The sequence below is a fragment of the Dipteris shenzhenensis genome, chromosome 16 (genome assembly GCF_047967505.1).
Source record: "Dipteris shenzhenensis isolate YYH24624 ecotype China chromosome 16, Dip_SZ_1.0, whole genome shotgun sequence".
In the NCBI taxonomy this organism is placed as follows: Eukaryota; Viridiplantae; Streptophyta; class Polypodiopsida; order Gleicheniales; family Dipteridaceae; genus Dipteris; species Dipteris shenzhenensis.
The window spans coordinates 17,545,407-17,617,495 of record NC_141611.1 but is presented as its reverse complement, the minus strand read 5'-3'; the positions used below and the strand labels follow the sequence as shown (position 1 = coordinate 17,617,495).

At 42.6% G+C, this 72,089-nt stretch overlaps 1 protein-coding gene and 1 pseudogene across 2 annotated transcripts; one reads left to right on the top strand and one right to left on the bottom strand.

The window, feature by feature from the left end:
* Window positions 1-15,781: 15,781 nt before the first annotated feature.
* On the bottom strand, window positions 15,782-17,272 carry LOC147892629 (uncharacterized). The gene has a single exon (XM_087387738.1). It carries the CDS (start codon window positions 16,752-16,754, stop codon window positions 15,834-15,836), a length of 921 nt encoding a protein of 306 aa, XP_087243864.1. The 5' UTR covers window positions 16,755-17,272; the 3' UTR covers window positions 15,782-15,833.
* On the top strand, window positions 16,965-62,851 carry LOC147892628 (uncharacterized; annotated as a pseudogene). Its single transcript, XR_015542314.1, has 8 exons — window positions 16,965-17,037; window positions 20,881-21,219; window positions 21,272-21,466; window positions 58,768-58,892; window positions 59,654-59,862; window positions 60,510-60,833; window positions 60,920-61,556; window positions 61,672-62,851. The product of XR_015542314.1 is annotated as an uncharacterized LOC147892628 (transcript).
* Window positions 62,852-72,089: the final 9,238 nt, after the last annotated feature.

The window sequence follows — 72,089 nt, the reverse complement described above, 5'->3', positions numbered from 1 at the left end:
ACATCCAAACGTCCTATCACTACTGGCTGAAGTTCTTGTCTCAAAATGAGCTTCCTGGGACCACGGGTGCCAGAAGAGTGAAACCCGTTCACATTCCAGGATACGAGGTGTAGGCTCATGGTGAGGGCTGGGAGGCAGCGAACAACTGTTTGCTCGCGGTCGAGGTCGAAGAAGAAGCTGACATTTCGGAGTAGAGGCGCTGGCGATTATGGGAAGGTTTGGAGGGGGAGGCGGGGTCGTCCTGCCCGTCCTTCAACACCTTCAGCAAAGGCGAGAGGCCTTTGGTACCATGAACGAAGGCTTTCTCGAGCCAGCTCGAGATCTCTGAGGTGGACATCCCGTAGAAGGCACGGAGTTTCTGAGGCGTCCAAGCTCTGACATCTTGGGGGAGGGGCCAAGACAGGGGGGGCTTGAGGATCACAATCAATCTGAATCGTTTGGCGGCGCAGCACCACCGCAGGCGCATGTCACCCTCGGACCACTGAGTCTCGAGAAGCTACCCACCGGACGGGCCTATCTAGGAGCAAATCTGAGCATGCGTCTGCTCCCTGAGAGCCTCCCAGACCGAGTCGTTTGTCCAGGTCTCGGTGCCGTCGCTGAGGAATGTGAAAGCAAAGCTAGGGCCATCCCTAGGGGCCAAGGCGGCTATCTTCCCATCCGCCCCTTTGCGGAGCAGAAAGATACTGATGTCGAGGCAAGCAGGGAAGGTCCCGAGGTCGGCCACATCGAAGCAGTCCCAGGGGCCAGATCTGTAAAAGTCGCGGGGGAGCTCTCTCTCCTGAAGCTGAGGCCCGTCAGAGTCTGCCACTGAGGGGCTAGCGGACGGAGAAGCCTGCTCCGGTGGTGGTGTAGACTCCGGGTGTCCTGCCAGCGGAGGGGGAGGGGGAGGGGGAGGAGGCTGGGGAATAGGCAGCGAATAGGCAGCTCAGACTCCTCAGGGGCGGCTAGCGGAGGAGAAGAAGAAGGGGGAGCGGGAACTGCCCTCGGCTGAGGAACCGTCAGAGCAGCTAGCTCTGCGGGAGAACTGAAAGAGGCGGGGGGGGGGGAGGGATGGGGCTGCAACTGGAACTGGGGCTGAGAAGGAGGGGGAGAAGACTGAGGAGGACGAGGGGGCTGAAGCTATGGGTCGGGAGACAAGGGGTGCAGTTGGGGGATGGGCTGGATGGGAAGAGGCTGGGGAGAGGAAGAGAGGGGGACCTGAGGCTGTGGAGGGCGGGCTACCGTCGAAGAAGATGCTCTCCCATGTCCCTGGGGCGGCTGCCTGTCGGGTCTCTGAGGTGCAGCTACAGGCGGGGTAACCTCTGCCTCCTTGCCTTTATCGAAAATCTTCTTGTTCTTTCCTCTTTTCCTTTTAACCTCAGTCCAGCCACCAGCTATCTCTGGTGCCGGGCTCCGGCTGCCTCTGCTCCTCCTGGCGTGGCTGCCTAGAGGGGGGAGGAGGGGGCGGAGAGGGGGGAGGCGGGGGAGGCCGAGAAGAGCTGGCGAAACGTGGGCAAGCAGCCGCCAGGTGTCCAAAGCCGTGACACCTCAGACACTGTCCTGGCTGTCCGATGCTACCATGCTCTGTGTGATGCTGCCGGCACCTGTCACGATCTCGATCACTGCCGGGAGAGTCGCAGGATCCGCCACAGCCACACGGACTCGGGGGGCTCCTGCCGTAGTCACCGCATCGGCAAAAGTATCGTGCATAACCCAGCCGAAGTGGGAACCCAGGTCCCTAACAATCGGCCGCAGCTCAGCAGCAAGACCAGGAAAAACTAGCGTCACTGGATGGCGAGGTATACGGAAACGGGCATCAAAATCTACTGCGCTGAATCCACGGTACCACAGGACAATCATGATAATCTTTCCATCCACTGACGTGGGGGAGCCAGCAATCAGGTTGCTTGCAGCTTTCGCATTGGAGAGTTTCAGCCAGAAGATGCCCCTTCCCATAAGGGCCACCTCCTCAGTATGGCCGTCCTCTAGCATGAGAGTGGACTGTCCCTGATGGCTGATCTGGATGGGGAATGTCCAATGACTCTGCCATAGACCGCCGAGATAAGAGCAAAGTCATTGGCAACCTCCTGAACCCGAGATGATTGCTGCTCTGTTAGGATGACGCGGTAGGCATTTGGAGAGGGAGGGACCATCTGGGCCTCCGGTTCCGGGCAGGGAGCCGCCATACTACCGAGACAAACTGCGAGGCTTCCGATGAGGAAGAGGCTGTCACCCAAAAAGGGGGGGGTAGAAGCGGGAGGGTGGAGCCTGGGTGTGGCGGGAACGGAGGTGGCGTGAGGTGGAGGCGTGGAGGCGGGGGACGGGTGAGGTGGGGCGACGGGAGCGGAAGCGAGGGCAGAGGAGAGGCGGAGTGGGGGCGAGGGGGCGGACGGGGGGCCAAGGTAATGGAGGGGCGGAGGGGGCGGGGTGGGGCGAATGGACGGGGGGGGCGGGGGTGAAGGCGGGAGGGGAAGGCGGGGGTGGAATGGGAGGGCGGAGAGGCGGGAGGGGGCGGGGCGGGAGGCGAGGGGTGAGGGGGCGGAATGGGCGGCGGGGGTGAGCGGAGCGGAGCGAGGGGGTAACGGGTTGGGGCGGAGGGGGTTGCAGGGCGGGGGTGAGCGGAGGGGGGAGCGGGGGGGGTAGCGGGCGGGGGTAGCGGGGCGGGGGTGAGCAGAGGGGGTAGCGGGGCGGGGGTGAGCGGAGGGGGTAGCGGGAGGTGTGGAGCGAGGAGGTAGCGGAGTGGAGCGGAGGGGGGAGCGGGGCGGGGGTGAGCGGAGGGGGGGAACGGGCGGGGGTGGAGCGTGGCGAGGGGGATGGAGCGAGGCGGGGGTGAGGGGGGAGGTGAGGGCGGAGGGGTAGGGGCGGGAGAGGGCGAGGCAAGGAGGGGGAGGTAGAGGTACGGTGGGGGAGGGGAAGCTCGCAGGAGCTAGAGGAGGGTGGTCTTTTAGAAGGCTTTGCAGTCAACTTTTGAGCAGCAACCTTAGTGCCGTTTTGCAAAGTGGTTTTGAGAGCCTGTTAAGAGTTTTCAAAGAAAAAGTCGTTTTTTTAAGCTTTTCCTTGTTCCGTTCGATGACAGAGACTCCGTGTTGACTTGTAGAGGCAACTATTGCTTACTTTTGGTGTCCACTTCACTTCAGGAGCTTAGAAACACCTTCATTCTTGAATCTGGGATCATTTCATTGGATTTCTGACTCACTGTGTCAGTTTCTGCGTTTTTTTCCCAGGTGTTAGAACTCAAGTTTGGAGCAACCATTTGCAGATCTGTCAGTTCCAGTGGACTCAAGAGGTCCTAAAACTTCTATGTTGCTCATCATTCGCACTGGGAGGCAGTTAAGTGCATCATGAGGTACATGAAGGGTACCAAGGAGATGTGCATCTGCTTTGGTAGAGGAGACATGCATGCACTTGGGTACACAGATTCAGACTATGCAGGGCATGTGGATAGTAGGAGATCCACTTCTGGTTATGTGTTCACCTTTGCAAGTGGTGCAGTGTCATGGATGTCTCGTGCATAAAAGTGCTTTGCTTTGTCTACCACAGAGGCTGAGTATGTTGCAGCCACAGAGGGTTGCAAGGAGGCTATATGGCTTGATTGGCTAGTGGGAGATTTGGGGATTCATACAGGTGTACCGACATTGCATAGTGATTCCATGAGTGCTATTCAGCTAGCACGGAATCCGGTCTTTCATGCAAAGACCAAACACATTGAGGTCAGGTACCATTTCATCAGCAGGGAGGTACTTGAGGACAAGCGCATAGAGCTTGTCAAGGTTCATACAGATGATAACCCTGCAGATATGCTGACGAAGAGTCTACCTAGTCAGCGGTTTGAGTATTGTCGTGTATTGATGGGCATTAGATAGTTTGCTCACTGGTTGTTCTCCCTTAAAGGCACATTGTCCTTTAAGTGGGAGGTTGTGGGGGTTAAAGGTCACTGTGCCTTTACCCCGGTTATGTACAATACTCAAACACATATATATAAATGAATGAAAAAGCAGATTAGGGTGGTTTTGCACCCACCAAAACTTGTGTGGCTCTCTGTCTCTGTCTCTCTCTCTCTCTCCTTCTTCCGTTCTTGCTTCCGTTGAGAGCACTCTCATGGCTATACTTAACAAAAAGAACCCCACAACCCCATAGGACCCTTGCAGGGGCAAAAAAAAAAAAAGTGAGCCAAGGACCAGGTCCCATGCAGATTGACATCCCATGCAGAGTAGACGTGAAAAGCTTGAACGAGGTCTCCAAACTGCTTTCTGCTACTGAGATGATCAGATGCAGAGACGAAGGATGCGCATCCTTCCTTGGGTTTCTACATTATCATCTTCCTTCCCCCATTTCTCCATCATCAGAGACGAAGATGATAATGTGTTTCTGCAGAGACGAAGGATGCAGGCTATCATCTTCCTTGTGTTTCTGCATTATCATCTTCCTTCCCCCGTTTCTCCCCTCACCTCATCCTACAAGAAGATAGAAAGATGAAGAGGAGGAGGAGGAAATTGCCCCCAGCCATAGGAGAGAAGAAGCAGATCCATTCGACCAGAACAAGAATAATAAAGAAGAGAGAATTGGAAGAATATAAACCAACACACTTCTCTTGTATCATTTTCCTGCATATTCGACTCCATCTCTCATGGCTTCTCTACTTGCTTCCTCCCTTTTGACCTCATTATCAGCTCCCATCCCTCGATCAACCTCCCCCCTCTTGCAGCCTCTCTATGTGCCTGGCTGGATTGCTCATCCCCATTACGTGCGCATCTTTGATACCACACTCAGAGATGGTGAACAGTCACAAGAGTAAGCTTGACCGCACCAGCCACGTTTGTGGTGGTGGCTAAGATTCCACAGAGCTGGCAATTAATTACCAGCCACTGTAGTGGCCTACAATTACTCACCTACCAATTACCACCACCGGGCTTGCATGATCTCAGTAGAATGGAGTTAATTACTAGTCACTAGGCTTGCATGCTTAGTAGAGTGCAATTAATTGTAACCACAATTAATTACTAGGATGATGGTAGCTGCTTCATGATTACCAGCCATGTCATAATTAATTGCCACTACCGTCGGTGGTGAGGTGGCATCTTGGGTGGCGCCTCAAATTTTACAGGACTGGCAATTAATTACTAACCACTACGGTGGCCTGCAATCAAAATGGCTCATGATTAATTTGGAAGAACCCTTCTCATATTTTGATTCATTAAGACAATGGTTTAAAGTGGATCATGATTATTTGGATAGCACACCAAGCCTCCAGGTGAAAAGGGAGAAGAAGAAGATGATCCCCGGTGGCTCGAACTTTGATTAATATAAGGTCCATAGCATTTGGCTACTTTGCTCAAAAATGGCTCATGATTATTTGGATGGCACACTAGGCCTCCAAGTGTAAAGGGAGAAGAAGAAGATGATCCCCAATGGCTCCACCACGATGGCTTAAACTTTGTAATATATAAGGTCCATGGCATTTGGCTATTGGCATTTGGCTACTTTTCTCTCATCCACCCCTACTATGGTACTTTGCTCCATGCAACCTCAATTAATTACCAACAGTCACCAAGCTTGCATGCTTAGTAGAGTGCATGGTAATGGGATTGCATGATCAGTAGAGTGCAGTTAATTACCAATCACTGGGCTTGCATGATCACTAGAGTTCATAATAATGAGTGATTAGGATCATGATCACTAGAGTTCATGGTAATGAGTGATTAGAGGTGATTAGGATTTTTGATTAACGTGTGTGGTAATTACTACCACCTTCCACCAGTGGTTTTTGTCGATGGTGGTGGCTTCGTGGTAGCATAGTAGTTAAATTAGTTTATTTTACTAGTAGTCAAATTAGTTTAGTTTAATGTCTAGGATTTGGTTATGCTTGAATTGTGATAATCCAAATCCAATCTAGTTGTTGGAACAACAATATATAATTCAGCTGGATAATGTGATTGTCATTTAGCTATTTAATTGTTTTGTTTTCTTGTAGCTTGATTAGCTTAATTAGTAGTGTGAGCATATGAATGTTGTGAAGTACACACACTTAATGATGCATTGATTCCATAGTGTAACATTTTCACTTGGCTACCTATCAATCTTCCATTGCGAGTGCTAGTAGGGATTGTAAAAATGTACGCATAAATTTGTCCTTCCACGTGGCGCATACCAAATCAGTTGGAGACCAAATCTTGCGTGGATGTACGTCTACGGCAGCCTAAGAGCCGTGCAAAGTTTAATCTCCAACAGATAAGTCCACGTGCATATTTCATCAGTATGTGCGCCATTTTTCACACGTAGTCGTGCTAGTAGGGATTGTAAAAATGTACGCATTTGTCCTTCCACGTGGCACATACCAAATCAGTTGGAGACCAAATCTTGCGTGGATGTACGTCTAGGGTAGCCTAAGAGCCGTGTGAAGTTTCATCCCCAACAGATAAGTCCACGTGCATATTTCATTAGTATGTGTGCTATTTTTCATACGCAGTCGTGCTAGTAGGGATTGTACAAATGTACGCAGCTGTCCTTCCATGTGGTGCATACCAAATCAGTTGGGCACCAAATCTTGCGTGGATGTACGCCCTTTGTGTGAGAGTTTACTTTTCTAACACTTACTAGAGAGAAGGTAAATAACTTTTGTATTTTCAATAACAATGACACGCAAAAGTGGTTGTAGAGATATGAGGCCAAGAAAGAGAGAGTAGCTAAAGGAAACTCTTTTGACAAAGGCATAGGACACAACCATATCTAGAGAACCATGCTCTTCTCCCCCATTGCATATCACATAATTGGCCCACAAGAAGTTCTTTTTCAAGCCATAGACACTAGGGCAACATAAAGTGTTCGATGAAAGTAGGATTTTGGAAGGGGATATGATCTACATGTAAGGTTCTTATTAACATGACACTAGTATTACTTTGAAGTTGCTTAAGCACCAAGGCCACCATCATTGGAATGTGAATCCTCATTATTTAATGGTTTTCTCTTGTAGTGTAATAAGTACAGTGCATTTGGCTATATGGGTGACACTTTCATGTGAAATACATCAATTCAAAGAGGGTTCATTTAATTGTGGGCTCATGGCTACATTTATATAATATAGCTATGCAAGATTTATATTGTATTTTCATTCTTGAAGTAAAATAGTGCAAACTTTAAGTTAATTCTCCCAGTACCACAATCACGAAAAACTTGGGAGAAATCAAAATGATACTTTTATACTTACTAAATAATGATAAAAAGTACATATGATTTAAGCTCGTTACCTGAACTTGAAGTATTTATCATATTTTTATAATTATGTACATCAATAAAATTTGCATGTACTTTTAATGATGAAGATGGAGATGTGGATATGACGATGCCAATTCTATATCTTCATCAATAAGAGAATTTTCATTTTATTGGTCCAGGTTGTTGCCCGAAGTAAACCAACTATTTGAAGATAAAGGGGTAGATGCAAGTTAATGTGGTAATAACATGTCCATGGACGTTGCTAAAAAGTAAACTCGTGTTAGCAATACCACTATGGTTTTTGTTATTTCCCACATAAATCATGATCTTGTTTATGTTTTCTATCCCAGACATCTAGTTTTGAACTACCTACATCTAGAGGAGCTATGTAACTACCTTTTGAATGCAATCCCACCCCCCGTTTTGTGTGTGCATGCGTGCATGTGTGTGCGTGTGTGTGTGTGTGTGTGCGTGTCAGGGGGTGCACTACTAAGAAACCCTACGTAAGAAAAATTATATATATATATATTTATATATGTAAAAAGCATCAATGCAATGAAAGCATATGCCTTAGTGTGTGTGTATGTGTGAGGGAACATGGAGGCATCAGTGAATGCTACACATGCTAGTAAATGCATATGAACGCAAAGGTGGCCTTGAAAAAGTTATGAAGGAGCATCTGTCAATAGCCTATGCCAAGAGGACTAAAAAAAGGTTCTCATGTGTAGTTACAATAAGTGAATGCATGCAGGCACTCTTCCAACAACGGGAATCAAAAAACTGACAAGCAATAAAGAAATAAAGTAAAAAAGGCAAGCCTCTGAAATAGAGGGGTGGCCAAGAAGGAAATAGAGGGGTGGCCAAGACTTGCATGTAAAAAAGGCAAGCTGGTTGCATGCGACATTGGGATATGCACGGAAATCTAAAGAGACCAAGTACAAGATAAGCAACAAATACGAGGTAAGCAATAGAAAACGAGGGAAAGGGAAGCCATCATGGATCAAGTAGAGTCAAGTAGTAAAGAGGTGTAAGGCTAACAACCAAGGTTCTCCACTGATCTGAGTGGTGGCAGCGAAGTTGAGTGTAGTCAAGGCGTAGAACTCAAAACATTTGGCGGCCAAAAGAAGCAACGAAAATGGGTCGTGAAGAGCATCAAAGAGGCATTCTTGCAAGGCGGTGAACTGAAGAGTTAGAGAATCGTTGCGCGCAAAGTAAACCAACTATTTGAAGATAAAGGGGTAGACGCAAGTTAATGTGGTAATAACATGTCCATGGATGTTGCTAAAAAAGAAACTTGTGTTAGCAATACCACTATGTTTTTTGTTATTTCCCATGTAAATCATGATCTTGTTTATGTTTCCTATCCTAGACATCTAGTTTTGAACTACCTACATCCAGAGGAGTTATGTAACTACATTTTGAATGCAATCCCCACCCCCCCTTTTGTGTGTGCATGCCATGCATGCGTGCGCACGAAGTTAAATAACAAGGAAGGGGGAGATCTTTAATAAAAAAATAATAGAAATAATAGAAAAATAAGGGAAAATAGGGGGGGAAAGCTTAACAAAAAAAGAAAAAATATTTAGAAAAAATAAGAGGTTTAAGGGAGTAAGGTAGGGAGCAAGGGAGGTTCATATAATTAATAAGTGTATAACGGGGGGAAGGGGAGTTAGTAGCATAATATTAAAATAATAAATGATTAGGGGACGAGGGGGGGACAATATCTAAGAGAAAAATATATTTAGAAACAAGAAGGGGTTTAGGGAGTAAGGTAGGGGCCTAGGTAGGGGTTAGGGGGTATGTGCACGAGTGTGTTTGTGTATTAATAAATTGTGTGTTGAGAGTTGTGCAGGTGCCTTGAGCACATGTAGAGCAAAGGTATGAGTAAATGGCAAGCTGCCACATGGCATGGAGGAGATATCCCACATGTGAGCATGCATATGGATGTAAATACCCACTCCTATAAAAGGGAGGTTCATTTGAAGTAATATCAATCAAGCACTTTGCATTATCTCAAAATTCTCTTTATGAGTCCAAGCTAATCTATCTTGGAACCTGATTGACTTGAGTTATAGATCACGATCACTCTTAGGATTCATCCACCTTAGATTAGTGTTGTCATTAGAGTAGATTAGGGTGTCCATAGAAGAGCTCGGTCCATGTGTTTCAACATGGTATCAGAGCTAAGGTCCTAGCTCTCCTAGATTAGATGTAGATTTTTTGATTGAGAGTTCTCTTCTACCTAGAGAAATTCCCGTCATGCATTAGAAATTTCCATTCATATTTCTTGAGAGGTTCATGATTGATTCCTTTGTGAAAGAGGGTGAGCTCTTCTTCTCTTTCGAAGAGAGAGATAGAGACAAAGCTTGTTTCGAGAGAGAAACAGTCTCTTTGTTGTGAGAGATCTGAGAGGAAGAGAGATTTTGCCCCATGAGAGGTTTGTGAGAGAAGTTCTTTGAGACAACTTCACCATCAATGACTTCAAGCAACTAAGTCTCAACCTTCTACAGCTTATAGTAGCGGCTCCTCCTCCACAAGGAATTGTGTAGACTCCAAGATCTCAACGAACACCCTGGCTCCAACCGAACTCTGCAGTGCCACTCCACGTTCAGCCAACCTCTAGCTCCAACTTAATCTCCTAACATAGCATCGGTTGCTCTACAGTAGCCAGGAGATTGGCCAACAACTCAACAGGACTCAAAGCCTGCGTGGTGGCACCTACAATGACTAAGTCCTTTCTTGTGACATATGCTCCTCCAAATAGCATGAGCTGCCACTATCTCCAGCCTCCTGCCATCGAGGCTATAGCTTCCAAGCACTAGAAGCCCAGCACTCCATCCTCCATGAGAATGCCAGCAACGTCTATGCTTCGGTGTTGGTGAATGACCAGAGACCTCCGCCATCAACATTGCTCAAAGCCTCTCCTTCGAATGATAACTCCAACACTCAAGCTCCAGTCTCGCGCGACTCACTCTCCCAGTAGCATCTTTCTGAGCTCGTGCGCCATCGTCCTCCTCACCATGTCACCATCTGCAAGAAGCTTCAAAGCTTCCATTTCCTTTTGTTCTAAGGTCCTAACCTTAGGACACATGGCAGCCTAAGATAGAGATCCATCATTAGCTAGTGTAAAGGTACAAAGAAGAAAGAACAACATGCACCAAACAGACTGGAGAGGTGGAGAGGTGCCAGGCGGCACTCATGATGGCTGGTCATGTTGACAAGTAGACAAAACGTAGGGTGTGTAGTGAAATGGATAGGTTCTTTTGTGAGATGATAGTAGACATTGAAAGGGATGCCATGCAAAAATATTTTTGATCAATTCATTCAGCATCTAGCAATTTTGGGGCTCCAAGATAAAGTAGCATCGGAGGAGGCAGAAGTTCAAGAGGCTCTTGTGGCAAATGTTTGCAAGACATTGACCATGGTCAAGCAATCAAAATCTAAGGATGAGCTATTTCTATGGAGGAGCACTTTATCTAGTTGATGAAATCAGACCCATCTGCATCTCGTAATTTTTTGTTGAAAACCAAAATGGATTGAAAATTTGGAATCCAAACTAGTGGGACTATTGCATAGTGTTTTTTAAAGATTGATAGTTGCTGGTATTGGTATCTAGATTTGCCCTAAAATGGAAGAAGTTGAAACTGTGCAATTTGTGCATGTGCAAAGAACTTTTAATAAATCCAACACTATTTACAATTTTGAATTGCTATGTGTCTCATAAGCATGCCAAAGGTCATTGCATTTCATAATACACAACATCAAACCCGATAGAATGCCCTTTGGCCTATTTTTGTTTTGAAGAATTTGAGGCCACATTGCACTTGTTTGGGATATCCAATTTTGCTAATGTGGATTGTCGGAGGGGGGGAAACCGGTGATAATGCGGGCTACAAATTTCAATTTTCACACCTTGCACTTGTCAAATCTTGGAAGATTAAGTACCTACAACCTGCCACCACCCTGCAACCCGCACGCACCTCAATGTGACCTTGTTCCATCTTTGGTTTGGCATTGTCATCTTTTGTGAAGAGAGTGGGAGAGAAGTAAGGAGTCTCACTTGCAGCTTTCTCACATACACAATGGGGGAATACACACAAATGTGGAGGCTGAAAATAGTTTTCCTCTTCTTAGTTGTGAAAGCCAAAAGAACTCTCTATAAGTACAAAAGGAATAGGTGAACCCTATATGTGGGTCTCAAACCACTAACTGAGCCACTAACTAGAGTACATAAAGATAGGTGTCATCCAGCTATTATTCATGGGCGGTGTACCAACCGCATCTGGAGCTAATAGGAGCTAATAAGTCAGTGACATAAATGTACAACGGTCACTCTAGCATATCACAAGTGGAGCTCGATATCTCAACACTCCCCCTCGAGCTCAATCCCAATTCCTGCACACTAAGCAGGTCTCTAAACATGTGTAGCTTATCTGCACCCAATGCCTTCATGCATATGTCAGCTACTTGATCCTCTGTGCTGACATAAACTAGATCAATAAAACCTACTAGAACCTTCTCCCGCACATAGTGATAATGCACCTCAATGTGCTTTGTTCTAGCATGATAGACTAGGTTATTTTAGCTTATGCAACCAGGCTGCCTCACATGCAGCCATTGTTGCACCCCTGTATTCAGCCTTTGTGCTCGACAAGGCAGCTGTAGGCTGCTTCTTACTGCTCCAAGTGACTGCAGCACTCCCAAAAGAAAACACATATCCACTGGTAGATCGTCTATGAGAAATACTACCAGCCCAATCAGCAACAGTGTATCCATGCAACTGTATCTGAACCCCTTTTGCAAAAGTATCAAGAGCACTCCAAGTTCAAGGGTGCACATTATACTTGGCATGATCTCGAATATATGCCAGGCTTGATGGTGTAAGTGGATTGTTCTCATTGGTTGCTTATTGGAGGCAGCATTGTAATAGCCCAATTAAGTAGGAAGACAAGGATCCTATGTACCCCTTTTGGGAAATTGAGAGGTGGTTCCCCCACCAAGAAGGATTTTTGTCGAATAAGGATTGGAAGAAATAGTTTTATGAAGCACCCAGTGCATTTACTTGACATGCTTTAGGTACTGCCTTGAATGTAGTTCCACTGTCTATAGTATGGAGGGAGATAAGAAACATCCCAATAGCACTTTTGGTTTTATTGTAAGTGCTAAGTAGCATGATGTGGATATGGAATAAAGGGGTAGAAGCAAGTTAATGCGGTGATAACATGTCCATAGACGTTGCTCATAAGCACACTTGTGTTAGAAATACCCCTATGTTTTTTGTTATTTCCCATGTAAATCACGATCGCTTTTTATGTTTTCTATCCCACACATCTAGTTTTGAACTACCTACATGGAGAGCAATTATGTAACTACCTCTTAAATGCAATCCCCTCCCCCCCACACACTTGTGTGTGTGTGAGGGTACCATCAGTCACTACCTTTAGGTCCTTTGTTTCTGCTACCTCTATCTTGTGACGACTATGTGTGTGTGTGTGTACTGTTGTCTCAAGCTTGTTAACAAAAAGGCTTCGTGTCCACGCCTCGAAGGTAATGCTGTCTTTTTCTCTCCCTGTGCATCTTGAGAAAGTCATTGAATACTTCATAAAATATGCCTCTGACCAAAAGTATTTTCCCTTAGTCGTACTCTTGTCCATTTCTAAGAGCATGCCTCTTTTTCAAGTTTGCAAAAGCTATGCATATGAGTTTGCTAGTTTGTTTTTCTACCAGTTTCATTTCTATTGTGAGTGCTAGGTGGTGCTAGTAGCTCCAACATGAGTGATAGTTACATTTAGAATCCACGCTCACAACGAGTTACAAGTCTATTCTTACCACTAAATCTCTTTCTCTCTTAAGGAGAGGTTTGGGGGACGATTGGAGGATTGTGCATCATTAGATTACAATGGATCATTCTGGGCCATTGGATGCCCCTTTTTTCAAAATGTTGCAACAGTGGTAGTTAGAATGTGCACGCATGTGTTTGCATGCAAATTTGGCATTCCGTTCCATGCAAATTTAGAGCATGCCTTCGATACATTCTTTCACTTGTGCTTGCCAAAGCGGTAGGAAGTTGCAGGTTCTCCAATGATTAGCACTTCACAATCCCGATCTTTTATGGTATGGAAGCGGAAGATCTGCGCAAAGGCAATGGACCCTTTGCAGAGGCTTTCCAGGCTCACCTGGATGATTGCAAAGGCAAGCACAACCAAGACACCATCAATGGCTAGAAGAAAGCTTTGGAGTTTGCTTCGTGGCAATGTGGCTTTCGGCTTGAGGCTTATGATAGGTAAAAAGAGCTTTGTGGAGGCTCATCTAACTATCCATTATTATTCATACCGAGTTTTTCATGCTTTGGTCCATCAAGAGTAGCGTCTGAATTCAATTCAATTCATTGGTGCCACTATTTGATGCCAGCATTTGATAATAGTGTCTTACTCATGTGCAATTTTGAGGGCAACTTGCAAAAAAAACTTGTAGAAATGATAGTACAGAAGATCAATGAGAGATGTCCAATCGATGGAGTGCTTCACCCAGTTGGTTTGGAATGAGGGTCCAAGAAGCTATTGTGCATGGATAAACTCAGAACTATAAAGTTTGTCCAGACGCTAAGAGAGAACCGATTCCCCAATAGAAAGGTAGCAGAAGCACTCAAAATTAGTTACGATGCCCTCGTACAAAATGAGAAACAGATGTTTCTCGATGTGGCATCCTTCCTAAATGGAGAAGCATAGAGTTGTGCGCAATATTTCTGGGAAAGTTAAAAAAACTATCCTATAATTAGTATGGAGAAACTGAAGCAACTTTGTCTGGTACAGCAGGGGAATGATGGAACCATACAAATGCACAATCAATTGAGAAATTTGGGTAGGGGGATTAAAAGGAACCAATTCCAAGAGACAGGCGAATGGAGTCGAGTATGGGTTGATGACGACTTAGAAAACTTGACAAGAAGAAAGGTGTGTTTTTAATCGTCCTGCTCTCTCTTTCAGCACAGAAGAACATATATGCTCTCTCTTTTTGCAAATTTCCTGCTTACCTGTTGCTCGAATTGTGATGCAGATTTCATTGGGGTTGGTCGTAGGGCCTTGGAAAAGTCTGTGGGCTTTCCACTTCTCTACTTGAGTTGGATGCAACTCTTCTCACCCAAATGGTGTCCTGACAATTGTTTTTCTTGAAGGGTACATGCTTAGTGGGGAAACGCAGGGGCTAGAACGAGCTGCTGCTAGAAATTAAGTGGCTGAAATGGGAGAGGCCTTGTGTCCCCTCAATACCTCTACCTACATGCTATGGAAAGCTGGCGGTGCTGCAGATGTCCGCGAGCGCGAACCCAGACGTGTTGTTGCAAGTGGTGGCATTTTAACAGCTACAAAGAGCCCGTGCAAAGCACGGGTACAACACTAGTAGCACTTGAAGCACGACTTTCAGTGCTAAATAACACTTCAAAATCTATTGTGAGTGCCAACTAGGACTTGTATATCTAATGTGAGTGCTAAGAAGCAGTGGAAGATCAAGTGAGGGTGCTAACAATGAATTACAAGTCTGCTTTTACTCTTAATAACACTTGAAGCAGCACTGTGAATGCTAAATAGTACTTCAAACTTTAGCACTATCATTCATATTTTAAGTGTTGAGTAGCACTTGAAGCTCCAATTTGAGTAATAACTGGGACTAGGACTGAAGCTCAATTGAAGGTGTTAACAACCATTTTTACTGCTAAGTAGTATTGAGTGCTTGAAGCGATTTGAACGTCTGCCATCGCGTGGAGAAATGCAACCGTGACAATCCTGTGATGCTTTGGCGCAATATTGAGCTTAAGATAACAACAAATCTGTTTAGAAATTGTTGCAGTCAGGACTCAGAATATAGAAGAGAGTGGCCTAAACGTTGCGATATATGAGAGTACACGTTGGGACAGAGCAATTGAAGATTACATAAATCGAGAGCTTTGCAGGATTTAAAGCTTCTGATGAATTATTGCGTGCTTTAAGCTATTCGAAGGTGCATGGCTTGCAGAAATGAAAGCGTGATAATCTTGAGCTGAAGATAATGGCAAATCTGTTTAGAAATTGTTGCAGTCACATAGAAGATAGTGGCGAGTGGATTAAACAATCAATGCATCAAGTATATGCTTGGGATAGAGCAAGCGAAGATCCAGCAGAAATGGAGAGCTTAATTACAGGATGAGTTTCTGTTGAATTATTGCGGGATTATAATCCTGTGATGCTTTGGCGCATTGAGCTCAAGATAACAACAAACCTGTTTAGAAATTGTTGCAGGTACTAAATTAAACGTCGCCATATGTATGAGTACATTTTAGGACAGAGCGAGTGAAGATTACAAAACCTTGCAAATGTAGAAACTGAGAGCTTTGCAGGATGAGTTTCTGTTGAATTATTGCGTGCTTGAAGCGATTTGAAGGTCGGCGATGGCGCCTTGGAGAAATGCAACGTGATAATCCTGTGATTGTTTGGTGCATTGAGCTCAAGAGAACAGCAAATCTGTTTAGAAATTGTTGCAGGTACTAGATTAAACGTTGCAATATATAATCAGAGTACAGTTTGCGACAGAGCAAGTGATAAAGATTACAAAATCTTGCACACAGCTAGCAGAAATGGAGAGCTTTGTCGGATGAGTTTTCCGATGAATCATTGCTTGCTTGAAGCGATTTGAAGGTCGGCCATGGCTTGCAGAAATGCAAGTGTGATAATCCTGTGATGCTTTGGAGCATTGAGCTCGAGATAGCAGCCAAAGAGATCCTCCAAATCCTCGTAAGCTCTCAGATTGTTGGCCACAATCATCTCTTCGATCGATGCGACGAAATCGCCGTAGGGATCATACGAGTTCTTCACCATTGTTTCGCTCTTCCGAACGATCTGGTTGCTGCAGGCGGATAACTTGGCGCTTGATGATCTCGAAGAGCCTCTCCTGCAATTGGAAGCCCTGGATCTGTGTTTGCTTTGAGCTCGCGGCTTCCTCAGATCCGTCTTTTGGACGATTTTGGCAGTTGGTTCACCGTGATCTGCGAGGCATTCGTGAAAATCTGCGGCAGCAATATCGGCTTCCTGATCCTCATATTGCTGCGATTCATGAGATTGCGCGGATGCATAGCTGCTGTCGTCTCGCGCAATTCCGTTCGGCTTCTCAAGGCCAGTGAGGCGGAGGTTCATTTTCTCAACATTGAGGCTGAGATCATGAATCTCCGAGGCGGCATCGGAGGATCGGCTGGGAGAATCAACTTCGGGTGCGAGGGAGGAGGGGGCAGTGGTGAAAGAGAAGTCGGAATCGCTGGAAATGTGGCCGGAGCAAGGAACGGCGAGGGGATTGACGACACGAAACGAGTCGGTGCGAGGTCTGCTAGAGCAATGGAGTCTCAAGGTAGGCTTCTCGTAACGGAAGGATTCCGTCTGCAGATCACCGCACTGGAATGCCTGTAGGAGAAGATGAGGACCTCCGGATTCCGTAAGCCTGATCGACGGAAGACTCTTCGGAGCTTTCTTCAACAGCTTCAGCACGGCTATCCATACCGGAATCATGTTGTGGAACACCCTGAACACTGGCCTTCCCATGATCTTCCTTATGCAGATTTCCGTTCAAGATTATCAATCTCTGTTTCCAATCACGATGAACCAATCCACTTCGACTGCACAGCTTATCTTCTCGATTGATATTCCGTCGATCGATCGATCCTGCAGATGATCACTTCCGACACGATCTAGCTGCTTGCTACGTCTCCCACTCCCTGATCGTTTGCCTTCGCAGCAGAAAGGACGTTTTGCATGGACAACAGCAGAAAGTTTTTGCTCCGAGGATTCTTCGACCTCGTTGCTGATCTGCGCGCGTTTGATTCAGGTAATCACGCGCTGCGTTTCCACTAAGAATCAAACACAGATATCCTGCAGTAGCGGATGATCAACAACAGGAACTAAACACTCTAAGCTTGCTTTAGATTTTCTTCCTCCACTGGACTCTGCGAGTTGAGGACACAAGAACGAAAGCAACAGATCTGAATCTATTTATCAGCTCCAGATCCACTCTCCCGCTCCGCTTATCTCAATCTGATCGCAGTGCACTCTCACCTCAATAGTTCTCGATCAGAACAACAACAGTATGGAGTACTATGGATGCTGTCAAGGAGTACAAGCAGCGTACAAGACGATGAGACGTCGACAAACAGGACTGAATTCGAACTGTATTATCTAGAATCGGTGGTCGAACTCTGAGTTCCTGTGCAGCTCACAGCTCCTTTTAAGCTAGATCAAGGTGAGCAGAAACTCACATCATGTCTCTACTTTCCTCTACTTCCAACGTCGATGGCGGAGCTCGATTGCATCCACAGAGTGAGGTGTCACGGCTGCGTGTGAGGAACATCCCGGTCACCTCGCCGTGATTACTTTGAATCATCTCGCGAATCTTTTAATCGCTCCAATCTATCATCTTCTCAAAAACAAAGATCTGTCTGTATCGATTTGCTGTCGATTTGCTGTCTGCACGCACTCTCCCCGATTTTTCTTCCTCCTTCACCTTCGTCAGCATTAGGCTGCCTGTCTATTCAGCTCCTGGCATGCTGCCGTTTTGTTTGTTAAAAACTGTTCCCAAATGCTTTTGCCGGCGAGCGACTCAGTGCTCACAGCCCGAAAGCCCTGCACCGATGCCCCCGCCATAGCCTCGGTTTTTGCAAAGTGGAAGCTGGAAATGGATTGATGGCTGCCGTATTGCTTCGGAGCTCTAGTTTTCATGCCAAAAAATTCAGCCTCCGACGCCTTTCTTGGTGTTCGTCCACTTGCTTCCTATCCCATCTGTGTTGGTGTCCAAAATCCGAAGACTACGGGGCAGACTGATTGGTCGTTCGTGGCCATGCTTTGTCCATTATTATTCTACTAGCTATACTATATAGTCTGTGCGCCAAGCACTTCCGTAATGTTCGTTGAGACCATGTTTCTGAATGGGGTGCATGATGCTCCTGCTACTGATAAAAAATTGCTATGCAACTCCGTTTTGCAGTTCAGCTTTACGCATGCGCATGGCCCTTCCTGTCTTTCCCAGAAGCATCTTCATTCCCCTTGAACCCTTCCACGAAGCATCTCGGTTCCTGCACCTTACCTGACAATCTCGTGCTCATTCCAGCATGTGATTTACATTACCCTTCTTCCTAAATCTTTCGAGGGCGGCTCAACGTTCGGGAAAAGATGCTGCAGCAAACACCAAGCTTTTTCTGCAAAATCCAAGCCCTTTCTTCACTTGTAAAATGCATCTCTTTGACAGAATTTGATTCCTGTGGCACCAACTCTTTAACAATGCTGCACGGCGCGGAATGCTAACAAGTAGAATCCAAACTCTTTCCTCCACCAGATCTGCATTGTTTTGTAAAAAAGATCCTGCAGCCCGCGCGCTCCCAATCTGGACAGGATGTTGCAGCACAATCAAAGGTCCTTCTTGCACAAAATCTGGAACCTTAAAAGGCGTAATGCTGCAGCAAAATCCAAGGTGCTTCCTTGCACGAATTGCCGACTCTCCTCAATTTTGATTTGCACCACGTTCTGCTTCCAAGAAAACAACAGCCCAAACGAAGCATTCTTTACAAATATTTATCAAGAAAGACTCCTTGGCTAGCTTCTTAGAATTTTCCACGGAGGTTAGCAGCAAAAGCCAACATGAAGAGACACAAACTTTGTAAATGGAGGGGTGTAGTCTTACACAAGGACAAGACGCTTCTATTCAAAGAAGGGAATCATCTTCTACTATAGTAGTGAGGTCAATGCAGTGACAACATCTGTTTCCCATGTGTTGAGACAGGTCTTGTCTTTGTTTGGGATGTATTTGATGTCAAGCACACTTTATTTTTTTTGCACACACTCTACCTTTATATTTAGAGTAATCGAATGCTGCTCTTTGAATAGACACTCCACGAGAGAGAAAAGGACAAGACACTTACATGGTCAACTCGGTTTGAATTCCTCGTCTATAGATGTGTTATTAGCAATAAAACTCTCAACTGAACTGTTTGAATAGCTCTAATCAAGGTGCCACATCAATGTATTTCAGTTTTAGTGAAAGGTGTTCGTGGTGCCTCCTTAGAGGTAGTGCTATAGTGAGGGATTGAAACTCCTTTGTGAAATTTCACTTGTAATTTAAAGATTTATAAGTTGTGAGCTTTTAAAAAAATTGACTTCCCATAGCCCAATGCCTTTTAAAAAATCGTTTACTTCTCTTTTACATTCAAAAGCGATTGCTTTACCATTATAATAGGAGGGAGTACCTATGTGCATTTGTGTACACTTGTTCTCAAATGAATTGCAAGAATTACAAAATTGATTGTGTTGCCTCTTTTTAGATGGACAAGATGCATAAGAAGCTCAAGAGAGAGAAGCTCAGAGGGAAATTGAAGAGCTCCTTATATGCACAAGTGCAAAAGAAAGTACCACCCTCTCTTATTCAGCACAAAATCCTCCAAGGATTACATACTCATGTGTGAATTATGTTCATGAACATCTTTTTCACAAAATCATGCACACAATGATGGCAAAAACCCTCGTCAAGAAAAAATAAGAAAACCTAGCATATTGTTGTCGATAATTTTGCTAGAACCATCAGTATGTGCAAATTGATTGTCGACAAAAAAACCAATAGATCGATTATTACCATCGATAAAGGTGATACTACCAGTGGTAAAACTCGTGGGAAATAAACTGTTGTTGGAAGTATCATTATTACCAGTGGTATAGGGTCATTACCATTGAAACATTACTATCTAATCAATAACATTAGACTAGTGGTACAGGGTCCACTACTACTATAACATTTCTATTACTACCGATATTATCTAGTTACTACCAACGATAATGACTGCAAGCTCTTACCGCCACACTTTGTTGACCCTGGGTCAGCAAGCCAACTAGTACACGATCACTGAGCATCGAGCACAGATAGCAAGATTGACAATCGAGCACCATTTTGCAGTCACTGGGTGCCAATGATTCCAGGGTATCGACCTATAGGTGAGTAGCAGTGAGCACACCAAGCGTATGCTAAAAAATGAAAGGCAGTTCTTAGGTAGAAGTTCAGTTATAAGAGGCAGGGAAAGAACAAGAGAGTAGTGTGCCAAGTTCTCTTCCTCCCACTGGAATTGATAATGAAGATGTTCCTTCCTCTCTTTGTTAGAGCCTTTGAGCTCACCAAGTAGCATGTTTGAGCAGCTGCTCATTAGGGTCCATAGTAGTGTCGATCATCGTGATTGTTTCTGTCTTTGTATGCTAAAAAACTCAGTAGAGGTGACGTTTGTTAGCCATTAGAGTCTGTCTTGATAAATATATCTTTTTTGTTCTACATATATTGTCGCTTCTCTTTCAGTTAAAATTCTGTTCATGCTCATCGTCTTTCATAAGTAAACTTCAATTGCATGCATGACTATTAGCTTGAATACCCAATAGTGGTATCAGAGCGGTGTTGAGTAGATCCTGTGAAGGTAGCGAATCTGCATGTCAAAGAAATATTTTTGAAATATATCTTCAGTCCCTTGTTTTCGTAAGGCTTGCAAACGTCTACGTAGTCGACTTCGTAGGAGAAGGCATTCACCAATCGACTTATTGACCGAGGCTTGCTTCAAAACAATTCTAGAAGATGGAGGCTCACAAGACAGAGAAATTTGACGGTGTTCTTATCAAGTTTACTGGTCGAAACTTTTCATCGTGGCAGCTATCGACTCGACTTTATCTGATGCAGAAGGGTTTGTGGAGCTTGATCAACGAGACAAAGAAGAGATCTGGAATCAGAGAAACGACAAGGCAATCGGATTCATTGGAAGAGCATTGGGTCCAGATTATTTTCATCATATAGATGTGAAGAAGACGGCGGCAAAAAACTGGCGGATCTTGGAAACTTTGTTTGGGCTTCGTATGAAGCATTCAAAGGCAATATTGAAACAAGAGTTGTTCAACTTAAAAATGGATGACAGTGAAAATTTGGGCACGTTTCTTAATAAGATGCAGTCGATCCTTAGGCAGTTGCATGTTCTTGGTTCTGGAGTCGAGACCTGTAGAAGACAAGAAAGCAATTCTCTTAAAGGCTTTACCCTCCAAATACTCAGGGACTGAAAGAATATTGAGGCTCGATGACAATGCTGATTATCTTGATTGTGTTGGTCTTCTCTTGAGCGAAGAAAAGCACGATGATTTGTTGCAACCATTTGGTGATACAGTTTACACAGTAAAAGATAAAAGACGTCCACCTTCAGGAAGAGGAAGATCAGATAGTCGTCTATGCAATTATTGTGGACGTGAAGGTCACTTAGAAAAACTGTGTTATAAAAAACAAAACGATCAGCTTCTGAAGGACAAAGCATGCATAAATGAAGGATCCTCATCAAACGAAGAGGTGGCGGGCTTAGTTGAGATTGATTTTGCAGATCATGATTGGGCCTTTTAATCATGAACAAAGTTTTGTATTGCATAGGCTTTTCATAAGCATGCAAACGTTATAGATGATCTTGGCCTTTTGTAAGTACATCATTTTCTAGTCTGTTCCAGAGTTTTTGTTTGATGAGTGGGTGATAGAATTTTAGTTCAATTTGTGCGTTCTCCCACTTCGACTCAAGGGGGGATTGTTGGAGAGAGCCCCATGGGAACGTGGTCTTGCCCTAAGGTGATATGGAGGCATTCTATTGGATCATAGATGTGGACTAGAGTGCATGGGAAGATGACACTATGTGGATCAATGGCAGGGATTGGTCCATGTATTACAAGGAGGTGATTGGCTACTTGTTGCATGAGGAGACATTTGGTGGTGTGGAGGCTTCTGGCAACAGCAAGAGGCAACAAGCCATCTATCTACAAAACGACATGATGAAGATGTTTCTCCCTCTCTTTGTCTGAGCTGTTGAGCTCACCAAGTAGCGTGTCTAAGCAGCTGCTCATTAGGGTCCATAGTAGTGTCGATCATCGCGATCATTTCTGTCTTTGTATGCCAAAAAACTCAGTAGAGGTGAGGTTGGTTAATCATCATCAGAGTCTGTCGTGATAAATATATCTTTCTTGCTGTACATATATTGTTGCTTCTCTTTCAGTTAAAATTATGTTCATGCTCATCGTCTTTCATAAGTAAACTTTAATTGCATGCATGATTATTAGCTCCAATACCCAACATAGGTTTCATGATCAGAGGATAGCTTTACATCAATGTATGTCGATGGATATAGATCCATGGTGATAGAAAAGCTATTAAGTTATGCTCATAAAGTATCCCAAGGGAGACGTAGAGTGAGATCTAGAGCTAGTGCTTCCGGAAGCAAGGAGCCTGCTGTTGCTAAAGGGAAGGAGCCTACCACCATAAGTGGTATGGAGGAGCAGGGGGGTGAGGAAACCATCATAGCTAAGAAGGAGCTCAGGATAATACCAAAGTGGAAGAGAAGCTTTCTAGTGAGGCTCATCATCAACATACTGAGGATCCACAATAGCCTGATGTGAGCAGACTCAGCCTGCACAACCACCTGATGAGCAACCTCATCCTTCATAGCATCCTGATCAGTAGCCTCCCTCACAGTAGCCTTGAGCCTTCATAGTAGCCTCCCACTTCATCTGCATAGGAGTAGCTACATATTGTCATCATAGTTGGACTTTATATTTTGATTATGACTCACTCATTGTATTGATACTGTGACATGAAGTTGGGGGTAATGAAACTTCACGCACCTCTTAGCTTCCTGCTCTTCCCAATCTTAATAATAGAGACCCTTATCACTTGCAAAGAAATATGAAGAAAATATTTTCATGCAAAGAAAACCACAACATATCTTTCTCCTTGCTTCCTTTAGAGGAGAATGAATATGGTAACATTCCAAGTGACATTGTAGTCCAGCATCGAGAGAAGAAAAGGATCCACAGAGGCCACAGAGGCCTTTATCTCACCAAGCCGGTTGGCGCCAAAGAGAAGGGTGATGCATTGTTGGAAGAAGACCTTTTGGCTCAACATGACATGAACTGATATATATCTAGGGGCTGATTTGGCTGGATGGGTAAATTCTAGGGAAACATGGCACCTCCTTCACAGAAGCCTCTAGAAATGGGTCAAAATCATTCTACAAAGTGCTAGAAAACACAGAGGTCTATAACTTCCACCAAACAATTGATATAAAAAATTAAAGTACATACAGGGATGGGACTTCAAGTGAGCTTTGTACCGATATAAATTTCATTGAAAACAGATAAACGGTTGAAGAGATATGGACAACTTACTAAAAGGGAGTAAAAACTGCCATAGAAATAAATAGTCATACACAGAGACTCATAACTTCTTGTCCTGGACCCAATACAAAAAACTAATAACATGAGAGGGAGACCCTTAAAGAAGCTTCATGTTGATATAAGTTTCATTGAAATTGGACCATCGAGGAGAAAGTTATAGGCCAAATACTGACAAGGGGTCTAACTGCTATATTAACAGCCATCTACCCATGCAGATTTCGCCTAAGCAAACTGCTCCCTCAAGGCTCGACAATTATCAACGATCCAATACCCATATAATTTGCCTAAAAGAGAGGAAGAAGCTTGCATGGTGGCTCGGGAAACGGATGGACCACGTGTGCGTAGTGAGCGGCCGAACAAAAACTACTTTAGAGACTTGAATAGAGAGAGAAAATAACATAGGAATGGAGAAAAGGAATGCAGATCCTCTCTAGTGAGAGAGATGGTCTGCCGGCCCTCAAGGTGGTCGAGCATAGAAGAATTTAAGGCGATACTCATTGGTGCATCCGGGTATCACCATGCCATCAACATCCTTAAGCTAATAGGTTCCATTCGTGAACTTTTTTTTGACTCGATATGGTCCCTCCCATCGGCCGATAAATTTTTTATCTAGCCGCTTGTCTAGAAGGCTATCAAATCTCATGCCCAAATATCCTTCTAATATCTTTCTTCTTGCATAATTTGGTGTCAAAACGGGCCCTACGCCTTTTTTGAGAAGCTCCCAAGTTTTGTAAGGCCTGTAATCTGCATTCATCCAAGGCTTCTAGCTGTACCAAGCATTGAGCATAGGCATCCTCCTGTCCATCTTTTCTTGCAACAGTAGTGCGAAGACTATGTATCTCTAATTCAATGGGCAAAATGGCTTCTATTCCATACACTCGTTGGAATGGTGTAAACCCAATAGCTAGCTTGTGTGTGGTTCTATAAGCTTATAAAAATTTTGCTAAGTGCCTATCCCAATGTCTTTTCTTGGTGTCTACAAGCTAACTTTACAACTTCGACACCATTCATAATCCTTATGGAGGCGTGGCCAAAAGTAACCTGCATTAAGAATTCTCCTAGCTGTGCTCGCTAAAGCAAAATGACTAGAGCATTCATGACACATTTCTAGGATTCTCCTAGTCTCCATGGGATGGACCACCCAATGGAGCACCTTATATTTTTCCAATTTATAAAGAATATCATCAACAATAGTATAGGGACAAGCCTTCCTTACCAATATCTGCTTCTGTTGTGGAGTTAACCCTCGAGGAAACATGCCTTCTTCCACATATTGCTGAACATCTTGTAGTTCTGGCCATCTAGTGTCTACCAAAGAAACCACCCCCCGTTCTTGTACTACAATGGCTTGAGTAGCTAACTCATCTGCCCTTTGATTTTCTTTTCTGTTTATATGAACAAACTTACAAAAATCAATTGACTACATAGTCCCATAGCCTTTTGATTAAGCTTCTTCAAGTGAGGACTTCTTGTCTTGTAATGCCCTTGCATTTGCTTTATAATAAGCTGAGAATCTCCTCTTACTTCCAATTCTTTAACTTGACTTTGAAGACAAACCTCCAAACCAAGAATCAAAGCATTATACTCAACTGCATTGTTAGTTGTGAACCTGGAAGCTCTTGTCCTCTTGCCCACACCTCTTGACCTTCAGAATTCATCAAGACTATCCCCCCTAGCTCCTTGTTGGCGTGAAGGACTAAAAGCCCCATCAAAATACAAGATAAAAGATGTTGGTGGTGTCTCCCTTTCATCATTAATGTCCTCCTTATATTTCTTTTCTTCTCTTAGATCCTGCCGTCTTGTGAGCAAATTTGCCATAGTGGAACTAGTGGTATTTTCAGCGACAAAAGAGAAAGAGAACTCTTGAAGCTAGGACAACCATTTTGCAAATCTCCCCCTACGATTAGGCTTGCGAACTAGATATGCTAATACAAACTAAGTGGTAAGGAAGAAAAATGGGCGAGCTAATAAATAGGAGTGAAACTATCTAACTGAAAACACCAAAGAGAGAGCTTGCTGCTCCATTTCTTCATGCCTTGTTTCCACCTCTATAAGCTGTCGGTTGGCATAATAGATGGGTTGCATTCTACCTACCTCTCCTTTTTGTGGCAATACAACACCAACTGAATGCAAATATACACTTGGATTTACATAAAAGTCTCAAGAGACCAATCGGGGGGCTTCAATATTGGGCCCTTACTCATGGCCTCCTTAAGTTGCTGAAAAGACTCTTGTTGCTCCACACCCCATTGGAAAGAAACTCCTTTTCTCGTCAATAAGTTCATGGGATGTAATGTCTTTGTGAAATCATCACAAAAGTGTTGATAATACTTGATTTTTCCTAGAATTCTGCAAACACCAGTGACATTCTCAGGACTTGGCAATGCCATGATTGCTTGACCCTTGTCAGGATTCATTTGCAAGCCTTCTTCAGACACAATATGCCCCAACAAGACTACTTTTGTTTGAGCCAGATGACACTTGCTAGGATTTAGACACCCTTTTGCTTCATCTAGCTAAGGCCATGTTTAACTTCTCCATGTGATCTATGAATCATCCAAAAACACCCTTATGAACTTTCCCAAGTAAGGCTCGAGCACTTGACTCATGAACCTTTGAAATGTAGCTGGTGCATTGGTCAACCCAAAAGGCATCACTCTATAAGCACAAACTCCCCAAGGTGTGACAAATGATGTTTTCTTTTAATCTTCGTCTCGAATACAAATTTGAAAGTACCCAGAATACCCATCACATACAGAATACATCTCATGCCCTGCTACTTGGTGTAGTATTCCATCTTGGAATGGTAAAGGAAAATGATCCCTCTTAGTGCATGCATTCAAGGGACGAAAGTCCACACAAACCTGCCACTTATTTCCTTTCTTTAGTGTGACAAGTATAGGAGGTATCCATTTTGAATCATCAACAGGAAAGATGAATCCCGCCTCAAGTAGTTGTGTTATCTCTTTCTTTAGTGCCTCAGCTTGGATCACCCCCAATTGCCTTAAGCGTTGCACAACTGGCTTGCTTTTTGGCTTCAACTCAATCTTGTGCTCCACAAGAGAGACTAGTCGAACCTGTGAATAGCTTGTTGCAAAGAGACATGGAAAATCATCTAACATATCCAAGTACTGGAGCTTCTCACTACTTAATAGAGAATCACCAAGAAGCTCTTCATTGCGTTGGCGTCGTTTAGTGTGCTCCACATCCTCCACATGAAGTGTCTCTACAGGATCTTCTTGCACCACCACCTTGTTCCTTCCTGACTCATCTCGATCAGCACCAAGACAAAGACCAAAGGCCACTCCTTCCACCTCACCCTCTGAGCTGGACTCTTCAGAGCTACACCCTATCTCTTCTTAAGGTAGAGCTCGAACTCTCTGATGTTGAAGACTTCTCCTTGACAACTTCCTTTTTACAGCTTTTGATGTTGTAGTGCACCTTCTTATCATTTTCCTACAAAATCAATTCTCGAGTATCCCACTTTTGAACAGCCTTCACCTTACGTATCCAAGGCCTTCCCAAAATCAATGGATAGGCACATGCATCTGGCTTGGGAGGGATCACCTGAAAAGTAGTCGGCACAGAAATTCCACATACATCCACTTCTAGATTCTTCACCTCCCAAGGTCTTAATACTAGTGTTGTCAGCCAATTTGATGCGATAAGGAGAGGTAGTACTAGAGTATCTTAAATCAGCATCTATCATGGTCTTCTCACTCATGACATTAATCAATGCACCTCTATCAATGTAAACATTAGAAATCAGTTGACCATCAATGATCACATCAACCACAGGTACATCATCACCAACATCTATATCTACCTTTTGAACAATAGGAATGGCACTTTTCTTCTTTTTCTTCTTTGACACTCTTATGCTTGCTAGCTTTCCCCATTCCTTCCATAGTTTTGGAGACAAAGCAAGTAATTGACCAAAGGTGATATGAGCTTCCTTTTCTTTAAGGTTGGACAACAAGTCATAGCTTCCAATGCCTTGTCCTAAAGGAGAGTCTGATTGGCTAATTCTCCTTCTAGATGCCTTCTTTTTCTTACTACGGTGTTCCTCTTCCTGATGTTCCTCATCTACTGCTTCCTTGCTTTCTTCTTCTTCTTTTGCTTTACCACACCCCCATTTAGCCATCATTACCTCACATCTGCCCATGCAATTTCGCCTAAGCAAACTACTCCCTTAAGGCTCCACAATTATCAATGATCCAATACCCATAGAATTCTACTAAAAGAGAGGAAGAAGCTTGCATGGTGGCTTGGGAAATGGATGGACCATGTGTGCACAGTGAGCGGCCGAACAAGAACTACTTTAGAGACTTAAATAGAGAGAGAAAAGAACATAGGAATGAAGACTCAAGGAAAATGATAAGAAGTGACTTTCATTGCCATGAGAGTAAGAATACACTCCAATGCAACTCAAAACACTACAAACACAAGGGACAAGAAGAGGTTTCATATGTACAAGAGGGAGTAGAAGCTCCAAGACTACTCATAGAGAGAGAATGAACTAGAGAGAGATGGACTCAAGAGTCTACATAAGAAAATATCTACAAGAGGGAGAGAAGGCTCATGGAAGAGGCTTGAGGAGACTAGAGTTATAGCAACATGAGGCCTAATGGTGGAAGAGATGATGAACAAGGGAGAGGAGGGCTCCTTTTATAGAGATTTTGTCACCCTCCTTCACCCATTTACAATTGTTGCTTGTAGATTCTTTTCCCCATCAATCACATAAGCTCGTATGTCACCATCCATGTCCTTTTTGCTACTCTTTCCATGTGTCCCATCAAAAGATGCTCAAGACTCTTAAAATATTGAGAAAGTCAAGAGTCTCCCCACATGGAGCCCATAGGGGCCCTCTCTTTTTGATATGTCCACATCCTCCTTATTCCACATAGGAATTCTAGAAAACACAGTATTAGATAAAGTGGGACGAAAGTTGCATTTTGGGAATTTCGAAATTGGGTGGATTTCATTAAAATTGGGAAAGGCTTCATTAAATTTGGGAAAATTTCCATTGATTGTGGGAATTTTACCAATATTGAATAAGCTAATATTTGGAATTCCAATGATTATGAAAAACTTCATTGGTTGTGAAACAGTTCATTGCGTATAAAAATCGGAACAAAGCATTTGTGGCAGAGTTTGAAAATCATGTATTTGGTGGTGTTAATAAACACCGTCTAGGGACAACATGTATATTTTACTTGAGGTGTTAATAAACACCAGTTGGTGGTGTTAACAAACACCATGCATAGTGAGTTCCACTAGAAACAAAGCAGTTGTTGGTGAAGGTCAGCTTCTGAAAATTGTCATATTAATAATATGCAAATACCCATTGACAAGATAACAACAATTGAGAAACATCACATGAGAACACACCTTACAATGGAAGTTTGGGAGATTAAGAGGGAGAAAATCGACACCATTTTCTATGCTCTGATACCAAGCAAGCTCTCCTGTGCTTTGATACATACGCTCTGTGGAATCTTGATCTTCTTGGGTCTATTTATGGATTTTGATGTCCATGACCAGACAATTGCATCAATACACTCCCATACCTGTGGATCCAACCTATTCTCTGCCCAATACTTGTTCCAGCAATCAACATAGGCATCTGCATCACTGAGCCCCTTTCTCTTAACTGATGGTGCCCAATACTGAATTAATAATTTCTTGAAATTAGGAGAAGCAGCATCCATCTCGGCACTTGATATGGCAACCCCAAGCCATATGGGGTATATAGGATCTGATGGCCTCACCAAGACGAAGTCACCTTGCTTAACATCCACCATTGGTCTAAACTCTTCCCTTGGCTTACCTTTTAGAGGCCCACAATAGTGATCATTCCATTCCTCATAGCCTTGGAAATCATTAATGCAAGCATCTATATCATCCTCCTCATCAGGAGATTGTGTTCTTGGCCAAAACTCTCTATACACTCCTATCTCTGAGATGTTTTCTTGTTCGAGCTCACCGATCATCGTTTTCCAATAGTCTATCACTGGCCTAATGTAGGACTCATAGGATGCATTCTTTCCACTTGCACATTTCTCCCAAAACTTAATGTAATCCTTTATCCCTGATATTACTTGCAAGTGATCTCTCACAAATGCAGCCATTGGCAGTATATCCGGACAACCTGTTGGCAACAATGATCGACCCTCACTATCTTTCTTCCATAGCTTGATTCCCCCTTCAATGGGCATCCAATTCGGTGATTTTGGATGCACCTTGTACTGCATCATTGGTATGTCACCTTGCATGTAAAATCGAAATTGTAATGGCTTTGCATGTCCAACTAGCATTTCTTGCCCATCACATAGGTAGCCATCTACATAATCCTTGAAGTTAGGAACCCGTGTAAGAACAAATGGTGCCGGTGAAGATGATGTACATTTTTTGAATGTATCCATCAGATGCGGGAAAGTGAATGTTTGTCCCACCCGCAAGCTCTCAGAAAACCTGCTGAACATTGCATCAATGTCCTCATGTGTGTGCCCTACCATCAAGAAGCCCAATTGAACTGTCTTGAAAATGCCCCTTGCTACAAGAAGAGAAAGGTATGCAAACAAGTATCTATTTTTGTTCTCAGACCCACAATTATCTAGTTGGAGTAGCAAGTTCTCTGGCAACTTTTGGAATGGTGGCTCAATAGCAACACTCCCCTCTAAAGAGGGTGGGTTTTCTCTTGTATTTGACGGAAAAATATTCACACATGTGTCTGTAGCCCTTGCAATGGAAGTTGGCATGGCCTTCATGACAGACTTCGCGCCACTTTCCGATACAGTTTCTAGATTTGCATTTGTGATCATGACATCTACATTTTCAGACAAGCTAGCTCCACTTGTGGAAACATGTGCACCTTTAGAACTGTAATGGGAGTCCAAAGTGTTTCTTGAACATAGAGCATTCAAAAGGCGAGCATTGCTTCTAGGAATCCCATTGGTAGCAAGGTCTCCAAGGTCATGCATATCCATCCTCTCGAGGTTGCGCAAACAAATTGAGAGCGATCCAATCGTCAGGTTGGGATCAGATGGCCACAAACCATTGAGGGTGAAGTGTCCATAATGACCGTTTCCATGCCCATGGGTAATCATTCCAATGAGTGAAACCTGTAATTGCCATGCAGAATCGGTGTCCTTGAACCTCACCCGAAGTCTTGGAATTGCCGTCTTTTTTTGGTCCATCTTATCATGGATTATGCATACATACTTTTTTGGATCCATCTCGGAGTACCTACGCCATGCATAGTATAAGTTTCTACAACTTTGTTGCTGTATCATATGCATCTTTCTCTCTTCCATCAGCGAATTGCGCTCATCTTGACTTTTTGTGGCTGCCAATTGAGCCTTGATCCGCCCGGCTGCATAAGCTACATTTAGAGAATTCACTCGTCTTAGCAAGGGCTACATTTTTTAAGTCTGATTTCCAAATCCTGCCAAATGTGGATGTGGATAGGCTCTGATAACCGCGTTGATTAAGTGAAGTGTTGACCTCACATAGGACGTCTATCTTCTTATACACTTCAGGTATCACTTGCTGTGTCTCTCTAGAACCATCCTGCATGGTTCTACTCTTGTGAGGCATATGCTCTGTGCTATTATCCACAAAGTGTTGAATGAGAGCCCTTCCCATACCTATGTGCTCCCTGCTCCTCCTCACAATCCCTAAATTGCCATGCACATATCGCTGCACACCACTCTCAAATTGCTCCCTGTATCGATAAAATGATGTCCTTGGAATTCCATGCATCTCATACCATGCTCTACAACAGACATCCCGACCGTTTATCCTGAAGTTATAGCATATCCTCCCTGTGTAGTCATGATGCCAAGCCGTTGACAACACATCGTATATAAAGTTTGTACGAGACTCCAAGGAGCTGCCCCAAAAGTTCTTCCTTAGATTCATTAAGAGATCTCGCTCTGCATGTTGGCAACACCTACTCCCACAACAATCGATGGAAGAAACCTGCTGCACCGAATCTAGTGACATTTTGTACATTGCTGTTGGAGGCTCTCTTTGTTTAGGCACCCTGTTAATGAAAGTGTACCTTCTTTTCTTTGATGTTGGATCGTCCCTTTTCAACATTTGATCATTGACCAACTCATTTATACCAGCAACGTGGTCCATGGGCACATATTGTTGCAATGGGCTTCCATCAAGTAAGGTAATCTGCTTGATGGGCCACTTTACTAGGCTGAGAGAGCCGACATCTTGCATAGAAGACCCTGAGTCACTTCCTCTAATTTGTTCTTTCTTTTCAATACCCACACCAATGCAATCGTTACCCAATAGGTCAAAGTTTATAGAGTCTCCCGGGAAAACATATAAGATCACACCTTCCCCCACGGTCTTTGTTTTGCTCTCATCCCATAAGACAACCTTTTTCTCTTTCCAAGATTCACGAATGAAATTGTCAGTTTCCAATGAAGAAACTGGCATTGCCTCAACATAAGGTCGCTCAGGCTCACTTGGTGCAGCTTCTTCAGTTACCGCATCATCTAAAGAATCACCAACATGTTTTAGAGAGCCCTTAGGCCACTTGACAATGCTCCAAATTGCCTCACCAACAAGCACTGCATCCATAGTGGGAAATGGCAAGAGCATTTCACTATTGATAGACTTCTCCACTATCACCGATACATTTTCTGTCCCAATCTTCATACTACTACAGTAGGCCTCCGGATCTATTGCACACACTCCACCAATTCCAACCACTTCATTCCCCACCATCATCATGACCTTGTCCTCGCTTCTGATAGCCATCCTCTGTCATTACAATTACGGAGAATTAATAATGAACAAATTACAACCAAAGAATTTCATAAGACCATCAAACATGTCCTTCTAGATGGGAAGAATGGCATTGATGCAAATCTTTATAAAGCATGAATGAGTCTATACAAAATTTTCATGAAAGCATGAATTATTTCCCTAAAAATTTTAGCAATTTGATAAAACTTTTTCTAAAGCATGAATTATTTTCACCATCGTCATGACCTGATTCATGCATCTGATAGTAGCCATCCCCTCTCATTACGATGACAGGAAATTGATTATGAACAAACTACAACCAAAGGATTTCATAAGACCAACAAAGTTGTCCTTGTAGCGGGGGGAGAATGGCACCAGTGCCATTCTCCATGTGAATTTGGCAATGGGAGAATGGCACTGGAGAATAGGAAAATGGAGAATGGCACTAGTGCCATTCTCCCAATGGAATGTCCCAATGGAATGTCCTAACATTTTGGCTTTGTAATAGGAAAATGGAGAATGGCACTAGGAATAGGAAAATGGAGAATGGCACTAGTGCCATTCTCCCATTGGAAAATAGAGAATGGCACTCCCAATGGAATGTCCCAATGGAATGTCCTAATTTTTTGGCTTTGTAATAGGAAAATGGAGACTGGCACTAGTGCCATTCTCCCATTGGAAAATGGAGAATGGCACTAGTGCCATTCTCCCAATGGAATGTCCTAATTCAAGATTTTGGCTTCACAGAAGGTAGAAGGGCACCAATGCCATTCCACCATTGGAATTATTGGAATGTCAATCCATAGGTTTAGTGCCATTCTCCCAATGGAATGTCCTAACATTTTGACTTTGTAATAGGAAAATGGAGAATGGCACTAGGAATAGGAAAATGGAGAATGGCACTAGTGCCATTCTCCCATTGGAAAATGGAGAATGGCACTAGTGCCATTCTCCCAATGGAATGTCCCAATGGAATGTCCTAATTTTCTGGCTTTGTAATAGGAAAATGGAGACTGGCACTAGTGCCATTCTCCCATTGGAAAATGGAGAATGGCACTAGTGCCATTCTCCCAATGGAATGTCCTAATTCAAAATTTTGGCTTCACAGAAGGTAGAAGGGCACCAATGCCATTCCACCATTGGAATTATTGGAATGTCAATCTATAGGTTTAGTGCCATTCTCCATTGTAATATGAAAATGGAGAATGGCACTAGGAATATGAAAATGGAGAATGGCACTTGTGCCATTCTCCCATTGGAAAATGGAGAATGGCACTAGTGCCATTCTCCCAATGGGGAAGGGGGGGTGGGGGGGAGGGGAAGGGGGGGAGGGGAGATTGGGCAATGGGCAATGGGAAACTATAATCTAGTCATTCTTGTCTTGCTGATGGGCAACATCTATCAATGAAACTCATCCCAATAATTGATTTGCACTTGAATTCACTCTTTGATGAAATATACATCAATTTCATTGATATATTTGATTATATTTAAATATGATAATATATATATTATGTATGTTTTTTGTGTGTTTACTATATTTGTATTTTATTAATTATGTATTCTCCATTTTTAATGTTGAGTATTCCTAACTTTTAGTTATGAAGTTAATATAGGAGTAGATGAAAAATAATTGATTTGTGTGTGAAATTTATGTTTGATAGGATTTGTGTGTGGAATTCCCGTCTATGAGAGAGAGAGAGAGAGGCAGAGGTTTGTGAATTTGCACAAAGTCTACGACTTCTACATCACTATGAGTATGTCTAGACAACATTGACTATATTTTTATGTGTTGCTCTTGAAACTTGCATTCTAAACTCCAATGAGAACTTATTTCTTGGATCTCGTACCTCCCAATGCAAGAGTACCTCCCCACATCTGCATAAAGACACAAATGGAGGTTGTGTTCTAGCGTCTCAATCTCGGAACATGAAGTTGCAATATTGTTATGTTTCTTGATTTTGATGGCGATTGGGAGATTCTTTTATCATTAATGAGAATTGTGTTATCCACAGAGTGCCTGATTGGACCCTCCTAATCTCCATAAGGCATACCAATTTGACTTAGACATGAGAACAAAGTCTACTAGAGGCTAAATCCCATTAAGCCAAGTAGTGGTACGTATGGTAAGATCTCCTCACATTGGTATAGGAAGATGCTTCATCCTAGTACAAATGGAATATCTCTCTTTATTCTACTTCCCATTGCTCATTCGGGGTTTGGTAGAGTAAGTAAGAATGTCATCTGAACTAAAAGCAACCATTTGCTAAGAACCTCTCTCTCTCTCTCTCTCTCTCTCCCCCCCTCTCTGCATGCGTGTGTGAGCATGTGCATGCCCGCGTGTGCGTGTGTGTGTTCCACGCACATGCACATAGGTGTGTGTGTGTGCTTGGGTGTGTATATATGTTTACATGTGTGCATCCATGCACGTCCGTGTCGATGGTGTGTGTGTGTGTGTTTCCATTCTCTAAATTAACATAATTCGTAAAGAATTTATATGTAAGGTTTTCGTTCCCTATAATATCTTGCAGAATGGGATGGCATTGACCAAAAATAGATTTTGGTTGGCACAATCAAATGCTGATACTCTCCATCTTCGTCCACTTTTTTAGTAGATAGGTTACATACAATTTATTAACACTTTCTTTTAACTAAGCATTCATTAAAGCCACAATTAATATTCTTATGCTCTTGAAAAGACTGTAGTTATTGTAAAGCCTATTACAAGAGGCTTCTAGAGCCTTGTGTGGTTCTTGTAAAGCCTATTACAAGAGGCTTCTAGAGCCTTGTGTGGTTTATTAAACGTTTTTTTAAACTAAATGCAAAAGGTTAATCTAACGAAGGTAAAAATTTAAAAAACCCTAGTACCTTCATCTCGTTGCCCTAGGTTGATTGCCTCGCATGCTGCGCTGCTTTCGAGTCCATCGTTATCTCGTTTGTACTTTCGCTTTTCCGAATTCCTAACTTTGTCTTTTGCCTTTTGCCTTTTCTGCTGGCCGCCCTCGCTTTTCTTCTTGCTACTCGCTGCTCGACTCGCCATCTCTTTTCTTTCATGCTCGCCGCTCGACTCGCCATCTCTTTTCTTTCATCTCTAGCTTCGTCCGCTCGACTCGCCCTCTCTTTTCTTCTTGCCTTCGTCCGCTCGCCTCTAGCTTTAGAAGATACTCTTATCCTAATCTACTAAAACCCACTCTCATCTCTCAAAATCCTATCGCTCATCACTCCCAACCTATCGTCGTTCTACTCAAACTCCTATCTCTCCTATGCTCGCCGCTCGACTCGCTGCCTATTGTTCACCTACTCACTCTTTAGCAAGCCTCTCTATTCTTTGCCTTTCCAACGATTGAAGGGATTCTCTTCCAACGAAGCACGGCTCGCTGTTATTCACTCTCTTTGCTTTTCGAAGGATTTCACACTTCCAAAAATCTCTGAAGGATTCGCTTTTTGCAAAGAATGTAAGCATGAAGGATTCGCTTTTCCAAAGAATGAAGGGATTCGCACTTCCAAAGATCTAAACGTACGGTAAGCTTTCAAAACTTAAGCTTTCTGAGATGATTAACAAAAGCTTTCAAAACTTTAACTTTCGTAAGCTTTCGTATGTACGCTTTGCTCGAATTTAACTATGGAAAGCTTAATAAAATATAGGAATTGGCTATGGAGAATTCAAAGCAAAAAATCCGTGAATTAGAGAGGAAGCTACCGAACTGATTGAGCGTCAGTTGTGTTGTTTGCTTCCAGCTCCATCAACTTCGCAGCTCCGGTGGAGTTCAGCCTTCTTGCCTCAAGAATCTCCGTGCGAGCTGTGGTGATTAAAACTCTCAGACTCTGAGACTCCTCTCCAATCCGCTTTGGAATGAATAGAAAGTGAATGAGGGAAAGGCATCAATTGAAATGAGAGAAAAGGTCTTGATTTGAAACTACTAAATAATTCAAATTTTGAAATATAGGTCTTCCCGCCATTGTGCCCTTTTGAATTTTGGATATATAGAGTGGCACTTATGCCATTCTCTCCAATATTAAATTTAAATTCAAATTCATATTGATAATTTTAATTTCAATTTGTATTTCAAATTGAAATTGTATTTCAAAACCTAAATTCTAGTTTTTAAATTTTGATTTCAAGTTAAACTTCAATCTCAATTTTGATTTTCATGATTGAATGGCAAATTTAGAGATTGAATTTCTAATTTTAAATGGAGAATGGCACCAGTGCCATTCTCCAAGACCTCATAAGAAGTCCGTGAGAGTGGCACCAGTGCCATTCTCTCCAATATTAAATTCAAATTCAAATTCAAATTATTCTGTTTGAAATTGTATTTCAAAACCAAAATTTATATTAGGACATTGCAATGGGAGAATGGCACTGGAGAATAGGAAAATGGAGAATGGCACTAGTGCCATTCTCCCAATGGAATGTCCTAAGTTTTTAGCTTTGTAATAGGAAAATGGAGACTGGCAATAGTGCCATTCTCCAATTGGAAAATGGAGAATGGCACTAGTGCCATTCTCCCATTGGAAAATGGAGAATGGCACCAGTGCCATTCTCCCAATGGAATGTCCTAATTCAAAATTTTGGCTTCACAAAGGTAGAAGGCACCAATGCCATTCTCCCATTGGAATTAGTGGAGTATCAATCTATAGGTTTAGTGCCATTCTCCATTGAAATAGGAAACTGGAGAATGGCACTAGGAATAGGAAAATGGAGAATGGCACTAGTTCCCTTTTGAATTTGGATATATAGAGTGGCACATATGCCATTCTCTCCAATATTAAATTTAAATTCAAATTCAAATTATTCTGTTTGAAATTGTATTTCAAAACCAAAATTTATATTAGGACATTGCAATGGGAGAATGGCACTGGAGAATGGCACTGGAGAATAGGAAAATGGAGAATGGCACTAGTGCCATTCTCCCAATGGAATGTCCTACGTTTTTAGCTTTGTAATAGGAAAATGGAGAATGGCACTAGTGCCATTCTCCCAATGGAATGTCCTAATTCAAAATTTTGGATTCACAATGGAATGTCCTAATTCAAAATTGGTACTAGTGCCATTCTCCCATAGAAAATGGAGAATGGCACTAGTGCCATTCTCCCAATGGAATGTCCTAATTCAAAATTTTGGATTCACAATGGAATACTCCTCCTAGAATAGTGGTGCCAATCTCTTATTAGGCCCTAAGAAATGTCATTGAGAAGCCTAAACTCACATGCACAAGGAATCCTAAACTCACATGTGCATTGGCACTACCACTAATGGAGAATGGCAGTGATGCCAATCTCATGCTGGCAACTACATAATGACAATGAGATCATCAAAATCACACTACAGCCAATAAATAATCCTACTAGAGCCAATAAATATAGTGGAATGTCAACCTACAGGTTTGGTTTGTCTAGATTACCACTAGTGGAAAATGGCAGTGATGCCAATCTCATGCTGGCAAATGCATAATGACACTGAGACCATCAAACTCACATGTACAGAGATCATATGGAATTGTGCCAATCTCTGTGGAGAATGCCACCAGTAGAGAATGGTAGTGGTGCCAATCTCATACCATGACCTGAAAACATGCACAAGGAATCCTAAACTCACATGTGCATTGGCACTTTTGCCATTATCCTATTGCCATTCTCCGCTAGTGGTAATGTGCATTCTTCTATGTAATGATCACTCACTCCGCTGTGCAGAGATCATATGGAATTGTGCCAATCTCTGTGGAGAATGCCACCAGTGGAGAATGGCAGTGGTGCCAATCTCATACCATGACCTGCAAACATGCACAAGGAATCCTATACTCACATGTGCATTGGCACTTTTGCCATTATCCTACTGCCATTCTCCGCTAGTGGTAATGTGCATCCTTCTATGTAGTGATCACTCTCTCCGCTGTGTAGAGATCATATGGATTTGTGCCAATCTCTGTGGAGAATGCCACCAGTGGAGAATGGCAGTGGTGCCAATGTCATACCATGACCTGAAAACATGCACAAGGAATCTTAAACTCACATGTGCATTGGCACTTTTGCCATTACCCTACTGCCATTCTCCACTAGTGGTAATGTGCATCCTTCAATGTAGTGGAATGTCAATCTATAGGTTCAGTTTGTCTAGATTACCACTAGCGGAGACTGGCAGTGATGCCAATCTCACATGTGCACTTTTGCCATTATCCTACTACCATTCTCCGCTCATTCTTCTATGTGGTGGTATGTCAATCTATAGGTTTAGTTTGTCTAGACAACCAGTAGTGGAAAATGGCAGTGATGCCAAACTCATGGTGGCATTGAGAAGCCTAAAATCACATGTGCATCCTTCTATGTAGTCATCACTGTCTCCGCTGTGTAGAGATCATATGGAATTGTGTCAATCTCTTTGGAGAATGCCACCAGTTGAGAATGGCAGTGGTGCCAATCTCATACCATGACCTAAAAACATGCACAAGGAATCCTAAACTCACATCTGCATTGGCACTTTTGCCATTATCCTACTGCAGCCAATAAAATTAGTGGAATGTCAATCTATAGGTTCAGTCTGTCTAGACTACAACTAGCGGAGAATGGCAGTGGTGCCAATCTCATGCTTGCAACTACTTGATGACACTGAGATCATCAAACTCACATGTGGAATGGAATAGGACACCACTCTCCTATGATCACTGGAATACCCCCCTAGAATAGTAGGGTAAACATTTGTACAAGTGGAGAATGGCAGTGGTGCCAATCTCTTATTAGACCCTAAGAAATGGCATTGAGAAGCCTAAACTCACATGTGCAGAGATCATATGGAATTGTGCCAATCTCTGTGGGGAATGCCACCAGTGGAGAATGGCAGTGGTGCCAATCTCATACCATGACCTGAAAACATGCACAAGGAATCTTGAACTCACATGTGCATTCTTCTATGGAGTGATGACTGTCTCCGCTGTTTAGAGATCAAATGGAATTGTGTCAATCTCTGAGATCATCATCACTCACATGTGGAATGGAGTAGGACACCACTCTCCTATGATCACTGGAATGCCCCTCCTAGAATAGTAGGGTAGACATTTGTACAAGTGGAGAATGGCAGTGGTGCCAATCTCTTGTTAGGCCCTAATAAATGGCATTGAGAAGCCTAAACTCACATGTGCATTCTTCTATGTGGTGGTCACTGTCTCCGCTGTGTAGAGATCATATGGAATTGTGTTAATCTTTGTGGAGAATGCCAACAGTGGAGAATGGTACTGGTTCCAATCTCATACCATGACCTGCAAACATGCACAAGGAATCCTAAACTCACATGTGCATTCTTCTATGTAGAGATCACTGTCTCCGCTGTGTAGAGATCATATGGAATTGTGTCAATCTCTGAGTTCATCAAACTCACATGTGGATTGGAATCGGACACCACTCTCCTATGATCATTGGAATACCCCTCCTAGTATAGTAGGGTAAACATTTGTACAAGTGAAGAACGCTAGTGGTGCCAATCTCTTATTAGGCCCTAAGAAATGTCATTGAGAAGCCTAAACTCACATGTGCAGAGATCATATGTAATTGTGCCAATCTCTGTGGAGAATGCCACCAGTGGAGAATGGCAGTGGTGCCAATCTCATACCATGACCTGAAAACATGCACAAGGAATCCTAAACTCACATGTGCATTGGCACTTTTGCCATTATCCTACTGCCATTCTCCCCTAGTGGTAATGTTCATCCTTCTATGTAGTGATCACTCTCTCCGCTGTGCAGAGATCATATGGATTTGTGCCAATCTCTGTGGAGAATGCCACCAGTGGAGAATGGCAGTGGTGCCAATCTCATACCATGACCTGAAAACATGCACAAGGAATCCTAAACTCACATGTGCATTGGCACTTTTGCCATTATCCTACTGCCATTCTCCACTAGTGGTAATGTGCATCCTTCAATGTAGTGGAATGTCAATCTATATGTTCAGTTTGTCTAGATTACCACTAGCGGAGAATGGCAGTGATGCCAATCTCATGCTTGCAACTACACTATGACACTGAGATCATCAAACTCACATGTGGAATGGAATAGGACACCACTCTCCTATGATCACTGGAATACCCCTCCTAGAATAGTAGGGTAAACATTTGTACAAGTGGAGAATGGCAGTGGTGCTAGTCTCTTATTAGGACCTAAGAAATGGCATTGAGAAGCCTAAATTCACATGTGTAGAGATCACATGGAATTGTGTCAATCTATGTGGATAATGCCACAACTATAGGTTTAGTTTGGCTAGATATTCACTAGCGGAGAATGGCAGTGATGCCAAACTCATGCTGGCCCTAAGAAATGGCATTGAGAAGCCTAAACTCACATGTGCATTCTTCTATGTAGTGATCACTGTCTCCGCTCACATGTGGATCGGAATCAGACACCATGATCATTGGAATACCCCTCCTAGAATAGTAGGGTAAACATCTGTACAAGTGGAGAATGGCAGTGGTGCCAATCTCTTATTAGGCCTTAAGAAATGGCATTGAGAATCCTGTGTCAATCTCTGTGGAGAATGCCACCAGTGGAGAATGGCAGTGGTGCCAATCTCATACCATGACCTGAAAACATGCACACGGAATGCTAAACTCACATGTGCATTCTTCTATGTAGTGATCACTGTCTCCGCTGTGGAGAATGCCACCAGTGGAGAATGGCAGTGGTGCCAATCTCATACCATGACCTGCAAACATGCACAAGGAATCCTATACTCACATGTGCATTCTTCTATGGAGTGATCACTGTCTCCGCTGTGTAGAGATCATATGGAATTGTGTCAATCTCTGAGTTCATCAAACTCACATGTGGAATGGAATAGGACACCACTCTCCTATGATCACTGGAATGCCCCTCCTAGAATAGTAGGGTAGACATTTGTACAAGTGGAGAATGGCAGTGGTGCCAATCTCTTGTTACGCCCTAAGAAATGGCATTGAGAAGCCTAAACTCACATGTGCATTCTTCTATGTAATGATCACTGTCTCCGCTGTGCAGAGATCATATGGAATTGTGTCAATGTCCGTGGAGAATGCCACCAGTGGAGAATGGCAGTGGTGCCAATCTCATACCATGACCTGCAAACATGCACAAGGAATCCTATACTCTCATGTGCATTCTTCTATGGAGTGATCACTGTCTCCGCTGTGTAGAGATCATATGGAATTGTGTCAATCTCTGAGTTCATCAAACTCACATGTGGAATGGAATAGGACACCACTCTCCTATGATCACTGGAATACCCCTCCTAGAATAGTAGGGTAGACATTTGTACAAGTGAAGAATGGCAGTGGTGCCAATCTCTTACTAGGCCCTAAGAAATGGCATTGAGAAGCCTAAACTCAGATGTGCATTCTTCTATGTAGTGATTTTTGTCTCCGCTGTGCAGAGATCATATGGAATTGTGTCAATCTCTATGGAGAATGCCACCAGTGGAGAATGGCAGTGTTGCCAATCTCATACCATGACCTGAAAACATGCACAAGGAATCCTAAACTCACATGTGCATTCTTCTGTGTAGTGATCACTGTCTCCGCTGTGTAGAGACCATATGGAATTGTGTCAATCTCTGAGATCATCAGAGTCACATGTGGATTCTTCTACAAGTGGAGTCTGTCTAGACTACTACTAGTGGAGAATGGCAGTGGTGCCAATCTCACATGTGCATTCTTCTATGTAGTGATCACTGTCTCCGCTGTGTAGAGTTCATATGGAATTTCAATCTATAGGTTTAGTTTGGCTAGATATTCACTAGCAGAGAATGGCAGTGATGCCAAACTCATGCTGGCCCTAAGAAATGGCATTGAGAAGCCTAAACTCACATGTGCATTCTTCTATGTAGTGATCACTGTCTCCGCTCACATGTGGATCGGAATCAGACACCACTCTCCTATGATCATTGGAATACCCCTCCTAGAATAGTAGGGTAAACATATGTACAAGTGGAGAATGGCAGTGGTGCCAATCTCTTATTAGGCCTTAAGAAATGGCATTGAGAAGCGTGTGTCAATCTCTGTGGAGAATGCCACTAGTGGAGAATGGCAGTGGTGCCAATCTCATACCATGACCTGAAAACATGCACAAGGAATGCTAAACTCAAATGTGCATTCTTCTATGTAGTGATCACTGTCTCCACTGTGGAGAATGCCACCAGTGGAGAATGGCAGTGGTGCCAATCTCATACCATGACCTGCAAACATGCACAAGGAATCCTATACTCTCATGTGCATTCTTCTATGGAGTGATCACTGTCTCCGCTGTGTAGAGATCATATGGAATTGTGTCAATCTCTGAGTTCATCAAACTCACATGTGGAATGGAATAGGACACCACTCTCCTATGATCACTGGAATGCCCCTCCTAGAATAGTAGGGTAGACATTTGTACAAGTGAAGAATGGCAGTGGTGCCAATCTCTTACTAGGCCCTAAGAAATGGCATTGAGAAGCCTAAACTCAGATGTGCATTCTTCTATGTAGTGATTTTTGTCTCCGCTGTGCAGAGATCATATGGAATTGTGTCAATCTCTGTGGAGAATGGCAGTGTTGCCAATCTCATACCATGACCTGAAAACATGCACAAGGAATCCTAAACTCACATGTGTATTCTTCTATGTAGTGATCACTGTCTCCGCTATGTAGAGACCATATGGAATTGTGTCAATCTCTGAGATCATCAGAGTCACATATGGACTCTTCTACAAGTGGAGTCTGTCTAGACTTCTACTTGTGGAGAATGGGAGTGGTGCCAATCTCATGCTGGCCCTAAGAAATGGCATTGAGAAGCCTAATCTCACATGTGCATTCTTCTATGTAGTGATCACTGTCTCCGCTCACATGTGGATCGGAATCAGACATCATGATCATTGGAATACCCCTCCTAGAATAGCAGGGTAAACATCTGTACAAGTGGAGAATGGCAGTGGTGCCAATCTCTTATTAGGCCTTAAGAAATGGCATTGAGAAGCCTGTGTCAATCTCTGTGGAGAATGCCACCAGTGGAGAATGGCAGTGGTGCCAATCTCATACCATGACCTGAAAACATGCATAAGGAATGCTAAACTCACATGTTCATTCTTCTATGTAGTGATCACTGTCTCCGCTGTGGAGAATGCCACCAGTGGAGAATGGCAGTGGTGCCAATCTCATACCATGACCTGCAAACATGCACAAGGAATCCTATACTCTCATGTGCATTCTTCTCTGGAGTGATCACTGTCTCCGCTGTGTAGAGATCATATGGAATTGTGTCAATCTCTGAGTTCATCAAACTCACATGTGGAATGGAATAGGACACCACTCTCCTATGATCACTGCAATGCCCCTCCTAGAATAGTAGGGTAGACATTTGTACAAGTGGAGAATGGCAGTGGTGCCAATCTCTTGTTAGGCCCTAAGAAATGGCATTGAGAAGCCTAAACTCACATGTGCATTCTTCTATGTAATGATCACTGTCTCCGCTGTGCAGAGATCATATGGAATTGTGTCAATGTTTGTGGAGAATGCCACCAGTGAAGAATGGCAGTGGTGCCAATCTCATACCATGACCTGCAAACATGCACAAGGAATCCTATACTCACATGTGCATTCTTCTATGGAGTGATCACAGTCTCTGCTGTGTAGAGATCATATGGAATTGTGTCAAGTTCATCAAACTCACATGTGGAATGGAATAGGACACCACTCTCCTATGATCACTGGAATGCCCCTCCTAGAATAGTAAGGTAGACATTTGTACAAGTGGAGAATGGCAGTGGTGCCAATCTTTGTTAGGCCCTAAGAAATGGCATTGAGAAGCCTAAACTCACATGTGCATTCTTCTATGTAGTGATCACTGTCTCTGCTGTGCAGAGATCATATGGAATTTCAATCTATAGGTTTAGTTTGGCTAGATATTGACTAGCAGAGAATGGCAGTGATGCCAAACTCATGCTGGCCCTAAGAAATGGCATTGAGAATCCTAAACTCACATGTGCATTCTTCTATGTAGTGATCACTGTCTCCGCTCACATGTGGATTGGAATCGAACACCACTCTCCTATGATCATTGGAATACCCCTCCTAGAATAGTAGGGTAAGCATCTGTACAAGTGGAGAATGGCAGTGGTGCCAATCTCTTATTAGGCCTTAAAAAATGGCATTGAGAAGCCTGTGTCAATCTTTGTGGAGAATGCCACCAATGGAGAATGGCAGTGGTGCCAATCTCATACCATGACCTGAAAACATGCACAAGGAATGCTAAACTCACATGTGCATTCTTCTATGTAGTGATCACTGTCTCCGCTGTGGAGAATGCCACCAGTGGAGAATGGCAGTGGTGCCAATCTCATACCATGACCTGCAAACATGCACAAGGAATCCTATACTCACATGTGCATTCTTCTATGGAGTGATCACTGTCTCCGCTATGTAGAGATCATATGGAATTGTGTCAATCTTTGAGTTCATCAAACTCACATGTGGAATGGAATAGGACACCACTCTCCTATGATCACTGGAATGCCCCTCCTAGAATAGTAGGGTAGACATCTGTACAAGTGGAGAATGGCAGTGGTGCCAATCTCTTATTAGGCCTTAAGAAATGGCATTGAGAAGCCTAAACTCACATGTGCATTCTTCTATGTAATGATCACTGTCTCCGCTGTGCAGAGATCATATGGAATTGTGTCAATGTCTGTGGAGAATGCCACCCGTGGAGAATGGCAGTGGTGCCAATCTCATACCATGACCTGCAAACATGCACAAGGAATCCTATACTCACATGTGCATTCTTTTATGGAGTGATCACTGTCTCCGCTATGTAGAGATCATATGGAATTGTGTCAATCTATGAGTTCATCAAACTCACATGTGGAATGGAATTGGACACCACTCTCCTATGATCACTGGAATGCCCCTCCTAGAATAGTAGGGTAGACATTTGTACAAGTGGAGAATGGCAGTGGTGCCAATCTCTTACTAGGCCCTAAGAAATGGCATTGAGAAGCCTAAATGGCATTCTTCTATGTAGTGATTTTTGTCTCCGTTGTGCAGAGATCATATGGAATTGTGTCAATCTCTGTCGAGAATGCCACCAATGGAGAATGGCAGTGTTGCCAATCTCATACCATGACCTGAAAACATGCACAAGGAATCCTAAACTCACATGTGCATTGGCACTTTTGCCATTATCCTACTGCCATTCTCCGCTAGTGGTTGAGAGTTTCTTTGGAATCATGATTTATTTCAGGGATTTCAATGGTGTATCAACAAGTTGTTATGTTTCCATCCTAAAGTGTACTTTTTTACTTTGCAATGAGTAATCAACATGACATGTAAAGTTATCATTTTACAATAATGATAGTCAGTCCAAAAATTGAAAGTGCACAATAAATGATTGTCATTGCCACCTAAATTACATCAAATGCTTGTCATTGCCCATTGATTTTCCATCAACTACATATCTTGCATTCATTCTCCTCAACTACATATCTTGATTTTCCATCAACTACATATCTTACTAAGTTAAAGAGCTTGTGCGTTTTCATTGCAATACTCATGGTTATTAATTACACTCTACATTTTGTAAACGATGTTTTGGATATTTTCAAATGAGAATGCTCACAACAAAAGCGAGTCTCAATATCAATGGAAATTCCAGAATTATGAAGGTGTTTTTGAACATCACTATGGCTCACGAGATGAATCTAACTCAAATGGGTTTCAAAGTTTATTATTTTGTTGACGATAACGTAGTTTAGACACTGATATTCTATTTATTATTTGAGAATGTAGTTGATATTTCACACTTCATGAATGGCTATCTAGTCTATTTTCACATATTTCTCCTGTTTTTTCATTGAGGGGAGCTACAATTTCTTCCAAAACTGCCATTCTGGGAATTGGGTTTTTCCCGAATTATCTAATACGGTCTTAGAAGGATTCCTCTTGACTCCACACTCCTCCACATGCCTTCCACATGCTTGGCATATGATTGCTCTTTTATTATTGGAACACATGGGCATGAGCCCACCTCTTTATATGACTCACTCTTCCTATTTTCTAAAAACCCCATAATATCCCATACACAAATAACTCTCACCCTATACCAAGGTATTTATCATTCATACACATGGTATTTACAATGATCCATTCCACTCATCCTCTCAATCCCATATAATATTTTAGAAAATAGAAATAAGTGAGAGCTGCTAGGCTATCACTTGATACTCAAACTCTTATCAAACATAGAAGAAAGCAATACCAATGCCAAATAAAAAATATCAAATTTTGGCATCACAATACAATACATGTAATATGAGTTTTTTATTTATCTCAACAATCCCATTTGGGATGTCTCTGCTTATGTATAATTGATTTTTATATTGATACAATTAACATGTAATATGAGTTTTGATTTCTCTCAACAATTTCTTTACATAAAATATTCTTTCTCTTATTTGTAGTGTGTATAACATTTAGCATTAGTCTATGGTAGAAATATTGAATTCAAATCAAGAATCAAGGGTACCTTCTTATAAGGCTTTAAAGATACCACATGAAAAATCGGTAAAATTAACAAAGATTGAGTCCTTATCACTTGTAAAAACCATAAACTTTCCATTATGAATAGTTCATGTACAAAAGTTTCATATAGGATTAAAAAAATTAATTTGCATTACTATTTTTTACAACTGAAGGAGCATTAGTGGAGAATTGGGCTCTCAAAAGGGCCTCATAAGGAATGGATTAGTCCTAATGAAAGGGCCAAGGTAGGTCCCAAAAAGTCCTAACCCCCCCTCACCTAGGTGGGTTAAGCCCACAAGTGAGCTTACCTCTTACACCTCTTACACAACTCTTACTCCTAGGTGGGAACCAAAAAATTCAAATTTCAAATTTTCAAAATCCAAAAATTCAAAATTTGAATTCCCTCACTCCTTCTCTCTCCTCCCTCCCTCCCTCCCTCCCTCCCCCTCCTCCCTCCCCCTCCCTCACTTCCCCTCCTCACTCCCTCCTCCCCCTCCCTCCTCCTCCCCCTCCCTCTCTCCCTCCTCCCCCTCCCCTCTCCTCCCCTCCCCCTCCTCACTCCCTCCTCCCCCTTCCTCCTCCTCCCCCTCCCTCCCTCCCTCCTCCACGCCTGCTCCTTTTTCCCTCCCCCTCCCTCCCTCCCCCATGCCTGCTCCTCCTACCCTCCCCCTCCCTCCTCCTCCACTACTGTTCCTCCTCCCCCCTCCCTCTTGCTCCTCCCTCCTCCCTCCTTCCTCCTCCACCCCTACTCCTCCTCACCCTCCACACCTGTTGGCTGCCCCCCTTTCCTTCTCTTCAACTATTGGTCCTCCCTCCCCCCTCCCTCCTCCTCCTTGCCCTCCCTCTTCCTGCATGCTGCTCCTTCAAGCCTACATCTCCACACCTTCTCCTTCTCTACACTCCTTTAGTCATGGCACCATTTGAGGATGTCTCCAACAAGTACCAGGTTAACTTAGAGTTGGAGGCTGAATATGCAAGCACACGTAGTCTAGGATTGAGGGGAGCTTCCAAAATCCACAGTCTTCGTTCTTCGTTCGCAAGGAAAGAAGCATCTCGACCTTTGGGTAGAAGGATCCTTGTATCCTTTCGATCTTGCTAACCAAAAGAGCCCTACTTTCCATACAATGCATGAGCTAGTTCGGTTTGTTGGAAATGGACATGCAGGGTTGCTTGGTTATTGCAATTGGTTAAACAATGCTCAATCAATGGCTATGCAAGCAAGTGATATGCACAGAGCCCAAGCAGAGATGCTAGCACATTTAGGAAACAACACCATTATTGCAATGCATAACTCTATGCAGGATCTTTAAAGGGAGAACCAGGATCTTTATGGTAAAGCCAAAGCATTGGACTTGGAGCAAAATGCATTGGACTTAGAGTGACATAAATTAGAAGAGTCACTGTGTAAGCTAGTTGAGTCCAAAAAAGGCTTGGAAAGATCTATATACAATCAAGTATGACGAGTTGTAGAGAAGGAATGAGAGAAGGCAGAAGAACGAGTGCAAAAGATGAAAGAAACACCTTTGGGATTGAAGGAGAGGAAAAGAAGGTACTTACATAACCGGGATGCATTGGCACCCACTAGTGTGCTAGAAAGAGGAGAGTCCGGGCTACAAGGTTGGTTATCAAATGTTCCAATGAGATTACACTCTTTTGTGCTACATTGTTTGTGACTAAGTTTTTATTGTGTTCTTCTTTGGGAACTTCATGGAAGACGTGATGGGAAGAATGGACGGGGATGATATTGACTGTTCATATGCTCTAGCTAGTTTATTGAAGTCAAGTGATGTCATTGGGATACTAATGGACCCAAGATACAAGGGCCTATGTGTGCAAGTTGCTTAGGAGGTGATGAAGGACTTCAAGGATATTGTGGATGCAAAGGAGATGCTTGCAGCTTGTGATACTATCAGTGTAAGTCATGAAGCTTACATATCTGTTTTCAAAATTTTCAAGTCTACTATTTTGGGAAAGTATAAGAAGTCTACAGTGCCCCTACCCACACCTTGGTCTGTGAGATGTGCACGGCGAGAAACAAACCAATGTGCAAGAGAAATGCTTGGAGGGTACCATTGCATAAGGGGCACAATGACTTGGAAGAGTAAAAGGAAATGTGGCTTGCAAACCTTTGAGATGAATGCTTTCAACAATGTCTACTTAGATGTTGAGAAACTGCAACAAGCAATGGTCAAATTCTATGGCATGAGAGAAGATGGTAAGAGGAAATCCATTATAGCATTGCACTTTACTTAGTTCATTTCCTATAACATGTTTATCCTAACGATTTTTCTCTTTTGTTGTATAGATTGCAATGGAAAGCTCATATTTGTCATCAAAATGGATGAAGCTCAATTGGTGAAAGAACCTAAGTTAGAGAGAGTCAACATCTGCATTATAAATAAAGCCTTAGCCTTTGTTCAAGGGGATGAAGAAGTAGAGCAAGATTTCTCAGTGTAATCAGAGAAAGATATAGGGTGGCTTGTAGCATTTGAGACTCCAAAAGAGTGCCACGAGACATTGAAGTGGGTTCTAGATAGAACAGGAATCCCATTGACCATCCAAAGAAACCCGTGGCAGGGCAAGGGGGGGGAGGGCGATGAGGGTGGGGGGGTTAGGGTGGGGGCAAGGGGCACGATGAAACCCGTGGGACGGTGTTTGGGTACCTATAAGGCCCCCACCAAGAGTCAAGAAGCCATACCGAGAAAAACCAGGAGCGTGGGTCCTGAGGGAGATCAGGAAAATGCAGAAGACCATTGACAACTTGATCCCACGTGCTCCCTTCCAATGTGTGGTACGGGAGATCACATAGGGATACAAGGATGACGTGCACTTCAACATAGGAGCTATGGGGGTGCTCTAGGAGGCTGCAGAGCAAGTTACCACCGCTCTGTTCGAGGACGCCAACTTGTGTGCCATCCATCCAAAGCGCGTCACGGTCATGGACAAGGACATGGCTCTGGCGAAGTGGCTACGGAGTGGCCCAAGTTTGAAGCCCTAGATTCTCTTGCAGCCCACTCTTAGGACTAGACCACCCCCTGCCCTTGAAGGCACTATCTTGTATCTAAGGCCCAAGGGTCGATTTTTTAAAATAAAATCTATCGACATTCTCTACACTCTCGCATTGTTGTATATTTTCCATTTCAATGCTTGTAATAAATGATCATTTTAAGTTAAGTTTTGGATTATGTCAAATCTTGAAGGACTTTCATCGTCGTGCAGAAGGGAAAAGTGTCCGACATGTCACTAGGACCCCAGAAAGCCCAAAATCCGCCACTGCGTGAATTAGTGTCCGACACGTCACCAGGACCCCAGAAAGCCCAAAACCCGCCACGGTGTGAATTCACGTCGTGGTGGGTTTTGGGCTTTCTGGGGTCCTGCGACGTGCCAGACACTTTATCCTTCTACGCGATGGTGAAATTCCTTCAGGATTTAATAGAAATGAACTCTTGATACCCAGAATTGGTGAAAATGATACTAAATTGGCTAGAAATTTATTAAATCAACACAATTAAAATGATGGAGAAAATATATCATCAACGACTTAAAAAAAATACAATGGAATTCATGACAAGCAATGATAACTTAAAACAAATAATAAAGGCATGTAGTCATGTATCCATTGAAATATCCATTTAAATATATGTTTATATATACAAAAGGCCTCACAGGCTATCTTTCTTCTTGGCTAGCTCAAGTACATCGAGAATAGGGGTCTTTGAATCCCCTAGTGGATTCCTAGATATAAATCTAGCTGCAACAACATTAACATCCTCCTCTCCTATTGCCAAAGACATAGCCATTGCCATCAATGCCCTGCCATGAATGTTTGATCCAAAGGCATTAATAGTAGCCAGCCTTCCTCATTTGCAATGTTGATGGAACCAGGTGCTGTGTGATGTTCCATTTGGGAGGTGGACTCTTTCTCCTGATGTGTGTTGGAGCTGGAAGCTTTTCCATGAGAGGGTTGCGCATCGTATACGGACATGTCTGCATCCCTCATTGAAACTAGCGTCGTCAAGAGAGTCTTCCATTGTCTGGTCTTCAGTACCTAAAACCCCGAGATCTTTGACACATGTCAACATCAAACCCCAAGTGCCTCATCCTCTCGTAGTCCAAAAAGAATCTCTATGTCATGGAGGAATACATACTCTTCTCCATTGATGATGAGGGGGACAAGGACCATAATTCTGAGTCTGGGTCAACGGTCTCTGATGCAGCTCTACTGGGGGCTCTTGAAGTAGGCTCAATGCTTGAGCCACTTCCGTCTCCTCTGTTGGATCGTCACAGAGTCTCTTCCATGTAGATGTTCGAATCTAGTCTAGGGATGACCAGATCAGCAGTTCTAATAGAGGGGGTGCTAGACGATGAGGCTTCTTCCTCTAAATTTCCTTCTTGGAGAAGGAAGATGAATGTCATCTCCCATGAAAGGAATCTGGTGCCTGTATTTCCTATGATCCCTGTGTCTAGGATGTCTTGAACTTCGAGTGTCCTAAAACATTCATATGTAAGGTTGTCACAAAAGTGGGCCAAGCGCTTTACAAACTTGGGTTCCTCTATGAACATATAATTTATGTAATCTATGGGAACCCATCTCTTTGAAGTGTGGTCAAGTGTATAGGCAAAATTTGAGAAATTATCTTGCATGTAAAGGATGAGATCTAAGAAGTCATCCTTGGCTCACATATATGTGCCTAGGACATCTAAAGTCCTATCAAACACTAAAAATAGCTCTTCCTCATGATCTGCAAATGCAATTCGTGAGATGAAGTCATGGAACACAGTTCTAGCTGAATCCATGGCAAATAGCAGTTGATGTAGGGAGTAACTTCTGAGGACGAGAGTTTCTATGGCTCTCTAAATGTAAAAGTGAGAATGTGATGTAAAAAGGGCTCTTATCCCTTAATATATATCAAAATCCTAAAAATTAAAATTAATCATAAAATCCCCAAATTTTTTGAAAAACATTTACCACCATGAATTGAAAGGAGAAAACATTAAAAGAAATAACATTTTAATTTAATTGTCCATCATCTTTTGAAGCAATAACTAGGATTTGACAAACAAAATTAAATGCTGCACTAGTCAAACACATTGTTAGCAATCTTCAAAGTTGCAAGAGGAATGAAATTGGCACTATGCATGCACTTCTCCACATGGCGACTGATCTTACCACCATTTAAGGTAAAGTAGAAGGACTCTGACATGCCATCCTCCATGACTTATTTGTGTTCTTGCACATCCCTTAGAGTCCATTGCGATGTGACATTCACATTCTTGACATCTCCCTCTTCAACATCAATAAACAAACTTACCCCCATATTGTCTTCATCATTAAAGTCTAGGGGAAGCCACTGGCCATTGTTTTCTTCCAGCATCTGTACTGAAAAGTTAAATACAACATTTGGCGTGACAAATGGTATCTAATAACCACATCGTCTTAACATGCGTGACATTGAAACACATCACCCTTTTGGTCACTTGACCTGGTTCCCCGATTCATCCCAAGTAAATATTCAAGAGCATTTTCATCTACACGCTTGCAGGACCACATAGTTTTTGTTCTATGCATATGTAAAACATCTACCACCATGCATAAGAGCTCTTAGAAACCAAACACAAAATTTCGAAATGGACTCATTACACTTACAGGTGAAAAAGGTACATAGATAGAAAGGTTCATAGTGTGATGGTATCCTAGATTCATTGAATGATGGAGGACGCTGCATATCTTTTCCCATGTAAACATGTTGCACTTTTGTGAGCCATCCTTTCTTCCCAAACTTGAACTTCAAGATGCGCCCCTTCCACTCATGCAAGATGTCAGCTCTCTTGCTCTTGGGAAGCTTATGTGGACCTTTGGCTGATCCTTTCATCACTATCCAGTCATTTAAGCTATAGGTGCAAGGGATCCACTCATCCAATGCATTTTTGGTGTTGTGGAAGACACGAGAGGTCACATCATTGCTTGGTCTTGTAGCCTTTCTCCTCACCATGCTTGTAGAGGTTGCAACAGCAAGAATGGGACTCCCACACAAGGCAATGCAGCTACAACAGAGGCACAAAAGAGGGAGAAGAAGAGGGACAGAGCAGCAACAGCAGAGGCACAGAAGAGGGAGAAGGAGAGGGACAGAGTAGCAGCAACAGAGGCACAGGAGAGGGACAGAGCAACAGCAACAGCAACAACAACAGAGGCACAGGAGAGGGAGAAAAAGAGGGACAGAGCAGCTCCAACAGAGGCACAGGAGAGGGAGAGGGGGGAGAGAGAGAGAGAGAGAGAGAGAGAGAGAGAGAGAGAGAGAGAGAGAGAGAGAGAGAGAGAGAGAGAGAGAGAGAGAGAGAGAGAGAGAGAGAGAGAGTTGCAGCAAGCAGGCTAGAGCAGGAGGGAGCAGAGAAAGAGGGGGGAGAGGGAAAATGCGTGGGATTTGGTTCAAATCTGAGTGTTTTGGTAGGCTGGACCAGAATAGTGGGGGGCGGAGGTCCTAGAAAGAGGGAGGGCGGAAGAAAAATTCACCACAAGGGCCCTACCATCCCATTGAAGGCAGTTTTGGGCTCATATGGGAGAGGTGCACTTGGTAGGAGGGTCAAACATGGGTTAAGAGGGGGGGGATGGTTTGGGTGGTCCCTAGTGTAAGGGGAGCAACCAATAGGGGCTCTCTGCAGGCCTTCCCACCCTCCACCTCAACATACCATTGCCCCACACCTTCTAGCACTCTCATTGGTACACCTCAAATCACTAGACTCTAATCCCTTGAAATTAGGAAACACTAATTGGAGGCCCTTTTGAGACCCCAATTCTCCCTTAATGGAATGTTACAATGCAAAGTATGTATATAGCTTTAGAGCTAGACTAGTAGAATAGCTTCTTTAGTATGTTTCCTGATTAATTAAGAGTACAGAGATAGACTACTAGCATAGCTTCTAGTAGTATGTTTCCCCAATAATTGAGAGGATAGAGCTAGACTAGTAGTAGAGGTTCTCTAGTTGCTTCTCGAATAGTTCAAGAAGAGATGACGATGAGATGTTGAAGCAAACATTAGAGGAGCAAATGGTACAGGAGGAGCTGGTGCACGAGGAGAAGATAGAGGATTGTTCAGGTGCATCACATGCTCCAGCTACATTGGAGTCCTGCTGAGGAGTATCTAGGTATAGTGGAAGTTAAAAAGTCTCCACCGCCGTCGGCAATAAAAATTGCATTTAGAACAAGAACCAGAAAAGTAGTAGCTTGTGAATGAGGATCAGCCTTCTCTATGAGTTGGACCGTGGTAGATATCTACACATTTATGCAATCACTAAGATCAATCTGGCTCTTGGTCACTAAGTTGTTGAGAAGTACTATACATGTACAAAAATCATGAAAAATCCTATACATTGTTATTGAGAAGTAATAAAATAGCCTCTCCAGCAATGCTTTTGCATTGTGCTCTCCCTCCATTGCAATAGCTACTATTGTATGGTTTGTTAGTAACAAATGAAGACAATAAATGAATCATGTAAATTTAACAAATGAAGATAATAAAGAACCAATTTGTAAACATTTTATGCACCTATTTGTTGTTGATAATGAATGAGAATCTTTCAAATACTATCCTCTATCTCCACACAAATGTTGCCATGAATGATTCGTGAAAGAGAACCAAACTTTCAAATGGGTAAAATGCAAGTGAGAGAACTAGGACAAAAAGTAGGAACGCAAGCAAGAAAGACGCCGTGGGGTGCCTATTGCCATGGATGTAAAGTGTGAGCAGGAGAACTGGGGGGGGAAAACAGGTCCAATCTTAGACTCAAGAAAGCACATTTGAATCTTTAATTTGTACAAGTGGGAAAACTTGTTTAGGAGGGAAATCAAATTTGAGTCTGTGATCCTTTTTGAAAATGACTCCTTGTCAAGTTTATACAGTTGTACATCCGTAAAGTTTTCTCTTTCTCTTATTATGTGAAACTATTTTGTATTTTCTCTATGTTTTCAATGTTACATTGGCCCTCTTGTGATTGGTGGAGAGGGATTTTCATTTTGGCCAAAAGGCCCTAAAATGAGTTTCCTTTTTTCCTAATGTTAGTGAAAAAAAGAGTATGGTCTTTAGTGAAATAAACGAGTATGGTCTTTATTGTTTAGTTTACCTTTGATGCACTTTTTCTTTTGTAAGGTCATCTCATGGGGCTACTTTCACTAAAGCCTCATTGGAAAACCAAGTCGCTGCTAATCCAAGTTACTAAATTACATGTTTTTTGTGTGAAATGAATCTACTTGTACTATATATAATGTTTTTCACTTCTTCCATTTCTTCTAATATTTATATTAGATCATCTCATAATACAATGGCAATGCGCCCATCATCATCTATACGAGTTGGGTTATGTGAGTGAAATCTTTCTCTCTTTATATTTCTTATATATTCATTATTTGTCATTTTAAATTAGAGTCATGATTTATTTCAACATGCATGAGATCTTAGGTGATGTTCAAACAAGAAATTTGGTTATATTTTATCAAAACAAAAGTGCAACAAAGAAATGAAGTGTACCAAGTTTTATTGGTATGCATGTCCTTGCAGTAAGTGCAATGGATATATCATAAAGCCACATAATCAAATCAATAGAAATCTTCTTAAATATGGTCCTACAAAAGATTGGAAAGAAGTACACGAGACTCAAAAAGTAAGACTTTTTATATTAGCTGAATTATTATGAAAGGTACAAGAATCTTAAAATATCTAAACTACTTTCTTTCTTGTTGTTACAGTAAGCTTGGGAAATTATTACATGCTCTATCAAAATGTAGAGTGTGAAATTACACATTGGAAAGAATTTTCTTTAACATAAACTATCCACCAAGGTTAGAGGTTAGCGATTTAGAGATTTTGATCCTTCAAAGAATGATGGTTGGAATTGTGAGCTCCCAATTTCAATCAAAGAAAATGTCAACCTGCAATGACAAAACATTGGCAAACCCAACGCCAATAAGAGCCAAATGCCTCAAGCATAAACACTATCCATGGTCATAAGCATCAATAATGTCTCATCCAAGAGAGCATAGCCCTATCAGTGCATCAACTACAATGTGTCAAGTTGTCCCTCGTCATAAAATAGCATCTGTGTGCTAAACGTCCATCAATAAAGCATCCCACAAGGCAATCTGGGCCTATCAGTGCATCCAATAAGGATCGCAATGCATCCAAATGGCCTGTAAAGCATCTACTGCAACCCAGTGCAAACCATGCATGAGCGCACACAGCTTAGACTGCAACTAGAGTCTCATCCAAGAGAGCATAGCCCTATCAGTACATCAACTACAATGTGTCAAGTTGTCCCTCATCATAAAATAGCATTTGTATGCTCAACGTCCATCAATAAAGCATCCCACAAGGCAATCTGGGCCTATTAGTGCATCCAACAAGGATCCCAATGCATACTTATTCAATCAAAAAAGAAGAACACATTTAATCTTGTGAGTTATGTTCTTGATGGAAATGAAGCAGTGTATATTCATAGCTCTGCCTACGATGATAGCTTGATGATTGTAGTTTGGGTTTGTAATCTTACATGTCCATCTTGAAGAGAAGATGGACATGTAGGTTTTATTGACACTTGTCATCAAGATATTATGCTTGAGAAGAACTTTTTGCATTTTGTGAATTTATTTAAACAATATACTTTGATTTTAAATTAATGAGTATTTTGACCCGTCTTTGACGGGGAAAAACCCAAGCTAGCCAAGGAACACCCAAGCTATAGATGGATAAAGTTTTCTTACCACTCAGTGGCACTCATACATAACCTTTGGTTCCCCTTTTGCTAAACTCAAATGAACTATTTTCTCAAACCTTACACTACCCCCACCCCCTCTCCCTCTCGACTAATACTAAACCTTACACTACCCCCACCCCCTCTCCCCCTCGACTAATATGAATACACAAATTGATCTCATGGTGGGCTGAGGCAAGTGTAGCCTTGATATGTATCCCTTATGACCTTCAACCGCATCACCACCTCTCACCTCTTTTGTTTTGTCCTTCCCTCTCTACTTTCTCTCCTCTCTTCCTAGATGTCTCACCACCCTTTGCTCTCTACCTCTCTCTCAATTTTGATCACTACTCCATGATCCTCCAACCCTCTGCAATAGTTGCTCCCCTCATCAAGGCTCTAGCCCATTATCCTGACCTCCCCTCTTCCTGTGGTTGTTCCTTTGTGGCTTCTCCCTCCACCCCCCCCCTTGCACAATTGCTTTCCACCTTCATCTCCTTATTCTTGCAAGCTAGCCTCCTCAACTTCACTCTACCTCCCTCTCCCCTCTTCTTGCAGTTGCTCCTCCATGTCTCCCCTTTGCTCCCTACAACTTCTTTCACCACTTTTTCTTTTGGATGTCTTTCAACCCCCCTCAATTTTGTCAACCTCACCCTCCCCACTCCTTATAGTTGCTCCCTTAGTCCCTAACCTCCACTCACCACTCCCTTCTTCTAGAGCTACACTCTCAACATGCATCATCTTAGCTCCACCTTCCCCTACCCTCTCCTTACGGTTGCTTCCCCTTGCTTCCATTGTCACTCACCCACTCTCCACCCCTCCACACCTAACCTCTCACTAACTGTACACACACACATGCATACACACACACAAACTCCTCTCTCTCTCTCTCTCTTTCTTTTTCTCTCTCTATCTCACTCTGTCTCCCCTCTCTCTCTCTTTGCTCTCCCTCCATCTCTCTCTCTCTCTCTCTCTCTCTCTCTCTCTCTCTTTCTCTTCTCTTGCCCTCTCTATTTTTCTCTCCCTCTCTCCTCTGCTCTTTGCTCTCTCTCTCTCTCTAGCTCTTTGCTCTCTCTCTCTCTCTGTCTCTCTCTCTTTTTCTCTCTCTCTCCTCCTCTCCCCCCCTTCTCTCTCTCTCTCTCTCTCTCTCTCTCTCTCACTCTCACTCTCGCTCTCTAACTTTCTCTCTCTTTGGCCCCGTTTCTCTCTCTCTCTCTGTCTCTCTCTCTCTCTCTCCCCCCGTCTCTAATTCTCACTCTCTTTCCTCCTCTCTCTCTCTCTCTCTCTCTCGCTTGCTCGCTTACTCACTCTCGCTCCTTGCTCTCTTTCTCTCTCGCTCTCACTCTCTAACTTTATCTCTCTTTGACCCCCCTTCTCTCTCTCTCTAACTTTCTCTCTCTCTCTCTTTCTTTCTCATCTCTCTCTCCCTTGGTTGCCGCTCAGACTACCCGTGCTCCCTTTTGATTTACCACATGGTGCGTCGTGCTGCCTTCTCATTTGCTCCCCCATGTCATCGTGCGTCGTGTTGTCATCTTGTGTTGTGTTCTACTTTGCCACGTCATCGCACTGCATATGGATGTCCATGTGGTGCCAACAGACTGTCTTCAATCCACTACAACACCCAAGTGGCCCCTCGCGCCTATGCCATGGGGCGATCCACGTCTGACAGTTTATAGGCCGCACGCCACATCACCGGATTGCCGTGCATGCCATGTCATCGATCTTTGCCCTTTGTAGTCCATTGGTGATTGTAGCAATCACTGCACCCAAGTGCCATTTGGCAATCCGCCATCGCATGCGGCCACTGGGTTAGCCTGTCTGTGTGGGGCGTCAGCCATGTGTCAGTGCTACAGCCAATGTGCAGATTAGTTGTACTCTACATTGCACCTTGAAATCCATGCCGCATCTTCCAAGCTTATTTCACGACGGCTGATCGAACGGCTGTCTGCTCTTCTCCCTTGATCTAACGATGCGAAATATCTAAAACCTCCCGAAGATCTTTGGGCCGAGCCTGTGTGAGCCTCCCCTGAGCCACACTTGCCTATTAGAAAGTATATAGAATATAGAAGTGTATTAACCACTTCAAGAATATGTTTAGAGAATAACCTCTTACTTTTCATGAATGTATACAAATTTTAAACTCTATATATATCGATTCCTAAACGCTGATACAACTCCAACGAACCACTCCCTCCCTCCCTGCGGACATACCTCCGCTCGCCCTTCGCTTTTTGGGGGAGGTATGGATTTTTCTGTATCATGAACGTCTGCTTATCTTGGGAACTGTGAACTTAAGTGTCCAATCTTTAATATATCGATGTTACAGGTATATCTCTTCTGAAGGTTGAGTCGGGGGCAAAGGCACGTATTCAGAGTCATCTTGGAGAGAAGGCAGCGATGGACTGCGACACCTTATTAGAACAAATGGATTCATCAAACAATGGTAATCAGGTCCACCCGTAATTTGAAAATACATATATATCGCGTTGGAATTCAGTTAAGACTTCATAATGGCATCTGGCCCTAAGCTTGAGCAGTGTAAAATAGGTGGTTGTATGAGACGCAGTTAGTTTTTGAATTGCAATTCAATTTACAAGGTTTGACATTTTTATCTTCTAGTTAGTATCCTGTGCCTGATTATAACTTCTATTTTCTTCCATCAAAGTTTTAGGACTCTGTTTTTTCTCGTCTTCATCTTTGGCAGCATCAATACTCTGCATTAGGGTCACTATCCCCCTTTCCTCCCTCCTCTTGTCCCCTCTTCTCTCTGTCTCTCTATCCCTCTCTCTATATATGTGTGTAGATATATCTTAATGAAAATTTCCTTCACAAGAGAGAGAGAGAGAGAGAGAGAGAGAGAGAGAGAGATGTCTTTCTTTCCACAACAACAAAGTTGAAAGAAATTTTTCCTGTGTGGATCCCCAGAAGCTGCTGCTCCTCTCGTGCGCCATTTCTGTTTGCCTCTTAATCCTATGGGTACCTCCACCCAATGCTTTCTCTTTCCTTTACTTTGTCTGATGAGCTTCTCTGGACTAATCTGGATAACACATTTATTCTAGAGAGTCTGCACGTGGGACTTCTTTATTGAGTCTTTGTGACTGTGCACATTGTTATTCTTGGAGATGGATGCAATGTACACATAAAACTGAGTACTGAAATGACAATTCACTAGAGGTTTGGGCGCTCAATTTTATTAAAGTTTGTTGTAACAGGAGCTGAAGACATCCAGGGAAGCATTGCGATTAACACTCATGGTCCAAGATCATGCCACAGTTCCAAGGCAGGATTATACCACAAGAAGAAGTATTGAAATGGATGTTAATCAGAGTGATATACTGCCTGGCGATATTATTGTACTTTGCATGGGCGATTTACTACCTGCAGATGTTCGCGTGTTGATGTTAAATGATCTTCTTGTGAGGTGAGCATAGCTTAAATCTAGCATGGTAATAGTCATATAAATCAAACTTCCTACTATGCATTTGTACATAGTAGGGTCTTCTAGAAGCTCACCTGCATTTGCGCTCAACTTCACATTCTACTCCAAAGGAACTGAAATAGGCTTACAGCTTGTCATCCCATATTTGGACAGCATGTCCAATCCATACTGCCTCTGCAAGAGCCATATCTCACTTGTGGATCTAATCACCTCAATGCCCAAGAAGTAACGTAGCTCTCCCAAATCCTTCATCTCAAACTTATGCTTCAACATCATAGGTCTTTTGTCAGAGTTGTAGCTTTCTTACAATCTCCCCATTTCTGCTGTTTATATAGGGAGGTATTGTAGTTGTGTCTTACAAGCTCGCAGTCCAGTCTCATGAATTGATTTGTTCGATAGAGCCAGTCTTCATTGATAGGCGAGTCAATACCCGTTGAAAAGGTTGCGGACGTTCTTGAACTCAAAAGTACAGCTTTGGTAGAGCTAAGGAACATATGTTTCATGGTCAGAGTTTCCACTTGCTCTTACAGATATGCCCTCTCCCATTTAATTCTGTACCTTTGCCTAATTGTCCATTATCATTTTGATCAATCATAGAGGTGGTATTTTCATGTTATTTTAATAAACAGGGGGCTAGCATCGCACAATACATACACTGGCACAGTAGCTGGTGTTATTGGGAAAAAAAATCCTACCAATGCTTTTCAGAATGGGGTGCGGCGTGCTTCATTTTTACTTGTGTGCTTTATGATTGTAATGGTGCCTATTGTCATAATTATTAGTGGCCTCAGCACAGGTAGTTGGAGTGGTAGCTTTCTGTTTGGGATTTCTGTGGTAGTGGGCCTTACACCAGAGATGCTACCCATGATTGTTAATACTAATCTTGCACAAGGTGCGTATGAGATGGCACAGAAGAAGTGTATTATCAAAAGTGTGGATGCTATGGGAGCTATGTAAGTAAATAGTAGGAAATGTACATTTAGTATGTCCTATAAAAAAATTCACTTTGTAAGATTGGATATATTCGAGTCTTATGAAGTTATTTACATTTAGTATGTTCTGCATTCCACAATGTACAGCTTGTCAAAGAAGATTTTCCTTGTCTGACATGGTTTGTATCCTGTGCCAGGGATGTTTTGTGCACAGATAAGACAGGCACGCTTACCATTGACAATATTGTCTTGGTTCAGTACTCAGACCAACATGGTGCTACCAGGCATCAAGTTTTTGAGACGCTTATATGAATTCATCCTTTCAAAAACCCTATTGATAATGCTATCATGGCCTTTGGTGAGCAAATTCCAAGCAAAGTTGATTTGTCAAAATGGAAGAAGATTGACGAGATCCCATTTGATTTTGTGCGCCGCAGACTGTCTGTACTATTGGAGCAGATGGATGACATGGTGGTTGATGTTCAGGCTTGCAAGAAGTCACAAAGTGTTAAAACTCACACACAGTTGTTAGTGACCAAAGGGGCACTAGAAGAGATGCTTTCTGTCTGCACGAGCATCCAGGATAGTGAAAATGGTGAGACTATATTACCTATGACAGTGGAGCTCCATGACTCTCTTCAAAAAATTGGCCAAGTTCTCAATTCAGATGGTGTGCGGGTGCTGGTAGTGGCCACAAAATGGATTAACGTGTCAAATCTTGGGGTAAAAGAAAATAGCTATGAGGTAACAGCCTGTATTTTAGATCTCAAACCTGAATTTGTCCCATTCATTTCACATGATAATAAAGGAGCATGGCTTGATATGATGTAGTCATTAATTCATTTATTTGTGACTGTAGGCGCCCCGTGAGATGAAGGACAAATCGGGTGAAGAGTGTGGACTGGTATTCCAGGGTTTCCTTGCCTTTTCAGATCCTCCCGAGGAGTCTGCTAAGGGAGCTATTGATGCTCTGACAAAAGCAAGATCTGCAGGTTCTAACTGGAGACAATCTCCCTATTGCAGTCAAGATCTGCAGGGATTTGGGCATAGCAACAGATCATGTAGTGACTGGTCCTGAGCTTGCTGGCCAAGAGAAACTGGTTTTTAATGAGACTGTGAAGAAAGCAACAATTCTAGCAAAGCTAACTCCATTTCAAAAGTTGGAGGTGATCCAGGCACTGAAGTCTGCATCCCATACAGTGGGATTCTTGGGTGATGTCTTAAATGATGTTTTGGCATTGAAGGAGGCAGATGCTGGCATGTCAGTTGACTCTGCCATTGGTCTTGCTAAAGATGCTGCTGAGATTATCTTGTTGGAGAAAGACTTGAACGTTCTTCTTGCAGGAGTAAGACATGGTCGTATCACACACGGTAACACCATCAAATACATCAAAATGGCAGCCAGCTCCAATTTTGGCAATGTGTTTTCTATCTTGGTGGCAGCTGCTTGGCTTCCTTTTAATCCCATGCGGCCCATACAAATTCTCACTCAGAATCTACTGTATGATATTAGCCAAGTATCCATTCCTTGGGATGAAATGGACGCTGGATATACTGATATATCTTGCCAGTGGTCAGCAAAAGGTATGGCTAGATTCATGGTATGCATGGGTCCAATCAGCTCTATATTTGACATTGCAACCTTCGGCTTAATGTGGTGGTATTATGGAGTACGCACCAAGGAGCATCAAGCTTTGCTACAAACAACCTGGTTTATTGAGGGATTAACAACCCAGACTTTCGTAATTCACACGTTGAGGACTGCCAAGATGCCATTTCTGCAAGAGACTGCCTTAAAAGTTGTATTGATTGTGACATCCTTGATAATTCTTGTCGGACTAGTCATGTCCTTTACAACATTGGGCAAGGCAGAGAAGATGGTGCATCTGCCAGCCACATTTTATGGCTTTGTCGCTGCTATTGATCTATGCTATTGCTGCCTAGCACAAACTGGAAAAGTATTGTATATTAAATATTTTAAGACATGGTTGTAAGTGCTTGCTCCAAGTGATTGAAGCATGCAATCTGGTTTCTCTGATGTCTTTACCAGCTGCATGTTATTTGACAGTTGGTCCATTCGAACGCGTCCATGTACTGACAATGTATTGCAAGTCATTTGACTAACCAAATCCAAGCTACAATTTTTCAAAAGTAATGACTGGAATGTCATCGATAAGGGTTCCTTCCAATCCTAGCTCTTGTTAGGAGCAATGATCAAAGACTATCTTTGTCACAACTACTGAAATGAATGGATCTGGGAGAATTAATTTAGGGGAGAATTATGTTAGTAATGAAGTTTTCCAAACTCCAAGAGAGTAAAAGTGAAGTGCGCTTTGGCTTTGGCTAAAATAGATTTGAAACATTTAGACTTGTAAGCTTAATTCACAAGTGTTCAATTCTAGAAGTGAAAAGGATGGATGCCAAGTTTGAAGAATAGAAAAATCAACCTAACATTTTGATTTGAAAGGGGAGAGCATGAAGGTTGTTGACGTTGGACATGTTATTTGTCTTGAACTTTCTTCTCAATAATGTGTTCATAAGTCTAGTTGACTATTCATTCTAACAAAGCATATGTACTCCCATCGATACAAACTATTCATAAATTGCATTAGTTTAGAAGGTTAATAGATGACTATTTGTCCCACATGTTGCAAAACTTTTTCTAATAGAGAGTATGTACTCCCATCGATACAAACTATTCATGAATTGCATCGGCTTAGAAGGTTAATAGATGACTATCCCACATGCTACAAACTCAAAAAATTGAAACTACACGTGAATCACCATTTGGAATTCACCACCCAACCATAGAGGTCCACAAAGGAGACATCGGACTAGCTTGCCAACTTGTCATGCCTATGGCCATGATCCATGCACTCATCTCAATAGCTCTATTATACACTTGCATTGGTGGAATTTGATCTGAAATGGTCGCAACTTGCTTGTGTGAGTTACTTGGATGTCATGATGTTATGAGGAGTTACATTGTCATTTGAATTCTCTGAATATGATAACATTTTGGAGCTGAGTCGAGCTAATCCTTTCCTATGTTTATTTCATCTTCATATGAGGTGCAACAAAAGTCATGATCATGTTTGCACTCGTATTTTATAGGACAGGAGGGAAGATTTTTTTGTGTTTAGTTCTCGCGAAGTTAGTCAGGAAGTTCACTAATGGCTCCTAATTGCTCCTACCACTAAAATCTATTAATTAATCTACCCTTCCCCGCATTTTCCAATTAACCCAATCTAAATGCATTAATAAAATCCCTTCCCTACTCCGTTTCCTTCCTCCGCTCCCTTCCTTGCTCCACATCCTTCCCTTCTTTGCTCCTCCTTGCCTCCTTCCCTCCCTCCATCCTCCTCCCTCCTCCACTCCCTCCTCTAGCTTCCTCTCCCTCTCTACCTCCTCCCTCAGCCCCACTCTTCTTCTTCAGCTCCTTCCCCTTCTCCTCCCTCCCTCCCTCCTGCCCACTTCTCCCTCCCTCCTCTCTTACTTCTCCCACTCCTCTCCCTTCCTGTTCTCGCTTGTTTGGGAGGCTTTCATAGTCCCCTTTGCTGCTTGCATTCTACCCCCCCTCCTCCTTTTAAACTCGCTGTAAAACCTTCTCGATGGTGCAGGGTGGTTGCTTATTGAAGAAGCCACTAATCAATCTAATTTGCATCCGTTAATCACTCCTTTCTCCCCCCTCCCCGCCCCTGCCCTCTCCCCCAAAACTAATTACTCAAATTTTCACGCTGGGGGGACCTATTTAGGAATGTATCTGGCAAATAATCATGCTCTAACAAAGTTCCTAAATCTGGAACTAGAAAGATGTTTTGTTATCAGGCTTTCCGGCAAGTTTGAAGGTCCAAAGATCTGGGACCCAGGCGTAGGCGGAAACTAGGGAGTTCACTAAGAAATATGTAAAGATAGCATGTGATACTCATACTCTTTATGCATGTATTTTTTTTAAAACACTCCATAAGAAATTAAATCTCCTTTCCTTAAACACGTGCTATATGTAAGATAGCATGTGATACCTATACTCTTTATGTATGCATTTTTTAAACACTCCATAAGAAAGCAAATCCCCTTTCGTTGAACACTTGATTTCCAATGCGATATGAAGCTCTAGGTTGTCTGACAATTTCAGTGATTCAGGGCTATGATGCTATTCTAAGAATCAAGGTTTGGTTAGTGTGTGTCCAGGGTGGCAATTTATTTATACATGTATTTATATATAGTTGTTCATCATGGCCATGTTTTGTGATTGATGATGATTTTCACAAGGGGAGAGGATGGTTGGAGCTAAGTTTGGAACCAACTTGTGGAATTTACGTTGTCTACATTGTTTAATCCTCAATCCATGATTTGGATGTGGAGGTTACTACGGAGCAATGTTGAAGACATGATTAGCGCAACAATGAAGAGCCCAAGTTCTCTATTTAAGGAGTAATATGGATCATCGCGCTCTCTCTCTCTCTCTCTCTCTCTCTCTAGCTAACCATTGTTCAAGAACTCTCTATTGACATGCATTCTTCCAAGCACAGACTTGCACCTCAAAAGTAGTCTCATCTAGCCCCTTGCCCTGTGAGCACAAGGACTAAAAACAACTCCCAAGCTAGGAACTAGGAGGGACTTGCACCTCAAAAGTAGTCCCATCTAGCCCCTTGCACTGTGAGCACAGGGACTAAAAACAACTCCCACGCCAAGCACTCGGGGGGGCTTAAGAGAAGAGAGGAAAATTACCTCTCAAATCCAAAGCAACAAAAATGGTTTGACAACCTCCTTATATAGGGTGGTAGTACTAGCATCGTTGATAATAGAACCATTGTCATCAGTACATCAACTCTATCACTGACGATAACCGGTGGTCCAATCTGCCACCAAGTTTATCGACAGTATTATTGTCGTTGTTGGTAGTAGTACTAGTTCTACTAGCAATACACAAAGGCAGATTTATTATCTACATGTAGTATTGTTCAAACTATAACGGTAAATTACTAATTTTTAACTTTTTAATACTAGGAAGGTTTTTCTGTGATTGCATCCGTCGTTGAATGGAAGTGATGTTCACATATGTAAATCATGCAAGAAGTGCATGTGATTATGTGAATGGGTAATCCCTGTTTTTCGTGCCTCTCCTCTCAATTCAGTACAACATTATGTCAAGAGCACCCAGTCAAGAGCACCCAGCTAAATATATAGATGGAACCAAAGCTAGACTCTCTCAGGAGGGAAAGGGGTTTTGCCATTTTTTCTTTTGCATGAATTTTGTATCATGTTACATGCATGCATTTTGTATCATGCACAATGTATTGGCACCACAAACTCCACCAGCATATCAATTTTGTAAATGTTGTACACCACAAGTTGCACTAACACATGCATTTTGTATAAATTATTTTTGCAAGTAGTCAAGGTTATGTTGTCTGTAAGCACAAGTATGCTAGTTAACCAAGTGGTTTGAGAGAAGTTGCTAGAGAAGATAAATAGCTGCCTCCGAGAAAGACAGAGGCCACAATAGAGAGCACATAAGGGCTACATAAATTCAAGAGCAAGATTTACAAAGGACACAAAGAGGTTGCTCGAAGTAGATGCCCAAACCCGTGTGAGAGTTGGGAGAAGAAGTTAGCATTAATGTTTGGGATGGTAGAGGAACAAGCTAGGAAGGTTTAGGAATGTGGAACTACCATCTTGAAAGGGAAGGTGCATGGACGTGACATGCAAAAGCTAGATCAGCAAGCTAGTCACATAAGAAATGCTACTTTTGTGCCATTCACCACACAAAAAGAGACTTGGATTTGGAACATACAAGTCTATCTATCAATGCTTTATAATTGGTTGTCTTGGCCTATTATGATGCAAATGGAATGCTAGCAGTACAAGGGATCTACCGAGAATCGTAGATGAGAAGCATGAAGATAGTTGGCCATGCAAATATTACACTTGTCCTCGTTGGAGTTATTATTGTGACTCAAGAGAAGGCCCCTTTAGACCATCACACCATACTTAATGAGGGAAAATATTTCTTAGCTTTTCCTTGAGATTCCATTTAATGAGGGATCCTTTAGTCCTTACATTGGTGCACACTTGAAGGGAGGAGCAGAGATGACTCAAAGATGAGGGAAAAGGTAGAAGGAAATCCAGAGGATATAGGAAATGTAGAAGGAAATCCAAAGGATGCAATCCTAGGAGGAGATGTTGCGTAGGAATTCTAGACGATGCAATCATAGGAGGAGGTAGGGTCTAGAAAATCAACTTCTTTGTGCAAATTCGCACCACTTTATTAATGCTCTCCTCACTCATCTAGCATGCTTGCATCCTAGAAACATTTGCTTGATTTTACTTCAAGTGGTGCATGCAAAGTTGGAATCATTGATTGGGGAATGGCGCAAGTTATTTTAGAGTAGTGTACAACGTCCTTCAAAAATATGAAGCAGTTGTAGGATGAGAGTAATGACCCAATAGAATGTCCAATGCAAGCAAGACCATGCTCAAAAAAATTGAATTGCACCAAACTTATGAGATGCAATCTACAATTCAACGTGTGTCCTTTAAGGTTGAATTATCATCAAAATGGTGCCATTTTCTTTAATGCCCATAGATATTTTGAATCGAGTATTGGCATGCCAGACTAATCGCTTTTGGAAGCCATTGTGTTACACATTGGTCACAAGATGATGACAAAAAACCTATTGGAGAGACTTACACCTAAAGATGCAATGCAATAAGTCCAAGTGTTTGGTTGTGATGGGAAGTTGTCTATGTGGCTCATTGAAGAATGATCATTGTTTGTGGAGTAAATTACAAGAGAAATTATTTGTATATAAATCTTTTCTAATGATGGTCAAATTTTGAGTCTCATTTTCTAGTCTCTTGAATCGACTTTCCTAATATTTGCTTGGAACATCTATGTACACTCATCATGCAGCCTTGTCATGCATCATACCGTGTTGTACCATCATGGATCACATCATGTTGATCATTATTCCTCAAGTAAGTATGCAACACTCATACTTACTAACGGATTTTGGTAGTAGAATAAATTTTGGCCAAATGGAGCTTCCAATCAAGTGGTATAGTATCCTTTGACTTGTTTCTCATGGCTTTTAGTTCAGCACCATAATGCTATGATAATGATTAGAAATGGTGTGAATGATGCTCCAATCCCAAACATATGTAAAGGGTGTAGCTCACATTGACTAAAGTATTCATACCAAAATTTCTTCTTAGGTATTAAGGTCATAAATTGTAATAAAAAACCCAAATTCTCTTACGATCCTATATAGTCAACAATACATGCCTCCAAAAGGTCAAAATCTAGCATCTTTCTTTTAACAAGAATCATAGTAATTATTTCAAAAAGAGTCCATGCATATGCGCATCAGGATTCCATCTAGGCCCTCTCATGAGTATAGAAACAGGGAACCACTCCTAGGCTAGGCCCTAGGGTGAAGGAAAGAAATATTATGCTTCTTGCTAAAGGAAAGTTGACAGCCTTGGACCTTTTGGAGGCATGGATGTTGAGAATGTAGGACCAAAAGGGAAGATAGGATGTATGATTACAGTTCATGGCCTTCCAAAACATGTTGAATTTTTTTTGTTCTAAACACTTCTGTCACATATGAGGGCATTCCAAGACATGTTGAATTTTTTTTGTTCTAAACACTTCCGTCACACTCATATGTAACGAGCTCATAAATTTTGATGAATGACTTAGATTGCTATGGTGTAAATCTTATCACACTAGAGAATGTGCTTTATGTTCCAAGCATTTGCAAGAACATCATCTCTATTTCAGCCACCATAGTGACATGTGGCTATCAGGTCCTTTTTTATGGTGTTCAATGTGTAGTGTATGATGCTACACATGCCTTTATCATGATCTTGACTGGTACATTGACTAGAGGACTGTATAGACTTGATGCCTATGATAGAGGCTTGGATGATGCTAGACTTGCAGATGCAGATGCCTTCGCTGTTGATTCCTCTACCATGGCACATACCCATTCTTGGCATGGGAGGTTTGGATACCTCATCTTTGGGGCTTTGGTGAAGTTATATAAGGATAGTATGGTTGTTGATCTTCCCAAAATGCACATGCCTTCAAAGCATGTGAGTTAACCTTGTTTTCTTGGTAAGATGCATCATTCTACATTTCCCAAGGATGGGAGAGTTGGTGCCTCACTCAAGCGTTATTTGGTTAATAGTGATGTTTGTGGACCCATGCGGGTTGCAGCTCTTGGGGGATTCTATTATTTTATCACATTCATTGATGACTTCACCAGGTTATACTTGGATTTTTACATTGAAATCCAAATCTAAAGTTTTTACATGCTTTGGGCATTTTATTGCCTTGGCTGAGAATGAAAGTGGGCTTTTTTTTTTTTTTTGAGCAAATAAATTTTTGATTTATAATCTGATCATCTGTACAATGCTGTCAAAGAAATGACAGAAAGGTTCACCTCTAATGAGGGCTACCAGCATACAAAAAATCCTCTTTCTATACATAAGAGGAGACAATACCAGTAACTTAATCTTCCCCAGTTGAAAAGTCTCATACTATATTTCCCGGTCCAAGGAGGAGGTAGATAACTATGGTACTCAACAAAAAAAAGCAAAGAGTTGCACATGTGCCATCGTTCAACACTAGAGCCTTCAGTAGTAGCCTGTGTACATGATATGATCAAGTGGAGAGAAAGATCCAGTTGGCTGAAGTCTACTCAACTGGTTCTTCTTTGATAGGGTATAGTGGAGGGAGGAACTGTACTGCATGTCAAGCTTAGCACTTGAACATTTGCCTGCCCCTTGAGTGTGGTCAGCCAATTCAACTTGTAGTTGAGTGATCTGATCATTGTAATTATGGAACTCCTGATCCAAAAGAAACTTTGCCTGAGGCACAACAGAGGATGTTCAGTTAGTGAGCAGAAAACAATCATACCAATTGCTAAAGAGGTGGTTAGCATGCATGAGTTCATCATTGAATTGACAAGCATTCCTGGAGATCCAAATAAACCATAGGGCATGGGCTCTGATAAGTGACCATTTGGCATAAGAAGTCTTGAGGGCATCTCCCAACACTATGGCTTTCCAGTTTATAGGCTCCCCAATTCTGATTTGCACATGTTTCCATACCTTTCTTTCTCTAGGGCAAGCAATGAAGAGGTGAAAAATATATTCTTTGTTTACCACACAACATTTGCAAGTGCCAGCCCCCTTTCCAATGCTGAGACTTCTACTATTGTTCCAGACTACCCAAGGTTAGCCATAGCAGGGTAGACATTTTCTCTAGAATCTCTCTATTCCATATCAACTCAAATCTGAGAGCCCACTTTTTGGCATTATCAGAACAGTGCCACCTTTTGTTTAGCTTAGAGACAACCTCCTCTATGCCTTCTGAGGGTGTGGGTATTGGTAAAAGAGATGAGCTGCCAACCCACCCAAACTCTCTAGAGAAGTCAAGTACCCTACCTCCCTTCCAAGACATATCCCCCTCCTACAGGTGCAATCTTCTCATGACCAGCTCTTGATCTGCATTTTGTAGTCTGAACTCTCTTCTTATCTCAAGCCAAGTTTTCCATCTAAAGTTGTTCCTGTCCCAAAGATCACCCCAGCTAGAAACCCCCTTCTTTTCCAAGTGCCAAGCTCTTAAAAAATCATTATCACTTAGCTGCTTCCTTGGAAATCAATTTCTTTGTCTATGAGAGCTTCAAAGGTGTTATTTGTAACCAAAGGAAAGGTTACCCTCTCCTTTTCTAGAGGTAAAGCAGGTGTCTTCTGCTCTTCTGTCTATTTGATTGATTTGCTTTCTGTCTCCACTTCAACTACCTTCACCAAGTCTTGATTTTTTGTCATACCTTTGACAGTCCACTTTGGCTTTGGGGGGCGAATGGGTTGTTGTTGGGCTGGCTCCAGGACCTGTACTGGTTTGGGGCCATTTCTCTTTAGTGGGTAGCTTTTGCTTGTGTGACTTGAAAGTCCACATAGAAAGCAGGAATTGGGAAGATTCTTGTAGACAAGGTGCTGCTCCATAAAAACATATCACCAGGGTTTCAGGAAGTTCTTCAGCAACATCCAATCTAACACAAACCTAAGGGTGACCTCTGGGATTGATAAATTGCTCCTTTTCAACATCTATAACTTGGCCTAAGCTTCTACACAAGTTAGGAGCTTGGTTAACTAGGGAGAAAGGCAGATCACGGAGTTCTACCCATACAGGAACAAAAGTGGATCTTAGTTTTGTCAAGATTAAAATCTTGAGACCAAAACTCAAGATACAAAGGTTGATGCCTAATAGTCCATAAGGCATGGTGGAGGGCCTTCCAAACCATGTCTTCTATTTCAAAAAGAAAGAAAAAGAATCCTTTTCTTAAAAAACTAACACTGGTAACTACCAACCCTTTTCTAATCCAATTATTTTTGAGCCAACCTTCTAGGAAAGCAGTAGGGGGCCTAGGGCTAGGCAAGTAACGAATCAGGGCATGAGATTCTAGCCATTCAATTGACTGTTTAAGCCTGCCTTCATCTAAGAAAGTTGTAACCTTAGCTTTAAAAGGCGGCCCCTTCTTACTTTTAGACTATTGATCCTGATGTTGAGATTGTCATGGGTGCGCTGATGGTAAGACTTCAGCATCTCCTCTGCTGACTTTTTGACTGGTTCCTCCCTCTGAGCGTGGGGATTTGGCAGCTGGTCTTGGGGCATCTGCGGGTTGAGAATTGGTACGTCCTCCCTCTGTATTTTTTGCTGTGAATGCATTAGCTTGGAAGCGGGGAGCGGAGCTCTAGCTAGGAAGACTCTTTTCTTCTTGGCTCTAAAGGAGCTCATCAAACGTGTTGTCAATATCAAGATTGCTTGCCCTTCGTTCTGATCTCCTTGTTCGGGTTCTCCCCGGTATGAAGCTGTTGTGTCCCCTCCTAGTCTATTGTTTGGCGAGGCATGGTCTGAGGGGGCTGGCAGCTCCTCCGAGTCCTTTATGACTACCTTTGCTATGTTGGTAAGAAAAACAATACTACATGTGAAAGGGGGGGTGAAGAGTCCTCCTCTAAATTCTTGGACCACCCCCATATAAGAGGGCCGTGAAGTCTTCTAGGGGACTCTACTACTAGAGGATGTATTGATACCATTTGTAGTGAGAGTTCTTCCGCGTCCATTAGCAAGAAGTGGCAAAGCAAAAAGGTTGTTCAACAAAGGAAAATGTGCTGTGTTTAGTTTCAAAGTGTCATTGTCAAGATTGTCATTATCAAATCCGTGCATATGAAAAGTCACATCAAGAGAGGAGGCTAGATTTGGAG

Excerpts from the sequence above, each read along its gene's own strand:
- LOC147892629 (XM_087387738.1), bottom strand. The coding sequence starts at position 16,754 with ATGGGAAGGCCAGTGTTCAGGGTGTTCCACAACATGATTCCGGTATGG.